This window comes from Mytilus edulis, chromosome 14 (genome assembly GCF_963676685.1).
Source record: "Mytilus edulis chromosome 14, xbMytEdul2.2, whole genome shotgun sequence".
NCBI lineage: Eukaryota > Metazoa > Mollusca > Bivalvia > Mytilida > Mytilidae > Mytilus > Mytilus edulis.
The window spans coordinates 35,755,828-35,827,916 of record NC_092357.1 but is presented as its reverse complement, the minus strand read 5'-3'; the positions used below and the strand labels follow the sequence as shown (position 1 = coordinate 35,827,916).

Here is a 72,089-nt window from a genome sequence, read left to right as displayed (position 1 = left end):
GCAATTATATGCACAACTTTGGTAAACGTATGCCCGTGTTTGCATTAAAAATAGTTTGCAGAAAACATGCTTCACTATTCCTCAAGGAAAACGTGCTGACTCTTTATTTTACAAGAAAATGACATATAAGAAAGAATTGGAAAACCAATTTCAAATAAGAATTTGAATGATATATATCAGCATACTCTTTATTTAAAGGACGTGTTTTAACTTTTTTTTTATCTTAATCATATCATTTCGACGTTGCCAGGCCTTCAAACATAACACAACACAACACACAACAGATGTGTCTGGACGGATAAATGGTGACAAATGGCAGGTAAATAATTAAATTTTTAATACTTTTTTTCCGTGTTGAAATTTGGTTTTGTTGTAGAAACCCTTGCCAAGAGCGTAATATTAGTATAACTTAAAAACTGCATGCAATTGAAAAAAAAATACTGAAAGATATTGAATTCAATATGACACATTTTTGAAATGACGATTTGACGAATCGGTTAACCCAAGTTAAATATGCATTTAGTTTTGTCTTTTTGCTAACATGTGAGAAAGTGTAAGACTAACCCCCTTTTCAGTTTTTTTTCTTTTACACATTTCAAAATAAATACTTGTTTTCGTGAGTAATCTTCCTGTTAATTTATAGATGGTAACAATGCAGACTGACTTATTTAATAAAGACGTGGTCCGTGTTGCATTTTTATGATAGATACTGATAAGTATATATTGAACATACTTTTTAATCAAATACTTTCTGATAATGTAATCAGTTGCCGTCATTTGTCCCCCTTTGTTTAGCCATGGCGTTGTCAGTTTATTTTCGATCCGTCCCTCTTGTATATTTCGTCCCTATTTTGTCGATTATATTCACTTTAATTACCAGTTCTTTGTTTTGTTAAATCAAAACAACTATGCGGAGTTTATTTTTTGTTTGGATCTTATTGTTTAAACAATAGAATTTAATCTTGTCTTATGTGGACATTTGTAGGCCTATTCATCTTTTATAATTAAGTGGTTGTATTATATGGCCTATTCCATCTATGTTTGCTCCTTATAATGTATCCCTCTTCAAACCAAACTTAATTTTAAAATTACAAAATTTACAAACCATCAATAAACTCGCTAAGCAAAAAAGAATTGCAATATTAAACTTTGATATCACCATTGATTTTTCCTTCTAAATTCTTTTACAGCTTTAATGGACTATGAATCTTTATATATTTACCAAGGTATGGATTTTTAATATAAATAAAACTGTGTCTTGTATTCGATTTAAATTCTAATGAATCATCGATACAAAACTATGTTGAATAGAAGTCCGTGGTCACATAACCCTTTTTAAAAAACGAAATAGGTAAAATTAAAAACCAATTGTTTAGATAACAATTGAAGGTCATTCCACAATAAAAGTCATTAACAGCGTCTAATCATAGCTACAGTATGCTGATTTCAAAGTATATGGTTTCTGTACAATATTTTTTAGATAAAGGAGATAATTTAGATAAACACAGGGTAACTTCCGGTTCCCTTTTTAAGGTCATATGGCTTGGATTTTAATGCAAAAAGTCCAATGGCTTCATAATGTATACATATGAGGTAAAAGCAAAGCTCAAAATCTCGAACATCAAATTACCTAGGTAATAAACCAAGGACCTCAAATCAAAAGACCCTTAGGTCTTAATTATATTTGGTAAATGACTCATATCACCATACACGTATTTTTAAATACAAGAGGGGAGAATACTCCCTTTAGCGTTCAACGTACTCTTGCAATCAAAATTTACGTGTAACGTCATATTAATGGCATCAAAAGTTACTCAGCATTATATTTCCAATCACACAAAAGAGGCAGAAGATAGCAAAGAGATAGTAAACTCATAAGTTAAGACACACTGGAGAAATAAAATCAAACAATCAAAAGACTATCAAAAGTATTGAAAAAATACAACATATCAAAACTAAACACTGAGCTACAACAGCCCATAACAAAAGTGAATTCACAAATATGTCATTTTGTGATACATTTTCTCATCGCAACACATCATACATGTTGTTGAATTTAGTTTTTGTTGCTTATTTCACATACGTTTCATTAAGTATTAACTTTGATTACTGACCTAAGAATGCAAAGATTGTGATGACAGCATGCCTTGGGAATCTCAACCACTGCATTGTCTCAAATCTTTACCAGAATTACCAAAATTTTATAGAAAACAATAAACAAAGCAAAACATAGAATTGCAAATATATTAAACTCCAAGGAAATTTCAATACGGAAAGTCCTTTATCAAGAGGCTAAATCAAAAGCTCAAACACACAAAACGAGCATGCATATTCCTGACGTGGTACAAACATGTCCTAATATAGAAATTTGTGGATTAAAACTGGTTTTATAACTAGCTAAATTTGTCACCAATATGACAGTCGCAGAGAACTTCATTGTATTGACAAGAATCTGTAAAAAAGACAAATAGAAATTATAAGTGAAATTGTCAAATATGGGTACAGCTGTCAACATTGTGTTATAGTATTTATCATAATGAAAACGAATAACTATTGCAACAGAGAAAAAAAATGGCATAAAGTTAATCTATAGAAAAAATAAATCAGCAAAAATGAAAAAAAAAAAAGTACAAAAAATTACCACAACACAATAAAACAATGGCCACGTCAATAGTATAGTTATACCAAAAATAGACTTAACAGTAAAAGCAAAACAAATATATAATTTATATACATAAAAACAAACTGAAAGACTAACTCTGTTTCACCAAAAATAATCAACGTAAATACAACGATGTTGTCTTTTCTGTGGTCTGGTTGTTGTCTCTTTGACACATTCCCCATTTCAATTCTCAATTTTATTTTAAATATCGTAAGAAAGGTTAAGACATACATGTTTGCTGGTCCACTTTTGAAAAAGTGATATTTTCGGAATTCTCTGGTTTAATTCATTTGAATGCCTTAACAATTTTTGCCCATTGAGCCCCATTTTTCTTTTTATAAATTTTTGTATAATTATAAGCGATACGTAAAAGTCATATAAAATCTTTATTATTTTTTAAAAGTTTTTGAGAACTTTTGAAACTTGTAAATCATAAGGCTATGAAAAGTCAAGGGAGAAACTTTTCCCGCCAAAATTTAAATGGCTTTTAACTGGAAAACAAGCACATTGACCTATTTATTTGTTTTATCACCTATTAATAAATACTAGTGGTATGAGAATCTTATTATTTTGAAATACAGTAGCGAACTTCCAAAAGACTTGATAACATTAGAAGCGATATGACTAAAGAAATCTAAAGATAATTAAAAACAAATTGTTCAGTGAACATTTGCAGGTCTTTCCACAAGTAAGGATCTATTTTGATACGAAAATATTAAAATTTGGTTTTGAATGTCAACTCCAGCGTCAAAAGACAGTTTTATTCGCTGGTTCAAAAAATATATGGCTTCTATGAAAAAACATAAATAAGGGAGATAATTAGTTACTTCCGGTTTGCAAAATGTCACTTTCGGTATTTTTGATAGTTTACTTGACACCGATTCAACAAAAATATAGGGTTCTATATACTGAAACATAAATTAAAAAAAAATAGCTACTTCTGGCTTAAAAAATGTCACTTCCGGTTGGATTTTCAGGGTCAAATGGCTTGCAACCTACTGTAATACAAAACGTTCCGTGGCTTAATTGTGTATACATATGAGGGAAAAGCAATGGTCAAAATATAGAATGTCGAATCAACCTTTGACCTTGACCAAAATTTCAAGGTCAGAAACAAGGGCCTCAAATCAAGGGACCCTAGGTCTTAATTTTATATGATAAATGAATTAATTCACTTTATGTGTAATTTTAAATATAATCAATAATAGGGGAGAAGACACCCATTAAATGATTCCGTATCCTTTAAACTCAAACGGTTGTCTGAATTAACAATTCTGTAAAAAAATGTCGATATCTTGTAAGATTTCTAAAAACTAGTGATAACAAGCCAAAATCAAAATTTTGAACACGACCTTTGACCTTTGACCTTGACCTCGTTTTCCTTTTTTAAAGATCAAGGACCTCAAATCAAAAGACCCGAGGCCTCTACACATAGGGTTTTCCGGTTTTAAATAAATTTCACTTGTTTCAAATACAAAAGGGGAAATAACTCTCAGATGGAGTCTTCGTCACGCTTCGGTCAAAATAAAACGTAACATTCTGATGATACAACGAACAATTTTAAAAAATAAATTTGTCGCTTTCTTTAACGATTGCGAAGGAAATCTCATAACAAGAAAAAACGTGTTTGAGGAGATAACAAAAAGGTGTTCGGTTTAACAGTGTCAGTTTCAAAACCATATAGACTGCATGATATCATATACAAAAAAATTAAGCGACATCTTTTGAAACAAAAATACAGCCAATAAAAAATAAGCCGGAAGAAAAATAATTATCAGAACAAAATCAATAGGTCTTTCCACGGAGAGATGGAAATAACTTATAATCAGATCAAAAGCAATAGGCCTTTCCACGGAAAGGTGGAAAAACCTAATAATCGATTTCATATTCATCTATGTTACCTCGTGATAATGAATGAAAACCACATTTTTAAATTTTTTACATGCGAAGTATTTTTGTAACTTGCCTTCATCCGAAACGCTCAAAACAAAATTTAAAAATATGCAGCTGACATCCTAAAAATGCTTAATTATTTTAAATATTTGTTATGATAAGATAACGCGTTCTACAATAAACAATCTAAATTCCTATGAAAACAAACTGTGCTCATCTTATATTCGACTTACTCCTTATTCATATGTAACAAACTTTTCAAGAAAAACGAGAGAAAGCTTGCATACTTCCAATCGAACTTAAATTAAAGTATGCTCAAATAATGTCAAGTGTGCCTCTCATAATGAGGATCAGTTTATTTACAGATGGATTGATCATTTCAGCTTTCGAATTGTATAAGTTCCATTTGTATCGATAAACATGTCCGCAGCGCCTGTTGGATATATATACCTCCCATTTCATATGCTTGCATTTCCAGTAATCATATTTTCCATGATAAATTCTGATGAATCCGCTACAGTCACTATAATACAACAATATACTTAACATTTTGGATGCATAATGTCCAGTTTCTAATATTTCATGCATGTTCAGGATGGGAACAAATGAACAACAAATATAATAAGCAGGTCATCTCAGATGAAGGTCAGGGAAATTTGGACTGCAAATGAGGGTATATTGGTTATGGATTTATTTCTTGTATAAGTGTATGGATCACTATGAAATTTTACCAGAAAGTTCCATTCGTCAAAAGATAGGTTTGGATTGTATTAAGGGTTATGGTCAAAACTGTTTAGGAAAGAATGGCAAACAATTCTAGGATTTTCTCTTTTCCGTACAATAACTTCAGTATATATGTCTATGGATCTCTCTGAAATTGTACCACAAGGTTCCATAATAAAAAAGAATGTGTCCCCAGTACACGGATGCCCTATCCGCACTATCATTTTCTATGTTCAGTTGACATCTCTAATTTGGCATTACAATTAAAAAGATATCATAGGGAACATGTTTACTAAGTTTCAAGTTGATTAGACTTCAACTTCATCAAAAACTACCTCGACAAAAAACTTTAACCAAAACTTTAACCTGAAGCGGGACGAATGGATGAACGGACGAACGGACGCACAGACCAGAAAACATAATGCCCATCAATGGAGCATTAAAAGAAGGTTTTGAAGGATTTTGGGTGGTTATGATCCTAAATGTTTAGTAAAAAGGGTCAACAAACAAAACCTTTCAAACACTCTGCATTAATTGCTTATTTCGTTATTTCAAAGTCTACAATTCTTTATTATGTTCAATGTAAAGATGTTTTTGGATGTTTGATTTTGGGCTCATTATTAAATTGGTGCACAATGAGGTATAAAGGATTCCAAATTAAACTGTGTAATGCTCAATCTAACCATATATGTTTGATTTTGGGACTGGTGTTCAATAAGATTCAAAGTGACAAAAATTAAACGTAGTTTGATTGAAAAAAACAACCTGAATTTTTGAAGTTCTTTGATAATCTGAAATTAAACATGTATTTTTTTTGGCCTTGTTTGCTGATAGGCGGGGAGGGGGGGGTCTAAAATTAAACTATGTTTTTTATTTCAACAAAAATTGAGTTCTTGGGGTTGTTTGAAACTCTGAATCTAACCATTTATTTAGTTTAGAATATTAGACCATAAAAATCATATGTCCAATTTCGTATGTTTATGTTCTTAGATAACATTATGTATTAAATGTCACCAGCCTAGAAGTAGTCATATTCAAGTCAGACCCTTATAAACCAGTGGCTCATATTAAAGGAGGTAAATATTTCATTGCAATTTCATGCCACGGACATTATTTAACTGGACTTGGATTGTAAGCATTATTTTCATTTCAATGCCCCCACATCGCATATTACTAAAGCAATTAGCTAAACTGGTTTACAAGTTGATCAATTAGTAGAGGAGAATATATACTGCAATTTGGTAAGACTGTCTATTGGAATAGTTATAGTGCAAAACCTTCAGAATAAGGACAGTTATTCAAGATCAATAGAGCAACTGTCTATCAACTACAGATGCTCTAAACCATATGTGTAAACTCCAATGGTCCGATTATACGGTAGTCAGGGTAAGCAATTATATGATGAAAGTTGAAAACTTGCTTTTACTTTGAATTGCCTACTGTAAGAATGACTCATAAAGCAGTCACGAATTTAAGTTTGTTAAAGCGAAATCTTTCGAAAGACTTTTAGTAATTTTGGTCCTCAATGTTCTTCAACTTCGTACTTATTTTGACCTTTTTAACTTTTTGGATTCGAGCGTCACTGATGAGTCTTTTGTAGACGAAACGCGCGTCTGGTGTATATATACAAAATTTAGTCCTGGTATATCTATGATGAGTTTATTTATCTTTACATATCTAACCATATAGTAAACATGCATGCATAAACTGTCTTTTTGAGGTGAGATGCGTCAATAATATAAAAACTTCTACCTAATTACTAGTATGCAAAACGTATACATACAAAAAATAAAGAATGTTGTATTTTATATTTTGTTTTCAAGACATATCTGAAAGCATCCAGAAACCTTGCTAATACTTTTTTCTTTCCATCAGAATGATTTCCTGTTAACACAGCTATCTTATATTGAACAGTGAACTTTTAAAAGATAAACTTTTTTTCAGGAAATAGAAATATATATCAACAAAGGGCGGATATTAGTGCTCGTAATTTCATCTAACAAAAATTCACATAAACTTACTGCCTTACTGCATATTCGTTACATAGATTTAACTTGGTAAATGATCAGTGGTCAACTAAAAGGGACGGAAAACTCTTACTATGACCGTTGGATTTTAATTAAGGTAAGGACCACAGTGTGGGAACGGAACTGTACGGTTTTCTAATAATTTGGTCATTCGGGAGACTGTCAAGCGGTGCTCCGACATTTGCAAAATAACAAGTTGCTTGATGGAAACTTTGACGAACTCTTAAAATAAATGTTGCTATATAACGTTTCTGCTTCAAGTTTTGGTAGCTAAAACATTCTTTTTGTAAATATGAACCAATAAAATAATAAGAAAGATATATGCATCCAAACGTTTTCCTTAGAATGGTGGAGCTCCGTGTAAAACGATCAAAATTGTCACACAACAGTGATAAAAAATGTCAAATAAACATCGAAAAATCAATGTTTGCTACCTGAATTTTCACATGTACCTTTTTTGATATATAGTCTTATCTGTCTGAAAGTTTCAAAGCCATTGTCCCAGTAGAAATCTAAATATATTCATTTTCTCCATGTCGGATATTTTTATTGACTGTACAATCGCTTGCAAGTTTACTGTAATATCACTCGGAGCCTTCCTGTACAATCGCTTGGAACTTTCCTGTAGAATTGCTTGGCCAAATTTATTAAATGCATTCTATATGCATTGCATTGGTTGTTTCTAGCTGTCCTATTAAATTCATCTATGGTATTTGCAGTGAAAATAAGCATAAAACCGGTCATTTTGACAATTAAGATTCTATCAAGGAACCCTTTTAAGGTGACTATATCAGAGACAAAAACAAAATGTGCACAATAGATATAAAAATGAAGGTGTGGTATGATTGCCAAAGAGACAACTCTCAACAAGAGACCAAAATGACACAGAAATTACCAACTATAGGTCACCGTACGGTCGTCAACAATGAACAAAGCCCATACTGCATAGTTAGCTATAAAATGCCCCAAAATAACAATGTAAAACGAGAAAACTAACGGCTTATTTATGTACAAAAAATGAACGAAAAACAAATATGTAACACATACACACAAAACCACTGGATAAATATACAAAACAAAAAGAAAAGGACAGTACAAAATATGTTAAGAATCTAATCTAAAATAAAACTGAAAATAATCCTGTTACAAAATAAATATTTATATATACCGAAAAGGTGACCAGATTCTCTTGAAGGGTAATTAGCATATTTTGACTTTTACTTAATATATTATTTACCAGCAATTTAAAATAATAATAATAAATACATATTTGAACAATACAACAAAATATTTTTCATCACAGGATCGGGATATTGTAACTTGATATGTACCATAGTTTGTCTGATTTTCCATTAAAAAAGTGTGAGAGTATCGACACATACACCACAGTTCCATATCGACCCCCTGATTGGTTTACCAGAAGATTAAAAAAGGTCATGTGGTGTATTTTAGATACCTAACACATTTAGCCATAAACTACAATGTAACACATTTTCTTTCCTGTGTATCTACACATACCCAACACTTTTTAATTTGGTAACTATAACAAGGAAGTCGAATGTGGAATGGTGGTAGCTAACCACTGATTTAAGAAAAGACACGTATATGTCAATCATAAACATGATATTAAAATAAGAAGATGTGGTATAATTTCAAATGAGATGTCTGTTTATTACAAGCTATAGCTACTGGTAGAAAAAGCTCCAGTAAAATTAAGTTTTATCAAGGATGGGAGAGGACTTGTTATTTGAAAGACAGAGAAAACACAAAATCCTTCAACATGATTATTTTTTTATATCAATGTCACGATTCAGCATCTTTTCAATATTCCCAACTCTAGCATCCGACAAACGAACGAAACAATTGTGTTTTTTTTAGTAAGAACAACATTTCTTCAATACAAAAATAAGGAGATGTGATATGATTGTCAAAGTTCAAAAAATAAATAGATTTAAGCAATTATAGTCGGCTATAAAAGGTGCCGACATGAAAAATAAGAATCAATACCTTTCGATTTTAACTGACGGCCTAATTCATAATAAAACAATTTACGAATAATATATAAGACAGACATGAACCAACGACAACCACTGAACTACGAGCCCTTGACTTGAAACAGGTACATAAAGAATTTGGCAGGGTTAAAAATGTCAGTGTGCGCTCATTTCTCCCAAAAACTAGCACAGCACACTTGAAGACCAAACTATAAAAAATCAGATGATTGATCGGATCATCATACTATTATTGACGATATCAGACCAGGTGCGGATCCCGCCTTTTTGCAAAAGGGGCGTCCAAACCACGGAACACACTGAAACGTCCACAAAATAAAAAAAATAATCGGGAAAAATGGGGTTTCAACCACCAAAACTCCCTCTCCACGCATACCGGATACGTTTATGCAGGCTGCATCCATTCAAATAAAAGATTCAAACATCATTAACACTTTTAAGTGTGTAATTTAGGTTTAAAAAAAATGAAAAAAACAATACCAAATAAGTAACTGTTAAATCGTAACAGAAAAAGGAGGGAAAAATCATGCCAGACATATATTGTAATGGATTGCAGTAGTTTTAATAAATATTTATATGACAAAAGTATCATGGAAAGCATAAACTGATCGTGAATGTGTCAGAAGAGATAGTAGTAAGCATTATCTACTTAAGAGTTATAATTAGTCATATGCCACTAGAAACTATTACAGCAAAATGCAATGAGTGTGTAGGAAAAGTAATACCTTTGACTAGCTTGCTTGCTAGCTGGACCGTGAAGTCATAACAAGGTAAAATAGGTTACCCTCTTTTCGGAGGAGTCTAGTTGGCCAAACGACGAAAAGAAAAGCTCCAAGCGATTGTACAGGAAGGCTCCGAGTGATATTACAGTAAACTTGCAAGCGATTGTACAGTCAATAAAAATATCTGACATGGAGAAAATGAATATATTTAGATTTCTACAAGGACAATGGCTTTGAAACTTTCAGACAGATAAGACTATATATCAAAAAAGGTACATGTGAAAATTCAGGTAGCAAACATTGATTTTTCGATGTTTATTTGACATTTTTTATCACTGTTGTGTGACAATTTTGATCGTTTTACACGGAGCTCCACCATTCTAAGGAAAACGTTTGGATGCATATATCTTTCTTATTATTTTATTGGTTCATATTTACATAAAGAATGTTTTAGCTACCAAAACTTGAAGCAGAAACGTTATATAGCAACATAAGAGTTCGTCAAAGTTTCCATCAAGCAACTTGTTATTTTGCAAATGTCGGAGCACCGCTTGACAGTCTCCCGAATGACCAAATTATTAGAAAACCGTACAGTTCCGTTCCCACACTGTGAGGACATTTCTCCCTGAATTATTACTCACTTGGTCAAAAAATTAGATCACAAAAAGATACGATAAATTTCCTTTAACATAATGTGCGTAGTAATTTAATTCGATCCCCTGGAATTATCTTATCCTTTACCATACTTCAGCCGGGTTTTTCATTAACTAAGTAATAGTAGCAATAGTAGTGAAAGAAATATATGAGCATGCATATCATGCATATGGATAACAATATACAAATAATTTCAAATACTCATATACACACATGTATATACATTTACATCATTAAAATTTGATTAATGACCTTAAACCAGGGGTTCCAGTACAAGTTGTGTTCTTCCACACTGAAATATTTTGAAGAATTCTAGTATTACACAATATAAAATCTATATCAATATGTTCGATTAGAATCAAATATTCAATCGTTTCAGTGATAAAGAGATTCTTGCGCACCTTGAATGCTAAACATGTTGTCATGGTTGTTGCATCAGCCTCTTTTAAAGAACTTGGAATCAAACAATAATCTGGTAATATCAATTTTCACATTTAAATCCTTCAGGAAAGTCATAAATTTGTACTTTCCCAGGTTTAATCCACCATTTTTTACATACGATAATATTGTTCCTTTTAAAATTGTCTGATGATGACTGCTGTACCCATATTTTGACTATTTTATTTATTGTGTCTGATTATTTCACGCATCATTGTAAATATAACGGAATTTGACGAGACGGTCAATAAAGTGAGAGGTTTAGCGCTATAAAACCAGGTTTAATCCACCATTTTTTACATTTGAAAATGCCTGTACCAAGTTAGGAATATGGCAGTTCTTGTCCATTTGTTTTTGATGGGTTTTGTCATTTGATTTTGCCATGTGATTATGGACTTTCCGATTCGATTTTCCTCTAAGTTCAGTATTTTTGTAATTTTACTTTTCCCAAGTCAGGAATATGACAGTTGTTATACATTCGTTTGATGTGTTTGAGCTTTTACGTTTGCCATTTGATTATGGACTTTCCTTTTCGAGTTCAGTCTTTTTGTGATTTTACGTGTTAGGGAGCTACCATTTGATTTTTATGGGGGGGGGGGGGGGGGAGGGCTAGGATGAAAAATGTTGTCCTGCATTTTGTTTTAGCTGTAATCTCTGTCCTGCCTTTTTATTTTTCACTCTAATCGGTCCTGCCTTTATTTAGTTTATCCTGACTTTTTTTTTACCTAAATTGTCGTCCTGACTTTTTTTTTTGCAAGTGTCACATCCTGCCTTTTTTTTTACTCAAAACTCCTGTCCTGCCTATTTTTTTCAAATTTCTCCCCCCCCCCATAAAAATCAAATGGTAGCTCCCTTAGCATGTATAAGACAAAATATGATATCAATCTTTCGTCTTGATATTAATTACAAGCACAAAAATACATTTAATATGAAAACGGCATGTTATTTGGAAAGCAGGACCAACATCTACCTGATAAAAAAAAAAAAAAAAAAAAAACCCACATCAAAGATTGGTTGACTCCGTCCCCTAAAAGAAACCAAAAAATACGTCGGAATAAACTTTTGATCAAGAATGAAATCTTCTGGCTAATCAAATGCAAGACAATGTCATTAAACGTTGTGTACAGGAATTTCCCTCTGGTATCATTCGCTCCTCTCTAACAGGTTTCACTAAGTCTAATCATAAGTGTTTTTTTTAAATCGACAGTATATGTGTATGTCCGTTGATTTTGATAGCAGAACTTTACACATTTGATTGATCATTTGTGTTTAAGAACAGTGCTGGTGTCCTTTCTCGTCATGTGACAAGGTAATTGAAACACTTTAAATTTTTACTTTATATGACTGTGTTGTGGCACCATGTAGGTGACACTTTATTTGTACCCTTGTCGTAAAATAGTTTTAAAAGATCAAAGAAAGGATTTCCATATGATATAAGGTGAGGGGTTGGAAATAAATATTTTCAAGTTTTTGCGCTATTTTCACATTTCTTGATCGGTGTGAGAAATATATTTCTTCTCACTAGTGAACAAATCTGTTCTCGGCAATTGATTGTTCAAAATTTTATTGCTTTCTTCTGAATTTTCCTGTTGTGGCGTTATGAAAAAAAAACTGCCATGCCTAATGACATTACATAAAAAGTAGACAACTTTCTTCAAATCTTTGAAATGGAAGGATAAAAACATTAGAGAAACATATTCCACCACTATAACTTCCCAACAGTTAAATTTCAATGATATAAAAAGGTCAGCAAGGCTCGCGCTTTAGATATTAAAATTTAACTGTGTCCAGTGGAGAAATATCGTAATACACTTGCTGCAGTTGTGGAATCTAAATATCTGGCATGGTTATAACTGAACATAATAGATTTGACCAAGACAGAATGACTGGCTAATTAAATGCTTAACAATGCTAGTAAAAGTTATGTACAGGAATGTAAATATATCTTCGCGTAATAAATTAAACATTATAACAAAAAAATAATGAGAACGATTATTTCACTCGAAAAAAAACCTCTTTGGATCAAATGGTCGTCGATGAACATTTATTATAGTAACCTCTTTCATATAATTTCCTGTGTAATACTTAATATTGACATTGTATTCAAGTATGCTGACAAGTTATATAAATATATATGTAAATATACTTATAATATCTAAAATGCATCAATACAAACAAGAAATAAAAGAAAGTCGTGAACGATATTAAGTGTTTAACAGTTTTATAGTGTATTTCATAACAAATTCTATGAGTACATGCTTTTTTCTCCGAATTTAATTTTTACACAACAAACCTATAATATGAGCAACGTACTTTTAAAAGGAAAATGGTACTTGTGTGCACTGAATGTTAATGTATATATTGATTTTTTGATTAGGAAATAGAAACACATGTACAATTAATTTAAATTTATTAGTAGATTTTATCAATTCTAAAACTGTCTTTTTGTACATTCCTCAGATATTTCAAAATGCTAACAATAATATCCAGAGAGCAGATAGATAGCCCTAATGACGACCATTACCTTTTGAATTGAGCTAGGACTCCCTGAATCTTGTTCTCACTTCGGTAATGTTAAAAAAGACTGTTAAAAAAAACGATGCTGTTTTATTTCATGTTCACAGAATTAAAGGTTTTTCATATTGTTTTCCGTGTACTAGTATTCTTTATAAATATAATTATTTTACAGTTTTCAATATAAATGAAATGGATTAGATAAATAAGATAAGTTAACATGAATACGAAGTGAAAATCAAGAATTAATTCATGTCTTACTTTAATAAGAAAAAGGTAAAAAATGTGTAGCGTAGGGTTTACTACCCCAATAATTAGTTTGGTCTGATCTTATTAATGTGTTTTAGTGCCCAAAGGTATAAACCCTTTGAGTGAATACTTTTGTGTAATTTTAAAATTACAATTACATGAAAATAATAACAGACACGACCAAAATTATTGTACAGTAAACATACCACAACCAGCCCCAATACTCGAAAACTCTGAAAATTGGGAAAGACGTTCAAAATAATTGATACTGACAAAAAATAACGTGGTATTAAAAATAAAGTTACCTTTAGGTTAGGACTTTGCACTTGACTAATAAAAATGAATGTTGGCACCAGTCCTGGGGTAATGCAAATGCATAACATATTTTGCATGTAATGTGTAATACAACAATTTTTGAATTACATGTAATTATAATGTAATGCATTACTTTAGCAAAAAGTTGTGTAATTTCATTCATTACATTGCATTACATGGCATTACTTTTTTTCACATATTGCTATAAATTGACCTAAAACAGAATTTAACTGAGACCATAATCACTTGAATATTGACTTTCTATTTTCTATTATTTTTTCTTCCTTTTCTTAACATATCACACTGTGTATCAGATTGAGTTCTTTGTTTGAAATTGTATTTCATTTCATAAATTTTCCTGCAAAAAGAATGATATTTGATACCCAAAGTCATTACTGTTCTCAAAAGATCAAAGCATACCTAATTTTCTAACATCTAAAAAACATTGACCTTGACCTGTTTCAATTTCTAATTATGAAATTTTTGTATTCAATTCATTACAAGTAAGATATAAAGATGTTTTTTTTTTAGATCTTAACTTAAATAATTTGTCGAAAAAATGTGTTTTTACCTCTTTTGATAGTAAGGTGTCAATTTCTAGGTAAATAACAAATTTCTGTTATTGGGTATATAAATGATTTGTTTCGAAATTTGTGTAACCTTAACGGTCGAACTTGGTTGAATATAAAGCTCTGTGTATAGCTTTGCTTTACAGAAGCAAAAATTACTGCAAACGGACAAAAAGGGGGGTTAAAGTTATTAAAACAAAACGTCTATTAGAAACTGGTAAAACACCACATTTTACATATACAGGTGACTAAATGAGCAACAATTGGCTATAATGTTAAAAGTATTAAAACAATAGAATAAGGGAGAAGTTTATGTACTGCACCGATGAATTTTACAAACAATTGCAAACAAAAAAAAAGCGTGAGAAACCAAAGGAACATACAAAATTTATAAAATGAAGACAAGCTGACAACAGCATTCAAAAACACGAAAAAAAATAACAAATGCAAATAGAAAATAATGATCGAAGCTAGTATTACCTACTACGTTCTATGGTCTCCTGTAGTTTAAGCCCACCAACCACGTCAAGGTCAGAGACCATATGGCAGGTTGGTTTTTTTTTACATATCTTTCCCCACTAGATAGATTATTACTATATTTCCCATGATTTCAACATTGAGTAGATGTTTTAGGTATTATTGTTTAGAAAATATTACGGACTGCTTAATTTTTATTCGATAGCTAACAATGATTCATAAGGTAAAACAGAAAAATGAGATCTTCGTCGTCATCAATGTTTCTAACTGCAACCAGGCGAGTATTTACATTTTGACATATGTCATTTGCCTGACATGGGCATACATCTGTACATGATAGATTTTGTTCGAAGCAAATGCAACCCTTTGAAAACACAGATTTCCCCTTACAAGTACAAACTAAATTTTGCAGCAATTCATATGACATCTGACCTGCGAGATAGACAGAAACAAGTCATTTTTCATTTCCCATCCGAACTAAAGAGGTGAATATTAGGGTAGTTTTGCTATATGGGAAGACATCAAATGTATGTCTGGAGAGGAGATCTTATAACATATTGTTTAAAAGTAGGTTCGAATTCACAAGGAGGAAGTTTGACAAGAGAGAAATTTTAGATTGTAGCCAATTTTACGCCGAATTTGTTTTTAGGTTACAATGATCTATTTTAAGTTTTGACTTGAGATCATTCAACCTTACAACAAGATCTCGAGCTGCATCTATAGATTAATCGATGTCACATATGGAAATGTTTGACAAATCGATGAAATCATCTCGGTTGTCCTTCAAGAACAAAAACAGTGCGCTTACCGATCCTAAACAGGGATGACGTTGTATCGCATCATGTTACAGCATATGCGGCTGGTAGAATGTTATATACATGGCAAACCCGGGACTTTTACACATTTCGTGGACAGGTATATAGCGGCGCAAATCTTGTGTGCAAGTTATAGTGCCTGCTTGAAACCATAGCTCATGCGTATGCTGTATGGAGGGGAAGTAATGAACGCATAAGATCAGAACATCTGTATCTTGTGACTTTATTATTATCCTAGTACCCTTGATTCCTTTCACACCGAACTCTTTGTCTACATGAATAGAAAGTAAAGTCATGCGAGTATCTACTTCATTAGGCGTACAAAATATTTCTTAAAACCTGATTACTCCTTCTGAGCAGATTTAGGGACCTTGGAAATGCTAGCTAGATAAATGACTTCTTCCTCATGTATCATAGTAACTGTTCATCTACCATGCTGAACAATCGATTCGCAAAGAAATCTGCTTAAGGCCTGCTGTTTTTTACTGACTCAAAGATTTTTTTCTAGTCACGAATTTGACGACCTTCTATATATGACCTGAAACACTTTTTCAGACGAACAAGAACTTGATTCAGCTTTCAAATAACTGCAGTTGTGTTTGCTAGTGTTAGATTTATAGCAAGAATGGTGGTATACTATTTTGTAATCATCAGTACGAAGGTGATATAGGTCTGAAGCTTCATACAATTTACTAAAATATACATGATCTTTCTGTGCTCCCATTGTCTTGATAAAGCGTTTGTTTGTGCTAATTCCTCGAATATTAATAAGCAATTCAGTAGAAGAACCCTAACAAATAACACACTAATCCCATTGTATTTCATACCTACTTCGTTTAGGGCTTAATGGGCATAGTTTAACAGGACTGTGAATGTGTGTCATATTCCGGGTCTGAAACGTGACCGCAGGATTTGATTTGTATATTACCAGTATAACAAAACTATCAATTCAAAAAACAATTAACGTTATAAAAACCAACAACAAAAATATTTCCTAAAACAAAACAACGATCTTCAAACTAACTGGACTCTTCAAAACATACAAATCGACAATACAACAAGCCAAATAGAGAAATGAAGTTAGTGACAATTGTCATAGTTATTTGTGATAATGTAAACTACAAAACGATTAACGGCACGAGAAAAGGTGTGTTTGAATCAAATCAGAATTATACCTAATTTTGTGATTTAAATTGCTATTTTCTTCGCACCGATTAATATTACACGAAATATATTTGACACACATATGAACCATGTATAATTGAATAAGATGTAATCAGAGTGAAAATCCCGTGACAGTAACACGCAATAAGTTTTATTTCGTTCAAAATGTGGTAAATTTTAGTTAAAAAAATAGTCTTACTAAAATCATGAAATACTTATACTTAAACTATTAAATCTTTTCAGCTTTCTTATAATAGGAACATTAAACGAGGTAAGTTATGATTATTACTATACACGTATTTATACCTTACTTTATTAAAATATGATGGAGACTAGAAGAGAAGGGAGATGTTAGTACTCAACTACGATTCTAATCCACACACACGCCAGTAATTTGGATCAGTGTCCTTAGTTATAATTCTTGGCAGTAAGTGGCTTATGTTATATCTTAATAATACACGAAACTCATAGCAGGAACGGACGTTCACACAAAAACGGACAAAAAACAACAATCAGCACATGGGCAATATGCGGTTGGATTAAATCAAATTTACATGCGAAAAAAACCCGTACACGTTTCCTTTTTGAACCATTTTTGTTTAACTAAAGCACGCAATAAAAATACTGCACAGTGCAGATTTCAAATGGGTTACCACGATCACTTAAAAAAAGGCGCATAATTTAAAAAAACCTATTCAATGCAATTTTCTTCTAAGATTTTCTGCTGATTTCAAAAATATAACTCAGATAACAAACCATTAAATTCAACGATTCACCATTTTTTTCAAAATTTAAAGTGGCAAGACGGAAAAGGTCCCTAATCACATGGCAAACTCAAATGACAAACACATCAAACGAATAAACAACTGTCATATTCCTGACTTGGTACAGACATTTCCAAATGTAGAAAATGGTGGAATGAACCTGGTTTTATAGCGCTAAACCTCTCACTTTTACAACAGTCTCATCAAATTCCGTTATATTTACAACGATGTGTGAACAAAACAGACAAAATAAAAAATAGTTATCAAAGGTACCAGGATTATCATCTATTACGCCAGACGCGCGTTTCGTCTACATAAGACTCATCAGTGACGCTCAAATTATTTATAAAGCCAAATTAGTCAAAATATAGATACAGCAGTCATCACTATGTTACAATCTTAAAACAAACGATTTTACAAAAAAGCACACAAGCATCTATCAAATTAAAAACACATTCATTGCTTCGCGTGTATCACGTCAGAAAATTTATACGTCACATAGGAATACATTTTGTCGTTCAATGTTTACACAAAACAATTTTATAATTTCACATGGGAAATGTTGGCAAACAGGAGAACTGAGTAATGCCAAGTTGTATCTGAAAAATGTCAGGATGTCACTTAGAAATATCAAGGTGTAGCTGAGAATTACCAGGTTGTCACTGAAACATTTCAGGTTGTATCTGAGAAATGTCAACTTAGAAGTAATAGATGCGAAATGTCATCTTAGAAATTTTAAGTCAACTCGATATGAGAAAGTCAACTTGAAAATGAGAGATTCAGCTTGAAACTGAGAAATCCGCTGCGTTGGATAAAAATCGACCTTATTCAAATGAATATTAATACATACGTTAACCTATTTTGGGTTGAAAAAATCTTTAAGTTAAGTCTGTTTAAAAATTGAGTTTTTGTAAGGAACCTAAAAAAAACCTTTTATTCCAAAATTTAACTGTTCAAAAAATAAATCAAAATCTTATACATTGACAACGTTAACGTGCACTTGCATAAGGTCGATTTCTATCCGACACGTCTTAAATGTTTACTTTAAAAGAAAAAAATTTTAAGTTTTGAACGAGAAATTTTAACAACGGAATTGTTCTTCCGGTATTTCATGCTTTTCTCCTTATTCCAAGTAAAATTAACACTTAATTAGTTGTAAGCGTCTAAGACGCTTTCCTTGGTAACATTTGCCTTCAATAGGAACGCTCATGCTGAAAAGTTGAACAAGCATAAAAGAAATACGATCTATGACACAATATAAATATCATATTAATAAAACGGAAAGATGTAAAACAATATCAGATAGATAACTATAACCTTGGAAAAAATTACGTTAAATTGAATAACGAACACAGGTACATATAATAATTTTGTTGTAAGGAATACTAAGAGTAAGGAAATATTATAACAAATATGATAAATATAAAACAATATAATCGTACAGCATGAATTTATTTCTTAAGAATCGAAACAAAACAATTTATGATTATGTATCACATCTCTCATGAAGAAGTATTAACAAATCCCGGATTTCAGTTCTTCTAAATTTGTTAATTATCTTTGTGTTCATCGAACTGTTTTATGTTTGAAATATTTTATGGATAACAACTGTCATATTCCTGACTTGGATCAGACATTTTCTTAAGTAGAAAATTGTGGATGAAAGCTGGTTTTATAAAGCTAGCTCAATTGTATAACAGTCGCATAAAATTCCATTATATTGACAACGATGTGTAAACAAAACAAACACATTCTAGGTAATTAATACCTTGTACGCCTTTACGATTTTTATTATTTCCGTCATTTATAATTAAATGTTAATATTTTACAGCCTAGGATATAGTCGAAATGGGAACATTAAACGAGGTAAGTTTAGATGATTACTATACACGTATTCATACCTTACTTTATTAAAATATGATGGAGACTATAAGATCAAGATCAACATTAAGTTATCAATTTAATGTTTTAATGATAGAGGTTTTTGAAAGTACTCAAATAGCTATTCTAATCCACCGCACAGGCCAGTAATTTGAATGTTCGGCTCTCCATAGACACCATGTTCGAGTATGGTCTTGAGGAAACGATGATAGTCCGTCGGAAGGAGAGATAAATGACTGACAAGTGTTAAGACAGATCCAGATCTCTTGCACGTTAAAGACACCCTTGTAGATTTCAAAAAAGAGCTGGCTAATGCCGCTACAAGGCAGCACTCGCACCCGCAAAGTGGACAGGGATTTATATAAGTTGCAAAACTTGTTTCCCAATCCACTATAAATAAATATGTTTGTAAGTAATTTGGATGAGTGTCCTAAGTTATAAACTTTTGCAGTGAGTGGCGTTTTATTTTTATATCTTTCTAATACACGAAAACTCATAACAGGACCGGACGTTCACACAAACAACAGAAAAACAACAACAACAAACAGCACATGGTAAAAATTACCTATATCGATGTAGGCACAGTATGCGTTGGGGTTAAATTTATTTTACGTGCGCATAAATCTCCCCGTTTTCTGTATAGACCATAATGTAACGGTACCCAAATTGCACCGAGTACCCAAATTGCACCTATTAAGCCAAAATAGTAAAAATAATCTTTCAAGATTTCCTAGAGACCGTAAACAATTTGTATTTTTATGATTTGATACTATGCACATCTTTCAACATAGGTAAAACTATTTAGATATGCACAAAACGTTCACAGTATTTATCAACAGGTGAAGTGTTTACTGAAAAAGAAAAATGTACTGAAACGTCGCCATGCTACGTCATCAAAACGTCATCTTTTTAAAATGATCAAATACAATATGTTACAAGTATCCATTTAAAAAAAATTAAGAGTAAGCATGGACTATTATCCAATTGTTCAAAATATTTGAAGAAATTAAACAAAAGCTTTGTTATTAGAATTTTGACAGTGCGAATTTAAGCATGGATGCAATTTGGGTACTCCTCATTTCAGAATCATTGATGGTTTGGAGGTCAGTTTAGATCAATTTTTCTATGATTCCATATGGATTAACAATTAAATTGGTGTACCTATATAATAAAGAAGGATACGGCTACAAAATAAACACAGAATGGAAATTTTTGTCTTTATCATAAAAAAACGTAGGTGAAAAAACTGTCAAAATAGTTGATGTTAAATTTACTTCATTGAACTTACCCAACATAATTTATATTCCTATCTAAGTAAGAAAAAAGAGAATTACTTAATGTTTTAATTACATCTTATATAACAATACCGGATTTTGATTGGTTGGTAGTCAGTGTATTTTTCACATATTGTAACCTTTTTTTCTCTTTTCAAACAAATTTGCCTGTTTTACTGAACACCTCTGCCGGTGATTATACCTCAATTTCCTCTATATGCCGTGGTATTGACCATTTTAGATATTATTTTATAACCCTCGCGAGCCTCTTCTCGAACAAATTATTCGGGTATGACTTTACATAGAGACAGTGCGCATATGTGTACATGTACAATTCCCGCGGTTCTATGAAAGTATGCATGAACATGATTATAAATTGTACCTTACTAGTAAAAATAGAAAGATTTCCCTTCACCTGTACAGAGAGTTTCAATCCAAATCTATTAGGTGTTATTAAACAGACACATCCTGTTATGGAGGGGTATTTATGGAAAATACCAGTCTTGGGAACAAATTTCCTTCGCCTTACGGCTCAGAAAATTTCACAGTCCCTTGACATAACATGATATATCTATTCATAATTCCCAGAAATGATTAAAGATTCATATCGAATTCAGAAATCAATAGACGCCCCCTTCCTTGAACAAATTGAAAGATAAATAGGACAAAACATTTTAAATACAAAATGTATTATGTTGAAATCAAATACAGAGAAATATTTTACTATTAATCTTTCTACTTCCAAGTACTTTTTTTTTTTTTTTTTTTTTTTTTTTTTTTTTTTTTTTTTTTTTTTTTTAATGTTAAAATATTTTATTTGAATTTTACATTTGTTAGAGATACATGAAGTACCGGTACCTTATCCCGGCCTCGTTAACGTTAGTATATAGCATTTTATTGATAAGTTAGTACTTGTTAGTGCACAATATGTATATATAGTAATAATGACATGTATGTAACTGAATAGAAATATGATAACAAGATGTATAATAAATTCTAATTTATGAAATTAATTTAATTTTTTCTGCAACCAGATTATGGAATTTTTCATATTTGCCTTCTTTATTTATCAATATTTCGTGATATTGAAGAAATTCTTTTTTGAAAATTTCAAACATGTTAATTTGTTTTGTTTTTTGTTCGGATGTATAGTATCCTTTGTATACAGTAAAAATAATAATTGTAATTAAATCATTTATACTGTAGTAACTTGTATCGTTTATTTTGTATCCGTACAAAAGTGATTTAATTGATATGATGTGATGTCCTATTTTAAGTTTATCAAGTAAAAGTTTTATTTTATCCCAAAATGATTTCAGAAATTTGCATGTTAAAAAGTAGTGCTCATAATCTTCGATGACATCACAAATATTACATAGCGGAGTTTTAGTTATTTTCCAAGAGAAAAGTAATTGTTTGGTTGGTAAAATGTAGTGCAGAAATTTCCATCTTAACATTTTGAATTTATTATCTTGTATATAATAAAAGATATAATTTAGCATTTGTTGTCTTTTGTTTGTGTTGTTTTCCAAGATAAATATGTTGTCCCATTTTTGAAATCCTATTGGTTTTTCATAATATCTATTTAAGAGGGAGATGTAAATGTCTTTGGAGGAAATGTTTTTAAATGATACCATTTTTCCTTTTTTATCTTTAAATTTATATTCGGAGTCAGTGGCAACTTTTGTTTTTAATGATTCTTCTTTAGTTAGCTCTTGTAACCACTGTTTTGGTATTGCTTTCATTAATTTAGAATATTCTGAAAACCAGTTAGCATGACAGGAAAGTTTATCTAAGATCATGTTTTGATTAAATTTTCCTTTATTATCAATAATGTCATTTAAAAAAAGAATTTTGCTGTTTATCCAGTTTTTGAAGATGAGACATTTACCGTTTAATTTGATATTTTTATTGCCCCATATAAGCTGCTGTCTTATTTGTTTATATGATAGATGATCTAATTCCTTTTCAGATTTTGTATTTATCCATGATTTGATTATTCTTAAGTAAAATTGTGGAATTAGTTCTTTCAGTTTATAGACCAAATTAATATTGTTGAAATTCATTTTAAATATAAGGAATTCTTGTCCAAATTTATCAAAATAAAATCTTGGTAATACTTTCCAATTGGGTGATAGATCTTCGTTTTCGATGAGTTTTTTTACCCAACTAATATTTATCGCTTCTAGATATTTATCTATGTTTATCATTTTAAGCCCGCCAGCATGGTAATTTTTACTTATTATATCCCTTTTAACCTTTTCAGATTTATTATTCCATATAAAACTGTATATTATTTTTTTAAATTTTGCTAGGTATTCGTTATCAATTTCGGTTACAGATGCAACATAAGTAATATTCGGTAAGATTAATGATTTAACAAGAGTTATCTTACCTAACATAGTTAAATTTCTTTTATTCCAATCTTTAATTATTTTTTCAGATTTTTCGTATTGTCGTTGCAAGTTTAATTTTTTACACTCATTTTTATTAAGTCCAAAGTATATTCCTAAAACTTTTATAGGTTTTTGTGTAAAATTAATGTTTTCAACTTTATCTTTGCAGGCTTTTAAATTGCCGAGCCATATTCCTTCTGTTTTATTTCGGTTAAGCTTTAGGCCTGAAAGTGATCCAAAAATTTCTATAATATTCAGAGTTAATGACACTTCTTGTTTTGAATTTAAAAATAAAGTGGTGTCGTCTGCAAGCTGGCTTAATTTTAATGTATGGGTTTTATTATCTAGTTTAATTTGAAAGCCTTTAAAATTTTTATTTTGTCTTAATCTACTAGCTAAAATTTCAACAGCAATTACGAAAATTATAGAACTCGCGGGACACCCTTGACGGATACCGCGCTCAATGTTGAAGGGTCTTGAAATCCAGCCATTATTTAATATGCAACCCTTTATATCTGTGTATAAAGTATTTATCCACCTCAAAAGAGATTCCTGGAAGCCAAATTTCTTTAAAGAACAATACATAAATTCCCATTCTAGCGAGTCAAATGCCTTTGTGAAGTCTAAAAATAAGATAGCTCCATCTACATTGAATTTTTCCGAATAATCTATAATATCCTGGATTTGTCTTATATTAAATCCTATATATCTGTTTTTTACATAACCGTTTTGATCACTATGAATGATTTTATGCAATATTGGTTTCAGTCTTTGTGCAAGAGAGTATGCTATAATTTTGGTATCTACATTTAGTAAGGTAATTGGTCTATAATTATCTAAATTTAATGGGTCATTTTTCTTGTATATAAGGGTAATCAATCCAAGTTTCTGAGAATTTGTTAATTCTTTTTTTTCATAGCAATTATTAAAAACATCTACAGCAAAGGTTTGTAAATTTGACCAGAAAGCTCTATAAAATTCAATTGAGAGACCATCGATACCTGGTGTTTTATTAAGTTTCATTTTAAAAACAGATTGTGTACATTCCTCTATTGTCAGGTTGCCGTCAATTTCATTACCTTCTTTTGTACTTAATTTGTAATTTATTTTAGTTTTTTCAATATAATTTTCAATTTCTGTTAGATCAGGATTAGTTGACTTATATAAATTGACATAATAATTTCTCCCCGTTTCTAATATTTTGCCTTGATCTTCTGTTAATTCTCCTTTACTGTCTCTTATAGCAGTAATGTTTTTCCTTGTTTGTCTTGATTTTTCTAATCCCAAAAAATATTTTGTATTTTTTTCGCCCTCTTCTATCCATTTAACTCGTGATCTTATTTGTGCCCCTTTTATTTTATCTGAATATAAAGTTTGTAGTGTTTCTTCTGTTTTATTTATTGAATCTATTATATTTGGCAAATTATTATTTTTTTCATCTATGTAGTTATCGTGAATTTCATTCAAAAGTTTAAGTTCTTGTTCTAGTTTTGTAATTTCATCTCTTTTATGTTTAGCTTTTATTTTACAATGTTCTATAGTTTTCTCTCTAACTTCTATTTTAAAAAGATCCCACACGATTGCTAGACTTTTTTTATTTCTTAATTTTTCATATTTATCTATCAAAGTATTTATTTTTAGTTTGTATGATTCGTCGTTAAGGATATTATTGTTTAATTTGAAGTATCCCTTTCCTTTGTTCCCTTGACAATGATTAATTTTAAGTGAAATCGCTAAGTGATCTGTATATTGAATTGTTGCAGGTCGTATATCAGTGCTGAGTACTCTTGGTCTCACATCTTCACTTACTAGAAAATAATCAATTCTACTAGCTACTTCATTATTTTTTCTTTTCCAGGTATATTGCGTTTTATTTGGATTTATAGCTCTCCATATATCTATAACTTTTAGTTTTTTTATCAGAGTTTTTAGCCCATTTGTCTTATTTTTTATTTTTTGTTGATCTTTTCTATTACTTTTTCTATCTTTTATATTAAGCGTTTCATTCATATCACCGCCTATGATAATTATACCAAGACTATATTTTTCAATGACACTTAAAGCTTTTTTAAAGAATATATTTCTATCTTTACTTGTGTTTGGGGCATAAAGGTTTACAAAAGTAAATATATTTTTGTCGATTTCTATGTTGATTAAAACAATTCTTCCGTGTTGATCTACATATTTATCTATGATTTCATACTTAATTTTTTGGTTGATATAAATCGAAACACCTCTTGATTGTGTGCTTCCAAAACTATGATATAAATTGCCCGTAAATTCTTTATCTATTAAATTGTTCGAAAAATGTGTTTCTTGTAAAAATATTATGTTGCATTTTTGTTGTTTTATCCATTCTTTTAGTCTAATTCTTTTTTCATATTTTCCTAACCCCTGACAATTTAAAGAACATATATGCAATGGGTTAAGTGACATCTTGATATTGTTTTTAAAAAAGTATTTGATACATGTATTTCAAATATAAAAAGCATAATATACATACAAATATATACAGAATTTAGAGATAAAAATACAATCATATGTGCATCTCTAGTGACAGTTTTAGCTTTGACTGTACATGTGTGAGTTGCTAGACGAAATATAATTACATGTACACACATACATTTAATTTCATATTGACCGACTTTAATAGGTTTCCACCTATTTCTATATTTAGAATTGTTAGCTGGTAAAATATATTGACCTTCACATGTAGAACGATTAATTCGCACGAGGATTAACTTTAATAGACTAATATACCTTACATAGAAATATATAAATGTGATGGATGTAATATATATCTTTCTGAATTGGTGAGTATTGAATTTATTTTTCGTTAATTGTATATTTTTAAAACACTTTTTAGAAATAAAGACATTAATAACCAAGTAGCAAAAATAACGGGAGAATATTATCAAATACTTTCGTATGCTTGTGATAACAATACAGATAATATTACAACTATTTTGTTTAAGGGGCTTGACTTTACTTCCAAGTACTTCGTTAACTAACGGCTATTATTTTATCTCTTAGATGCTTCTTTATGCGGCAAAAGACGGGAGATTGAATGACGTCTTTCTGTGTTTGAACTGCAAAGCTGATATAAACTGTCAAGATAAGGTAATTCTGTTTTAGTGTGGTCAAAATTACGGTATTTGAAATTTCCTAAACGTTTTTATGATTTTGAAAGGCTGATTATCAGTTACTTGTTAGTTTCTCATAACAATAACAATCTACAAATTGATATTTGCAGACAAAACAATTATTCAACACATCATTATATGAAAATAACTTAATCTCTATATGATCCATATTCATAAAATAAACGTTAGGCTGTGTGTTGTGCATGTAGTTTTTAATTAGCGCTTCGGTGAACATAAAAAAACTTTTTTAATAAAATATAACAGAACCTCAACCTTTAAACCACCAAATGATTTTACGTGCATATATTATTCATGTATCTAAATAAATATTACTATTTCGTGATATTTAACGGAGGAAAATTCATATAGAGTCAAACGAAAAGAAATATATAGAGTTGACATTGGACCGAATAAATGTAGGTCGTTGCAGAGAGTTTTACTGTCATACAGATCCTTTAAATTAAACAGAATAAACTTTTAAGTCTATAAAAATCTACTAAAATTGAGAATGGAAATGGGGAATGTGTCAAAGAGACAACAACCCGACCATAGAACAGAAAACAGCAGAAGGTCACCGATAGGTCTTCAATACAGCGATAAACTACCCCACCCGGAGGCGTCCTTCAGCTGGCCCCTAAACAAATATATATACTAGTTTAGTGATAATGGACGTCATACTTAATTCCAAATTATACACAAGAAACTAAAATTAAAAATCATACAAGACTAACAAAGGCCAGAGGCTCCTGACTTTGGACAGGCGCAAAAATACTATTCCATGTTTTCTCTCTCATTTACCTTAACATTGTATTACAGAATGGTCTAACTCCATTGCATTATGCTGTTAAAGAAAGACACAAGCACACAATATCGTTTTTATTGGAACAAGGCAGTGATCAAACTCGAAAAGACGAGGTATGCTCTTGAACACTAAAATGTGTGTTTCTAAAATAAATAAACTTTATGGGATATGCTAGATTAATGTACAACACTGACAGATAAACCAACAAGTGAAAATAAGGATTAAGATCAAAATCTGTCATGCTATGAATTATCTTACTTGTGAACTGAAAAAATTGTCACAACTGCTTTCAGTAGAATAACATATATATTCACTGATTACCTTCCATAAATCTACTGTAAAATACAAAGTTTGAAATGTAGGCATTGTCCAGTTAACGCTCATTTACATGCGTTTTGTATATTCTGTTTATAAATCTCTATAAATACGGTAACTGTAGATAACATTTTAAATAAAGTAGAAAAAGGAAAAGTTTATGAGAAGTTACAATCTCTTTGCTTAATGTTACTAATTCCAACAGTCCGTGTTGAGATAACACGAGACCGAACTTATTTAACCGACGTCGTATGATATGTTTTCAAGGTTCTATGTATACTTTTTTAATGGTCAATATGTACGTAAATCACTTCTAACATAAAAAAAAGTTGATCTAAGTCGACATATAGATGTTTTATCGATGGATGTCAATTAATTATGCTGACGTATGTTCATATACAAAAAACCTATATGGTATGAATGCTAATCAGATAACTGTCGTGTTGATCTTTAGAAAAAAAGAATCAAACTCATCTGTATGATATATTGTCTCATTTACATTAAATTTGTATTACAGTTTGGTAGAACTCCATTGCATTATGCCGTTAAAAATGGACATTTGAACACAGTCTCAATGTTATTGAGTTATGGCAGTGATCTAAATATGAAGAACAAAGTATCCTCTTTCATAATAGATTTTGTGTTCTATAACACATAAGATATGTAGGGTAATCGAGGGAAGGGCCCCAAAACACACATCGAAGCTCTGTGAAGAGATTTGACAAAAGGCATACGTTGTGTTGTGTATTTTTTAAATGAAACATGTTCGCAGATAACTGTCACATGAAATATCGAAATAGCTTATACTATAAAAGTGGCATTGTCATTTTTTCAAATAGTTAAATCATTTCTGACATACATATGTTTAATCATATTGGAAAACAAAAGTTTTCACTGAACAAATATTATGAAAAGATTGATTGATTATTTTGTTTGTGTCCAATACCCGTTATAGGAAGAGGATCAAAACGATACTAGAGGGACATTGAAACTCATTGATCGAAAATAAATGGACAACGCAATGGCTAAAAAAGAAAAAGACAAACAGACAAATAATATACACAACACAACAAAGAAAATGAAAGTCTAAGCAACACGAAATCCATAAAAAATGGGGTTTTCTCAGGTACCCTTTTGCACTCTTTGATAGTTCATGGCGGCTATTTTGTATTGGAATCGGAAGCTCGAGTTAGCAAGGGCACCGACCTTCCCTCGGCAGCACAACTGATAATCAATGTCATATCATAATTTATATCACTTGAAATTTATTTTACATTTACATTCAATTTACACAAATGTTATATTTCAGTATGGTAGAACCTCGTTGCATTATGCCGTTAAAGGTGGACATCAGAATATAGTTTCATTATTAATTAAGCGAGACCAAGATAAAAATCTGCAGGACAAGGTATGCTATTTTGAATCAATTTTTTCTAAATCAATAAATAATTGGGAGAAAGGAGCCCATAGTTCTTTACAGTTCACCGGGGCCTCAATGGCGGCCCCATGTTAGCTTATGCTACCACTTGGCGTCCGTCGTCGTTCGTTGTCTTTCGTCGTCTGTTGTCGTAAACTATTTCAAAAATCCTCTCCTCTTAAACTGCTGACCCAAATACCTTCAAACTTTAACTAAATGTCCGTTAGGGTATCTAGTTTATAAACTGTATCAAAAGTTTCGATCAATCGACAAACACGGCCGCCATGGCTAAAAATAGAACATAGGGGTCAAATGCATGTTTTGACTTATATCTCCAAAAAATAATGTCTTTAGAGCAAATCTGACATGGGGGTAATATTGTTCGCTTGGTCAAGATCTATCAGCCCTGAAATTTCAGACTTATCGAATTACTCATTGTTGAGCTGCTGCATTTAAATGACATTTTAAGACACTGGTCAATATACATTGAAAAGCAAAAATAATCATTGACGAAAGATTTTAGCAAACAAATAGCAAGTGAGCGATTCATGTTCTTAAGAGCCTCTTGTTTATTTAAAATAAACAAAACTTAATTCTTTTTTACAGTTTGGCGGAACAGCATTACATTGGGCTGCGGAATTTCGCCAACCGGAGATATTCAAACTATTGTTGCAGTCAGGCAGTAATCCAACAATCATAAATATATCGGTAGGCACTATGTAGATACTATGTAATATCATTTATGACATAATAGTAATGAAAAGGGATACTAGTACTAGGTATATTTGTTTGATTATATGCATAATGCGTAAAAATATATGTACGTTGTAAGTAAAATTAGTTACTTATTCATTTACATAATCTTAGCAAAGAATGTGGTCATACAAAATCACAAGATATCTAGTATATGTGTATTCCTCATTGCATTTAAAGCCAATGACTTTTGGAAATTGAAGCAAGTATGCATGAATTAAATTGTAAAGAAGAGTAGAATACCAATCAACTGGATATATACCCACCGACATTAATTAATACATACATACATACATACATACATACATACATACATACATACAGTGTAGGATGAATGTCCACGACGTCTTAGAAACACATGACGTTTATTTTGCGAGGCTATCTATAACAAACTATTGCTGCTGTGCAAACCAAATCATTTAGGAAAAAGATGAGTCGAGATTTCGTATGTGAAGAAATGTGAAAGGATATATACGAAATAATGATTATTCTCAAAAAATGTTTTACTGATAACATTTTTTTCTAAATTTGAAAAATAAATTAGCTCGCATAAAAAAGCCAGAGGATCACAAAATATATAAAAGGAAATTTGAAGACATGACGATAGAAAAGAGTAGAATCAAAAAAATACTGAATTCCGAGGAAAATAAAAAAAAACCCGGGAAAACCCCTAATCAAATGGCAAAATCAAAAGCGCAAGCACGTCAAACAAATGTATAACAACAGTCATATTCCTGACTTGGTACAGGCATTTTATGTTAAAAATGGTGGACTAAACCTGGTCTAACAGCTTGCTTGACCTCTCACTTGTATGACAGTCACATACAATTCCAATGTATCGACAACGATGTGTCAACAAAACAAACAGACATAATATTTAAAAATGTCAAACATGAATTAAATAATCTTAATCCCTATTAACATAGGCATAGCACATTGTGCTTTATTTTTTTACGTCATCATCATTTGGTCTCTGGTCGATATGCAATGATACATCATCTCCGTATTTTAATATTCTGGTAAATCTAGGCAATTTGTACTCAATAAGGGTTATCAATAATTAGACTCATTATATTTAACAATCCGGTAACAGGTTGATTACGGCGGTTGAAAGATGCAATCTATTTGGTATGTTACAGGATAAAACACCGTATGATAGATTAAAAGAAGTTTTTGGTGGTTCAGTTGACTCTAAAGAACTAGGTTTAACAGTGCTAGAGGACGTGGAACTAATTATAAAGGTACATAAGTTAATGCTTTTTTATTCAATTAAATTAAAAAAATAAGGACTTGCAGCAGAGAAGTGCTCCTTAAACAAAATTGCTCCAATAGAGAAGCGAGGAAAAAGATAGCGTGGATTCGCGTGATGGTTTATGCTTATTACTTAATAAAGGAATCCTGTTATTCCGTTGGAACTTTATACCACTCTGTAAGTGTTGTTTGTTGACTTGATGTGTCTCCTTTATTTATTTCAGGGATCGGATAAAACACGGTTGCCTAGATTATCTATAATATACTAATTAGTTATCAAAAGTACCAGGATTATAATTTAGTACGCCAGACGCGCGTTTCGTCTACATAAGACTCATCAGTGACGCTCAAATCGAAATATTGAAAAAGCCAAACATGTACAAAGTTGAAGAGCATTGAGGATCCAAAATTCCCAAAAGTTGTGCCAAATACGGCTAAGGTAATCTATGCCTGGAATAAGAAAATCCTTAGTTTTTCGAAAAATTCAAAATTTTGTAAACAGGAAATTTATAAAAATGACCACATTATTGATATTCATGTCAACACCGAAATGTTGACTACTGGGTTGGTGATACCCTCGGGGACGAAACGTCCACCAGCAGTGGCATCGACCCAGTGATTTAAATAGTTATCAAAAGTACTAGGATTATAATTTAGTACGCCAGACGCGCGTTTCGTCTACATAAGACTTATCAGTGACGCTCAAATCGAAATATTGATAAAGCCAAACATGTACAAAGTTGAAGAGCATTGAGGATCCAAAATTCCCAAAAGTTGTGCCAAATACGGCTAAGGTAATCTATGCCTGGAATAAGAAAATCCTTAGTTTTTCGAAAAATTCAAAATTTTGTAAACAGGAAATTTATAAAAATGACCACATTATTGATATTCATGTCAACACCGAAATGTTGACTTCTGGGTTGGTGATACCCTCGGGGACGAAACTTCCACCAGCAGTGGCTTCGACCCAGTGGTTTAAATAGTTATCAAAAGTACCAGGATTATAATTTAGTACGCCAGACGCGCGTTTCGTCTACATAAGACTCACCAGTGACGCTCAAATCGAAATATTGATAAAGCCAAACATGTACAAAGTTGAAGAGCATTGAGGATCCAAAATTCCCAAAAGTTGTGCCAAATACGGCTAAGGTAATCTATGCCTGAAATAAGAATATCCTTAGTTTTTCGTTGAAACATTCAAAATTTTGTAAACAGGAAATTTATAAAAATGACCACATTATTGATATTCATGTCAACACCGAAATGTTGACTACTGGGTTGGTGATACCCTCGGGGACGAAACGTCCACCAGCAGTGGCATCGACCCAGTGGTTTAAATAGTTATCAAAAGTACCAGGATTATAATTTAGTACGCCAGACGCGCGTTTCGTCTACATAAGACTCATCAGTGACGCTCAAATCGAAATATTGATAAAGCCAAACATGTACAAAGTTGAAGAGTATTGAGGATCCAAAATTCCCAAAAGTTGTGCCAAATACGGCTAAGGTAATCTATGCCTGGAATAAGAATATCCTTAGTTTTTCGTCGAAAAATTCAAAATTTTGGAAACAGGAAATTTATAAAAATGACCACATTATTGATATTCATGTCAACACCGAAATGTTGACTACTGGGTTGGTGATACCCTCGGGGACGAAACGTCCATCAGCAGTGGCATCGACCCAGTGGTTTAAATAGTTATCAAAAGTACCAGGATTATAATTTAGTACGCCAGACGCGCGTTTCGTCTACATAAGACTCATCAGTGACGCTCAAATCGAAATATTGATAAAGCCAAACATATACAAAGTTGAAGAGCATTGAGGATCCAAAATTCCCAAAAGTTGTGCCAAATACGGCTAAGGTAATCTATGCCTGGAATAAGAAAATCTTTAGTTTTTTGAAAAATTCAAAATTTTGTAAACAGGAAATTTATAAAAATGACCACATTATTGATATTCATGTCAACACCGAAATGTTGACTACTGGGTTGGTGATACCCTCGGGGACGAAACGTCCACCAGCAGTGGCATCGACCCAGTGGTTTAAATAGTTATCAAAAGTACCAGGATTATAATTTAGTACGCCAGACGCGCGTTTCGTCTACATAAGACTCATCAGTGACGCTCAAATCGAAATATTGATAAAGCCAAACATGTACAAAGTTGAAGAGTATCGAGGATCCAAAATTCCCAAAAGTTGTGCCAAATACGGCTAAGGTAATCAATGCCTGGAATAAGAATATCCTTTGTTTTTCGTCGAAAAATTCTAAATTTTGGAAACAGGAAATTTATAAAAATGACCACATTATTGATATTCATGTCAACACCGAAATGTTGACTACTGGGTTGGTGATACCCTCGGGGACGAAACGTCCATCAGCAGTGGCATCGACCCAGTGGTTTAAATAGTTATCAAAAGTACCAGGATTATAATTTAGTACGCCAGACGCGCGTTTCGTCTACATAAGACTCATCAGTGACGCTCAAATCGAAATATTGATAAAGCCAAACATGTACAAAGTTGAAGAGCATTGAGGATCCAAAATTCCCAAAAGTTGTGCCAAATACGGCTAAGGTAATCTATGCCTGGAATAAGAAAATCCTTAGTTTTTCGAAAAATTCAAAATTTTGTAAACAGGAAATTTATAAAAATGACCACATTATTGATATTCATGTCAACACCGAAATGTTGACTACTGGGTTGGTGATACCCTCGGGGACGAAACGTCCACCAGCAGTGGCATCGACCCAGTGGTTTAAATAGTTATCAAAAGTACCAGGATTATAATTTAGTACGCCAGACGCGCGTTTCGTCTAGATAAGACTCATCAGTGACGCTCAAATCGAAATATTGATAAAGCCAAACATGTACAAAGTTGAAGAGCATTGAGGATCCAAAATTCCCAAAAGTTGTGCCAAATACGGCTAAGGTAATCTATGCCTGGAATAAGAATATCCTTAGTTTTTCGTCGAAAAATTCAAAATTTTGTAAACAGGAAATTTATAAAAATGACCACATTATTGATATTCATGTCAACACCGAAATGTTGACTACTGGGTTGGTGATACCCTCGGGGACGAAACGTCCACCAGCAGTGGCATCGACCCAGTGGTTTAAATAGTTATCAAAAGTACCAGGATTATAATTTAGTACGCCAGACGCGCGTTTCGTCTACATAAGACTCATCAGTGACGCTCAAATCGAAATATTGATAAAGCCAAACATGTACAAAGTACATACACCATGAGTACAAACAATTGTGCAATGTCAATGTTTCAAGTAGGCAAACACTGGTTAGCAAACCTTTCATTGAGAGTAATAAGGAGACGCTTTTGATCTTTTCCTTTTTCATACTTTTGTCAAAAAGAAAGCATGTTATACCGGCTGAAATCATACGCAGAGAAGAGCTGCTTTAATTTACCTCATCAATAACTGTTCTACACTAAGGCGGCTTTGGAAATTCCAACCCCAAAACACAGTTCTTATCTGCCGGAAAAAATATAGAAATTTCTACAATGAATGAGTTCTTAACTGATCCATTCTTAATAGTTTTTGAACAGTTTTACCATAGTACTAATTTCGAACACGTCAGAACAATTGTATGAATTTGTGTTTTAAGATTTTAAGATATGTTTGTAGTATTCAGTGACAGGAGTGTTATCAATAACTCTTATGAGCTTTTTGTTCTCAGTAATTTTCAGATGTGTTTGTTCATAATATATTTGCTACGTTTTCTTAAATAAGACACAGTTATCTTCTGTTGACTTCAGAAACGACAGAATTTATCGTAATCATAGCTACTTTAACGTACATCATTCAGGAACTATTTTACAATACAACTGCTATTTCTGTCCTACAACATATCCTGACATATCTACCCTACAACATATCCTGACATTTCTACCGTACAACATATCCTGACATTTCTACCCTACAACATATCCTGACATTTCTATTCTACAACATGTCCTGCCATTTCTACCGTACAACATATCCTAACATTTCTACCGTACAACATATCCTGACATTTCTACCCTACAATATCTCCTGACATATCTACAGTACAACATATCGTGACATTTCTACCGTACAACATATCCTGACATTTCTACCCTACAACATATCCTGACATTTCAACCCGACAACATATCCTAACATTTCTACCGTACAGCATATCCTGACATTTCTACCGTACAACATCTCCTGACATTTCTACCTTACAAAAGAGGGACGAAAGATACCAAAAGGGACAGTCAAAATCATAAATCTATAAAAAGCTGACAACGCCATGACTAAAAACGAAAAAGACAAACAGACAAACAATAGTATACAGCATATACTTTCAGTTCTATATTACAACAATTTAAGACATTAAAATAGTTTGTGACAGACCTACATTAAAACGGTTTTTGTACAATAGATTTTCTAAGGTTTACCACAGAACTATTTATCCCATTCACTTATATAATTTAGATCCGTGCCAATATTTTTATTTAATTGTAAAAACGTATTAACCTTTTTTTCTAGGTAAAAGGAAGCGAAAAACAAGAAACAGGTAATATTTATATTATTTATGGATTGCCAACCCCAAATTCATATAACCATCGCGCATTACATTTTGTAACGTTACTAATTGTATTTTACGTTGATTGACTATCATGAATTATCAAAAATGAATGTAAATGAGATTGAAATGCTATTGTTTATATCTGTTACGCCATGTTATTTTATGTTTTTGCTTCTGTGTACAATGTATCATCTCGTTTTTGTCCTTTCTTTCTTTTCTGGTACACTTGCTTCCAAACTCCCATGGAGTTCCAGCTCCGATACGCTTACGGGTCCGCATACTACTAATTACAGAAGCCGGTGGTAGTGATTTATGGAGTAAGGAAAAATGAAACGAAACGTAACGGAAACGATCACTGAACGAAGTTTGACCTGCTTCGTTAAGTTCCTGCGACTTTTATGCCTCTGTGCACAACGAACTCGTCACCTTGCTGTCGTTTATGCTTGCTTCTGTGTACATTTGAATCTTCACGATCTTTATTTGTTCTTGCTTTTTATGTGATAGGTGTCATCTCGTTTGTGTCTTAATAGTATCATGCGCTTTTGTAAATGATAGTCGTGTCTTCATGGTCTTTTCATGCATCTAGGTACGGTAAGATATTTCGTTCGTGTCCTCTCTCGCTTTTCTGATCGTATGAATCGTTACCATTTGCGTCTGTATAGATATGGATCTGTTTTTATATTTACTTAATCTTTTCGTGCAAGCGTATCTTGCTTCTCTTTACAACTTATTGTTTTGGGGTACTTTGTATTTATGAGTCGTCTTAGTCGTGCCCTTTCTAAGTCAGGAGCGTGTTGTTCAGTGATTGGCATTTGTTGGTGTTGAATTGTTTTACACTTATCATTTTGGGGCTCCTTATAGCTTGATGTTTGGTGTGAGCCACGGCTCCGTGTTGAATGCCGTACTTTGACATATAATTGTTAATTGTTTACACATTGTGACTGGGAGGAATAGTTGTCTCATTGGCACTCATACCACATCTTCCTATATCTATATTTTTAGTTATTCACAAACTTGCAATATGAGTATTTAGAACATTTGGGTATTTCATCGAATATGCATGAGAAATGTTTAAAAATCATCTATGAATATGTGTCCTACTGATATAAATTATTGTATTCTGGTATCACCTAAGTTGAACAAAGGTATACAGAAAAGCATATTAATTTACATTACATTGCATTGTACTACTGAAGTACTATTTGTTCCGTCAGGATGAAACAAGTGTATTAACGAAACAAATCACAAAAACATAATTTAAAGAAATGAACGATGCGACGGGAGAAAGTACGAAACAAAACAAATACGTATAAACTAAAACAATAAGCAAAGAGAAACTTTGCTAGAATTTTAAGTACATTCGCAGGAAAACACTAGTCGTTCTCATTCATTCACCAGGGCACGTATGACCATGTATAAATATGTTAACTATAATTCGTACTAGTCTTGTAATTTAACTTTAAAGAGTTGTTAATTCTCGCTTTTTAAAATTAATTACGTAACAATTATTCTGATTTTTTTCATATTAAACCTAAAATGTATGATTTAAAGGCATATTGTGCATTTAAACTTATTTTATTAAATAAATCACGAGCACTTGATAGTATTACTGAACCATTTCATATTGTGTAAACATGAACACTCAGAACTTAGCCTAGTCTATACATTCATGGACGAAGACAACTAACGTTGCATGGACTAACTTTACATAGACATTTGAATTTAATTTATTTTACAAACAGACTTATTCTATGATGAAACTTGGACAGAAGCTAATCGTTAAGACCATGATATAGAATTTAAATAAAAAGTCTAAATTCTTTTTTAAATTATGCATGTAACTGATTAATGAACTCGCTTTGCTAGTCAATATTACACTTGAACACTGTCAGCAGTAATCGCAGGCGAGACACAGTGTTCCGCGTAACCTTTAACGATTTTTTTTGTGAACAACTTAATATATTGAGGCGAAGTTTGGTATATAGGTCTACTAAGTTACAGATCGAGTGTACGTCTTATGATTTCTTTGGCGAAAAATCAGGCTTTGGACTTTAAAAAGTTCATTTCCTATAAATTGGTTCAAGCTTTTTTTTTTTTTTATAGATATTGACAAATTGTGTCGATCCGACACATCTGTTTTTGATTACAACTGAAAACTTTAGAATTTTTGAAATACTAAGGCTTTTGTTCCTCAGGAATACATTACCGTAGATATTTGGCAAACCATTTAGGAATTTTGGTCCTCAATGCTCTTCAACTTCGTACTTTATTTGGCCTTTTTAACTTTTTGGATTCGAGCGTTATTGAGGTGTCTTTTGTAGACGAAATGCGCCTCTGGCGTATACAAAAAACTAGTCCTGGTATCCATATGCATATAATGAGTCTATATACCTATATGGTCATGACAAGCTGATTTTCTCGCTGTGTTGGAGAACCCCTGGTGGCCTTCAACCATTATAGCTCTTTAGTCTCCCTTGACATATTCCCCATTTTCATTCTCAATTTTATCATATGTCCCGAAACGTACAAAAATTTAAGTTATAGGAAAATAATCATATTCTTTACACTGTTTTCAATAGCAAGAGTATTAGAGGAATTAAGAGGACTTGGCTTGGAAACAATTTCAGATCTGCTGGAAGTGCTCAAACTTGGTCAATACAACTGCTACTGGAACATAATATATATTGTTGGGCCTTATAACTCCGGTAAGAGCTGTCTTGCAAAAATTCTAGTCGGCGAACCAATTCCAAAAGAACGTGAATCAACTGACGGAATATGGATATACATTGGCAGGGCTGGCATGGACTTAGAGAAAATAAAATGGATATGTTTTCCAAAAGGTAAAACTGCAGAATTTATAAGAAACAAATAGTATTCTTTCTCTATTCAAAAAGGGGGTAAGAAATAAGAAAGTCTTCATGGTCGCACAATGTAAAACTGAGTAAGTTTTGATCCGAGCGTCACTAATGAGTCTTTTGTAGAAGTAACGCGCGTCTGGCGCAAATATAAAAATCGAATCCCGGTTTCTATGATTAGTATATTGCCATCTAAAACAGTTCCTATTCCAATGATGGCACATGTCGTATTGTTTATGTCAAGTAAAACGATTTGAGACCACTGACATATGATCTTGAAATTGAGGTCAGGACGTTGAGGTGGAACGACATTCAATTGTTTTCCGAACAATCAGTTTTAATTGGATCTTTCCATTTTTCCGTGGAAAGACCTAGTGATTTAATTGAATAACATCTACATTTTGTTTAGCAGGGCAATTACCATTAAAATTTTAGATGATATATATATATACATTTGTATATAAAAATATGCAATTGAAGTGAAATATGATATGATTAAATCAATACTAGTAGTTATATAATACTTGTAAATAAATATGGATTATGCCTTGTTAAATGAGAAGGTTGACCTGAAGATTTTGATTGATTTGTTTCAAATCTTTGTTTCAGGTTGTGCTATGCAGGAGGTACTTATGAGTATGCTTATGACAATTTCTAAATCTGAAAGTATATCTGAAGAATATATAAAAATGATCCCTACAACAAAAGTTACTATACAACCTGTTATAGAAGATACAAGTAGTGCACACCCAGAATTGGCATCTATCGAAGAAACCATTTCAAAAAGCGCTGTGATAAATATTACCGAAAGGGATAGCAGTATCTCTAACTTGCAGTGTGACACAAGGAATTGTTCGGCTAGTAAAAGTCTTAACTCTACTGATTCAAATGTCAGTATTAATTACATAGAAGCCAGTGGGTCTGAACAAGAAACCACAAATGAATATAGTATTCCTTCTGATTTAGAAACTAGTACTGCTCAAGATAAAGAAATTGAAGAAGTTTCTGTTGCTCCTACACATTCATCCACACGAATCTCTGTTTTAAAAGGTAAACTACCCCTTATTCATGCTGCGAAGAAGGAAACAAATAAATCAAGAATATTACCAGAGGACCACAATGTGCCAAGTGTTTCGTATGAAGAACAGTTAAAGAAAAAGATATCAAGTGAATTGTCTCACAAAAAAATCCACCAACAAGTTGTCGAAGCTATTACGGATGGAAAGTATAAGCAAACTGTAATTCCTATAGATATCTGGGATTTTGGTGGACAGAAAGATTATCATATGACCCATCAGCTCTTTATAACAAGCAGAGGGATTTTTGTATTGATGTTCAACGGAAGCAATGACTTAAAAAAGGCAAGACGAGATTTAGCATTTCTGTCAGGACATTCCGCTAAACATTCGTCAGTGGCAGGTGAGATGAATGATGCGATTTATAAGTTCGTTATTCATTAAATTAAACACTATATCACCTGTTGTATAAATTTAAAAAAGAAAAAAAACATTATCTAGAATTTTCAATAAGAATTTAACCAAGTTTTTTTTATAATTACGCCTAACGTAGATTATCATTGTTCTGATGTCTGATACTCTTAGACACAGACACATTTTATCATATGACACTGAATGCAAATGACTATGACAGTAAAGCATGAAAAACGTATCAAGTATTAATGTCAGCCTACCAGAATGAAGGAGTTTTTACATAATGAGGACACTTATGTATCAACAGAACAACGCTGTAGACGAAACGCGCGTCTGGCGTAAATATAAAATTTCAATCCTGGTATTTATGATGAGTTTATTTTTCTCTAATTTTTGCGTTATTTTCACATTTCCTGACCGGTGTGAGAAAAATATTTCTCCTCACTAGTGAAAAATCTGTTCTCGGCAAATGATTAGTCGAAATTTGATTATGACGTCAAAATGTTTTGTTTTCTTCTCAATTTTCCTATTGTGACGTCATGAAAAAAGGCGACCTTGCCTGATGACGTCGCATATAAAGAGCACAATTTTCTGAAAATCTTTGAAAAAGAACGATAAAAAGCATTAGAGAAACAGATTCCGACACTATAACTCGTGTATTACGATATTTCTCCACTCTCGACAGTTAAATTTTATTATTTAAAGGGCTCGGCAAGCCTCGCGCTTTAAATAATAAAATTTAACTGTCTCGAGTGGAGAAATATCGTAATACACTTGTTGCAGTGTAAGAATCTATATATGTATCAATAGCATGAGGCTATTTGTGCTCATGTTATTATTCCTGACTTTGTTTCCCCAGGATAGTGCGGAAAAGCGCTTCGAGGGCTAGATTTTATTATTTTTATTTAAATATACTGGATTGTTAGTATTGCTAATGAACCCCAAAGAATATCATCAGCTGTGAAGTTCATGCTTCGATCTTGACATAAATTTCACGTAATATTGTTAAATTTCCTGCTTACAAACTAAGAAAAACTTTAAAGAAACTAAGATTTTTACCCATTTGTCAATGATGGCCACGTCCACTTGTATTTGTTTCCTTCTGATGAGTTAAGCATATTTCAACTGATTTTTATAGTTCGTTCTTATACCACTGTCCCAAGTTAGGGGAGGGTTGGGATCCCGCTAACATGTTAACCCCGCCACATTATTTATGTATGTGCCTGTCCCAAGTCAGGAGCCTGTAATTCAGTGGTTGTCGTTTGTTTATGTGTTACATATTTGTTTTTCGTTCATTTTTTTGTACATAAATAAGGCCGTTAGTTTTCTCGTTTGAATTGTTTTGCATTGTCTTATCGGGGCCTTTTATAGCTGACTATGCGGTATGGGCTTTGCTCATTGTTGAAGGCCGTACGGTGACCTATAGTTGTTAATTTCTGTGTCATTTTGGTCTTTTGTGGATAGTTGTGTCATTGGCAATCATACCACATCTTCTTTTTTTTTATATTGAGTGTATTTTTCATTTACATCATGTTATTATGATGAATGGATATTTGTTTATCATGCATTAATACATTGTATCTTTCTGTTATTTTCAGTATATCTGATTCACTGGGTGAATTCCATTTTAACATACTCCAAACGCTTAGATAAAGGATTTCCAAGAATCGTTTTTGTAGCTACGCATAAGGATAAGATTTCAAAGGTATTTTGCATCGTAAATATAAAAATATTTATTCAATATTTGTTTAACAGCCTAAAACGTTGACTAAAAGTATTCTATAATATGTTGCCACTTGATAAATGAGGCTGTACTATGACATGCAGCTTCGTTCATGTTCATGTGGGCCTTTTCTGTCTGTTGTGTTGGTAAACCAAGTTTCAGACGAAATAAACGTAATTTAAATAGTATTCATGTCAGGATTCGATACAAAGGCACTGATGATTTTTTGCTAGAGTATTTCCATGTAATCTAGCCCCATTTCAATAGAAAATCTTATGCATTTCTCCATTCTGTCACTTTAAAAAAAGGAGACATCGAAGCCCCGTACCATGTGTAAGGTCAAAGTATTTAACGCACACTATATTATGTTGTGCGCACAATATATTTAATTGTGCGCACAATATGTTTAAGTTGTGCGCACAACATATTTAAGTTGTGCGCACAATATATTTTAATTGTGCGCACAATATATTATTTTGTGCGCACAATTTATTTATATTGTGCACACAATATATTTTTTTTTCTTTGCATGTCCCTAGCGGGGCTCCGTAGGTTTCAATGTTGTTTGTTTTGTAAAATCTTTCCTTGTCTTAGTATGTTTGGACTTGCTCGTCACTCATGCTGTATATTCAGGTTTGATCATTTAATAAGATTGAAAATGGAAATTGGGAATGTATCAAGAAAAAACAACCCGACAAATGAGCAAAACACAAACCAAGGTCATCAATGTGCCTTCAACGCAGCGAATGCGGGCTGCAGCTGGCCCCTGAACAAAAATGTGTACTAGTTAAGTGAAAATTGCCGTCTCCCTAAACTCAGAAACATATAAATGAACGTAAATGACTTGAGGAAAAAAAAATAGGATCATATAGTTAAGGAATTAAAAGGAAATGGTAGTGGAAATAAAAAAAAATTAGTCGAATTATATATAAATATATAACAAACAAGGCGAAGAAAAGAAATGAAGAACATGTATAGAAATGCTATACAGTGATAATCTTCTCTAATTTGTTGACGTTTCTATCAATGACAACCTGAAATATAATGTGTAACTTAATCCTTTCAGAAAAACCAGGAATCACACAGAAACAAGCTTATGAATCAAATTGGGGATTTATTTAAATCACATGCATGTCTCAAACATCTTGACTTCAGGCCACTCATTTTTATCAACGCTATAGATATAAACGATCCAGAGATTGAATATCTCCGAATGACTCTCATGAACAAAGCTATGGAGAATCCACGCTGGGGAGAACTTATGCCAACAGTATGGGTTCCATTGGAATTGCAGCTATTAATGGAAGCAGAAAAAGGCACAAATGTTATGTCAAAAGCACAGCTGGCAATGCTTAATTTACAAAACGAATCAATGGTACTCACAGATCAGCAGCTGGAAACTTTTCTTTTGGTTCAACATTCTCTTGGAAAAGTTATTTACTTCAATACAAATACCCTTCGTAACTTTGTCATCATTAGACCAGCCTTCCTTGTAGATGTTCTTCGATCAATAGTAACAGAAAAGCAGTTTTGGATCAAAGAGAAGCAGTTTGTTCGTATTTTGAAATCATTGATAGATACGGGCTTTATTGAACGTGAGGATATTTATCTAATATGGAATCAAGACACTTTTAACCAAATTCTTCCTTATAAAGAATTTATGATTGAAGTTTTAGTTCATCTTGACATCTTAGTTGCTCCACAAACTCACGATGAAAATTTGAATTGCAACATTCAAGACATTTCAAGGTTTCTTGTTCCATGTTTGATAACAAGGCCTAATAAAACCAAGTACATGAAAAAATTTTGCACGTCAAAAACATCTATAATAATGTCATATACATTCATTGAAGAAGTCATTCCTCCAGCGCTTACATATAGATTCCTTGGATCATTCGTCACCATATGGGGTGTAAAAAACTACAAAGGAAAAAAGAGAATGTTGTTCAGCGACCTTGCCGTTGTAGAAGTGGATAAGAGTCACGATGTTGCAGTTCAGGTAGTAAAAAATAGAGTTGTGGTATATCTAATCCATTCAGAGAGGAAGGAAGATATTGTACCAACACTTGCATCTTCCGTGCAAGAATGTTTGACTGCAGCAGTTTACAGAATTTCTGAATTTTATTCAACGCTTTCGGAGGAGAGCAAAACAGTGCAACAGAAGTCTCATATGGTCATGCCATTTAATATCGAGTTTGGTGTTCATTGCCAAAAAACTTTATGCTTCTTCCAACCTAAAGATATGCCAGTATCCGGTCAAGATCAAGGATTGCGGTGCATTTGCCACAAGCAGAGTCATGATGTCAATTGTCTTAGATTGTGGTTTTCTGAAAAAGTACGTATTTTTTACTTAAGCTCTGATAGAGTGGATAAAGGTATACTGTTTTACGTCCGTCAACGTTTAATTCCTCTTTGTGGTCGAGTCTGATAAAATATTGACATTGCATTTTTTTCTCAGGAACTTCACAGAAGATCTCCCTTCAATTAAATAACACGCTTTATATGAGCTAAAGTTTGTGTGATTCCTTTACGGATTCATCGCGGATCTATTTCCTGTTTACCGAATACATGCACTTATTTATTCTCCTTATGCAACAGGTTGTCATCGTAAATACTCTGAACCCAAACGACAGAATTTCATGAAATGCTGTAGATAATTAGAACATACTAGTCCTAGGTTGTTTATGTGTTACATATTTGTTTTTCGTTCATTTTTTTGTACATAAATAAGGCCGTTAGTTTTCTCGTTTGAATTGTTTTGCATTGTCTTATTGGGGTCTTTTATAGCTGACTATGTGGTATTGGCTTTGCTCATTGCTCAAGGCCGTATGGTGACCTATAGTTGTTAATGTCTGTGTCATTTTGGTCTTTTGTGGATAGTTGTCTCATTGGCAATCATACCACCTCTTCTTTTTTATATTTTCTGCAGGGTTTGTTACTCGTGCTGTGTGGATTCAGTAGAATGTGTCCCCGTGCCTGTAGTGTATGCCCTTATATTTTTACAGTGTGAGAGAGCTGTCTACTTATTCTATTATCATGATTAATGATCTATTTCTTATACTGTATTTTTTTTATCCTGCCCCCTTCTATGGCTTTACTGAGAGTTCTTATATTTTCTTGTATTAGCCTTTTAATAGATCCAAGACACAGTTATCGTCCTTCTTTCGGATATAGTCCCTAATTCGGACAGTGTTTTACATTTGATTCATACACCCTTCAATTTTATTTCCTGATATTTTATGAATAATATAGTCATAGGAAATTACATGTCTAAACAGTTTATAGTAATTTAATGTTAAGATAAATTAGTGATCTGGTCCACTTTGAAAAGGTCATAAATTGGGATGTGTCCCAAAATGAATACACTACACTTTAAAAAAAATAATTTTTTGAATCGAGCACGTGCTAATTTTTTTAAAGATTTTTGTTGTTTTCTGTTATAGATAAATTCACTACATCATAACTGTTTTCTCGGACCTATATTTGTTTCATGTCTGTCTGGATATATCACGTCATTGTTTGTCAGGCTGTTCAATATAGTTTTTATAAGAATTCTTCGACTGTTTTATAAATTGTTTATATATTCCGTTACTGTAACTCTTAATTCAATGTTATGACTTTCGGCCTTATTTCATCTTCTCATAACCCTTTAAATAATCATGATTTACGTAATGGTAAGAAAACACTAAACTCCAATCCCTCAAGGATATTCACTTGCTATAAAAACCTTATTCCAAATATAAATTCTACCGTCAATCGAAATTCCCCATCTAAATGTAGCAGTTTTTTTTATAATTGTGTTAAAGGTGGCAATGCTGCTGCCAGATTATTCAATAAAAATGCACAAATATTTCCGTGCAATGCCAGAAAATGACAAATCTGTTCTAGATTATCTTCTGATAATACTATAAGGTCAACATTGAACGAGAGAGCTTTTTCGCTTTCCTTTTCCTGTGACATAACATGAAAAACCCAAAGCCTCATTTATTTGGCTACATGAACTAAGCCCAAGTGTGGTATACAATATGTAGGACAAACAGGACGGGAGTTTTTTTTAAACGAACACAGGAACATCTATACCGCTTCCGAAAACCTAAGAAATTCAAAAGCATAATTTATCAACATTGAGGTAAACACAACCACAATATTAAATTTATTAGATTTCAACCGCCCGAAACGGTCCAGAAACAACAACTTGAACAAGGGCAGTCGCACAATTTGAAGATTCCCGTAAAATTATCGAACTGTCTTGGATTAAACGACTTCAAACAGCTTATCCCCTGGGTCTAAATGACAATATACTTGGACAAGGGAACATATCTACTACTTCCTCTATTGATATCATGAATATTATTGATAAAAAACAACGAAATAATAGGTCTCATGGGAAACGTATCAATCGAAATCCACGAGTTAAACATCGTATAAATTATACACTTGATAATCTCCTATCTATATTTAAAAATAATGCTAGGCATCAATTATTATGTAAACTGGGTCAAATACCCATTAGAAAATTACACGATATTTTCAAAGAGTGTGACACCATCTCATTCTTCCGCCTACTGTATGAATATTCTCGTGTAATTACAGCTTTTTGCCACCATAGGCTGTTCCCGCGTATCGACAAACCTTAAGATCATAAACGTCATTTTTTGAAAATTAAATATATTAGCAAAGGTATTGATTTTATCAACTTATCTAGTATATTTAATGACTCTACCGTTCAAAACTTTATACCTCCCTATTTTGATAATATAGAACCACCTATAAATTCATACATATACAAAAAACCCAGCAGAAGTTTAATTTTTATTTATACGTCGGTTACATCAGACGTGAATATAGATAGTAATACTCCCTTAACTTGAAACTGTGAATCGTCGAAGTTTAGATATATTCCCTATGGCCATGTTATTACAGGGGACCTCAATATCGTCCAGGACAGAGAGGTTAAAAACTTTTTGAAAAAAGGACCAACATATCGTCCTTCATCTAAAATAGATTGAAAATAGTGTCGTAAAGTCACCAAAGATGCTCTTTCCTCGTTTTGTAAAAAATGGTGTAAACGGGAAAAATCTGATAAAAAATCTCTTGATTCTTATTTAAATAAATGTATGAATGTGGTAGATAAGAGAATATCACATTTTGAAAATAATTTAAAAGTAAATAATAGAGTATATAATACACCCATTTCGAGAATAAGAAATAAACTTCAAATACTTTCAAAGCGGTTTGTGTTTGTACCGGCCGACAAAGCAGCCAACAATGTGGTGGTGGTATGCCGTAAATACTACACGGACGTTCTTAAGAATGAAATTTTAAATTCATCTACAAGTCCATCCGATCCACAGAGAGTCATATAGTAAACAAGCATATCACAACCACATCAAAGCTTAAGGCTTCTTCTAAACATTTGAAGGTCCCTACTATGTATTGGCTACCTAAACTACACAAAAAACCATTTAAATATCGTTTTATCTCGTCCCAGGTTTGGGGAGGGTTGGGATCCCGCTAACATGTTTAACCCCGCCACATTATTTATGTATGTGCCTGTCCCAAGTCAGGAGCCTGTAATTCAGTGGTTGTCGTTTGTTTATGTGTTACATATTTGTTTTTCGTTCATTTTTTTGTACATAAATAAGGCCGTTAGTTTTCTCGTTTGAATTGTTTTGCATTGTCTTATCGGGGCCTTTTAAAGCTGACTATGCGGTATGGGCTTTGCTCATTGTTGAAGGCCGTACGGTGACATATAGTTGTTAATGTCTGTGTCAGGTCTTTTGTGGATAGTTGTCTCATTGGCAATAATACCATATCTTCTTTTGTTTTATAGGTAGCTGGTTAATCGCTATTTTACGAAACTTTCCTCTGATCTTATTGACCCATTATTTCCTTTTTCAGCACAGTACAGTGATGTATAAATTTATCGCTAGCCTAGAAACTAAGGATCGCACGTGCCGTTGTCTAGTTGTTAATGTAAAGATCAACGTCATCATTGGCTAATTAGTGATAAACCGATCACCGTTGGCCATTTTAACTCAATTGCTTTTCTCACTTTCGCCGTTTCGGCTCAAGCGAAAAATCCATCCCGTTGTGATAACCAACAATTATCGACAGGACATAATGATTATTTTTTTCCTATGAGTTATGCTCCTAAGAAGTTTTTCCTAAATTTGCAACTGCAACATTGATGCTCTGAAACCACATAATTAAATGTCATTAAACTCTGTAGATACTAAGGACATAGTATGTAGATGTGCACATCCACCATTTATTTTATTAGCTGACCTTTATAGCAGTCTTTATAATTAGGAAACATGTTAGATTTTGTTTGCCGATTGATAATGTAGGGATGTGTGGTCTGTGAGCGTGCTCAAAAAGGATCTTTGGTGTATTTGACTACCAAGCTATTTTGATATAAGCATAACTGCTGAACTTTGTGTAAAGGAAATGCACGTCTTGTATTTAAAACATAAGTCTAGTACCTATGATGAGTTATTATTTCTAACCTTCTCTTTTCAATATTTTACAGATTTATTGTGAGAGATGTAACCAGTCTTGCAATGGTAGGTTTGAAACCTTTAACCCGTTTATCCATATGAAAATAAAAAGTTTACCAAACAAATCGATCAGATAAAATAGGTGGAAGATACCGAAGTGAAAACCAATGTATATGTCGAAAAGAAACCCGCAAAGCATTACAAATGTCCCCCCGTAAACGATTAAAAGTCGAGAAAAAATCCGAAACAATTTGCAATGAATACTTGAGACTAACCAAAAAAATCCCATCAAACAAAACTGGGAGTGATTACAGGTTCTTCGTTTAAAGTTGATAAAGAAATGACAATCAATGCATATGACAATTAACAGTTATCTCTAAGTGTAAGAACAATGTGTGAATGCATTCTATGTACATATATTTAAGCAATGTTTTTTGATTCATCAGAACGACTATTTATTATACCTTTATTTGAAAGATAAAAAGAAATCTAACACAAAACATCAATGATTATAAATGTCATGTACTCAATAAAGGCAACAGTAGTATACCGCTGTTCAAAACTCCATAAATCCATGGACAAAAAACAAAATCAAACCACGTTCAAATCAAATAATGTTTGAAATAAGATTTTGTTTTTATGAAAACCGTATCTTTTTAAGACATATTGTAACACATTCTGAAATGTTACACTTATTTCGCAAAACAAAAGAAACATTAGCTCACAATTCATTATACCACAACAGGTCTTGGTGAAATAGAAATAGAGCAATGTCCCGAAGAAAAACACTTACGCAGATTGGTGGCAAGACTTACGCATGATTGTTGTCGTAAGCTCTTCATTGAACTTAATATGGAAACCAGTATTTGGGAAGATATCAGTCAACAGTTCCAACATCTTCATCCTGACGATTTAAAATTCACTTCTTTAATAAGATGGAAAGAAGGAAGGGAAAATCCTACATTTCAAGATATTATTGATGCCTTAGGAAAATGCAACCTGGATACACATCTACTTTGCCAGGTATGGAAAATAGCAGATTAAATTGAAGAGAAGTACAAGTATAAGTAAAGATATTCAATTAGATTGTGCATTATTCGTTACATTCAGGTGATTATCTCCTTAGTGGGTAAAACAAAATACTTTTCCATGAATATTTGTTACGTTTTTTCGACAGGAAAGGATTGAATTTTAATTATAGATTAAGAAAAATTCTTGCAAATTAGAATAATTATATTCATTCTAATATCTCTTCTTTTTAACTATTGATCTCTGATTTCAGGTTTTTAGAGATGTAGTTCCGGTTACATCAGGTAAGTTTTTAATACCACTAATCAAAATAAGATATAATTAAGATGCAACGTCAGCAAAATTACTATATCTTCATTGTCTAGTTGTTTTTTTGTTTTTTATCTATCTCTCTCTCTCAAGAACGCTATACGCTCACGAGAGACTTACATTGTAAGGCCATTATCACAAATTTACACATTAAAAAAGAAACCCTGCAAATTAAAAAGATTATGTCTGTAGCATAATTGCCTAGCAGTAATTTTTTTTACAGTTAAAGCTGTTGGTAATACTGACAACGTGAAGTTAACGTTGACTCAACATGAAGTGAGAGTTTCGTATACGATTGGTCATGGCCGTATGGTTTTTTTTCAATCTTTTAAGCTTATTTTCATCGACAATTCTTGTTCAATACTGAATCAACATTTATTTTGACCTCGGGCGTCACTGACATGACATTTATTGTCGAAAATCTATCATGTTGCAGTAAATTTGTTGTCGTAATTGTTCTTTAGGAGGAACAGGGACTAAAGGTGACTGGTTTTTTCTCCAGGGGTACGACTTGTCCCCAAAATATTTTCAGGGGACCAGTTGAAATTTGTATACTAATGAAATAAAGCTAAATGTTCTAACCTTGTTAGGTAATCCTATAAAAATTATGTAGTTTTCGATTCCGGTGAATATTTATCAGAAGAACTTTATACTATTTGGATTACAGAAATATATCTCAGATTTAACAATACTGATTTGAGTACATTTGATTTTTCCACTAATACTGTCTCCCTTCAATTTGAACATCTATAATACTAAAATTACGAGGTCCAATTTGTCAGCCGTCATCGGGTAAAAACGACAAATCAAAGAATTCAACTCTATTATAACTAATATAGGACAATGGTGTAGATTAAAAATTACACCACTCCAGACCCTTTTGTTTTCAGCATAATTAATATTGCCAATAATTAACAAGTTCCGGGTCGAATCCGATACCGATACAAATAGTATATTCAGCTATTACCTTATCTGTACGTTCCGCATTTGACAGGCGCACCACCAAACGGTGTATTTATGATTTTGCTATATACACGAGTCATAATCAAAGGACTGACACTAATAAATTCAATCATTGTCAAATTGTTCCCTATTGTAGTTTTATTCAGCAATCAGCAAGACTTTCTAAGATAACTAATATAGGACAATGATGTTGATTAAAAAATACTCCATTCCTGGATAGCCAGGACCTTTTGTTTTCCAAATAATTAATATTTCCAATAACTGATAAGTTCCAGGTCGACGGGTTTAAACAGAAAGATTTGAAAGCAGAGAAAACTGTGTATCTTATTATCGACATGACTTATCAGATGACAATACCAATTACTAAAATAAGGTTTAGACATAGTTATATACTTTAATTCAGTCACGGACCCGCGATATCACGGGTGTGTACTTGTCCTATTTATATTATATGGCTATTTCTATGAATTACTTGATGCTATTTCAAATCCAATCCATCATCTGATAGAGTTGATTTAATATATTATTCAATTACTTTTCGTTAAAGATTGGATAGAAAATAGATATTTTTATATGTAATTCAAGATTTATAGTTGTTTTTTATTGAGGATTTTGTAAATATTGAAGCGTGGACAAGTTATCGTAAAATACGGACATTTAATGACTCCATGGACAACTAGAATGCATCTCTGAAGAAATGCAGATTCGACATTTTGGACGAAAACACTAAACAATAATAAAATAATCATAGAAGATTTAAAAGAGAGATAAAAACACGTACGTGTTTAGAGAAGGAGTATATGTCAAATCGTGACTTTGCATCGGTTATTGAAATGAACTTACTGGTTTCCGGAAATTCTCTACTTAGTTTTCCCACTTTGATTGACAATCAGGTTTCCGTTTGGGAATTGTTTTTTGTTTATATAGCAGGAGAAAAAGTAGAATGGGATACATTAAAAATATTTTACAGTCACCAGCTGGGTGATCAGGATCATAAAGTAAAATACTATATTCGCCCAAAGAGAAAATCGTGTCGCATTGGGCGACTAGGCGACCTCAAGTTTAGTCCCTACGGAATGATAAAAACGACTTAGTGTCTAGGATTAAAATCGCTACCTAGCTGTCATCTATGTGTTATTTTGTATCAGTAATGATAAATGTGTAATCATACTATAATAGTAAAAATAATGTCATTCAACTCAACTGTATAAGAGAAAACTACCCTCATTTAATAAACGTTGGTTTTTTTTAACAAAAAAATGTGGGTCATGGCAATGTACGAGCCCAAAATGGAGAGATATTTTTTAAATATATCTTTATACTGTCCTTTAATAAGGCAACATGCAGTTAAAACCATTAGTTTTAAACGTGGATTCTAAACAATTCCGATGATTCAAATTTGAGTCAAAAATTATAAAAAAATGGTTTATGTAACAAGCAATATTTGATGAATAAAATTGTTATGTAGTTAAAAAAAAATAATTATAAAAAAATAAGAGAGACCCTTTAAAGTACTACTACTTATTTCCCCTTCCCCCAATGATAAGCACCAATGTGCGCATCAATTTTTGAATTTTTAGTATATGGCTTAACAGCTAGATTAAGGGTTATTTAAGTAAAATGAGACGTGGAAAGAATCGTCTATAATAAGGGGTTTTGTCAGACTTTTGATTTTGTTTGTGAGGGACCAATTGATAGAAATAACATTTACTGATAGTTCCCTTATAATCTGTTTATAAATGTTCATATAATCTACATGGGCATATACCTCCTTTTTAGGAATTCCAGATGATATCCTGATTCAAGTACCACCCTCTACTACATTGCAGTGTATATCAAACCATATCGGAAACAGCAGTATGCAGTTAGGTGTAGAACTTGGGCTGACCATGTCTGAGATACAGAACATACAGTACGAACACAAGGATAAGCTGTTGAATCAGACGAAGGAAATTTTACGGATCTGGCAGCAGAAGAAAGTCCCAAGATCAACAAATTTGTCACTGATCAAAGCCTTGCATAGGATTGGAAAAATCAACTGCATAAGCATGATAAGATGAATAACATTCTGAAACAGGCATACTGATGCAGATATGTGTACCATGTCATTTTACCTTGGGCTTTTTATGCCCCACCTACGATAGTAGAGGCACATTATGTTTTCTGGTCTGTGGCTCCGTTCGTTCGTTTGTTCGACTGTCCGTTCGTCTGTGCGTCCGCTCAGGTTAAAGTTTTTGGTCAAGGTAGTTTTTGATGAAGCTGAAGTCTAATCAACTTGAAACTTAGTACACTTATTGCTTATGATATGATCTTTCTAATTTTAAAGCCAAATTAGACTTTTGACCCAATTTTCACGGTCCACTAAACATAGAAAATGAAAGTGGGAGTTTCAGGTTAAAGTTTATGGTCAAGGTAGTTTTTGATGAAATTGAAGTCCAATCAACTTGAAACTTCGTACATATGTTCCCTATAGTATAATCTTTCTAATTTTAATGCCAAATTAGATTATTACCCAATTTCACGGTCCATGGAACATGGAAAATGATAGTGCGAGTGGGGCATCTGTGTACTTTGGACACATTCTTGTTTTGAATTGTAATTATTGTACATTTGTACATAACAAAATGTTGATAAATTTTCATTGAATAATTGTTTTTTTTTACTTAATAAAAGCATACAGCAAGCAATTTGTATTTTAGTGAGAAAAAAAAAACCGATAATAAATCTGTTGATAACCTGAATGATCATGTTGTTAATTTGAAATAAGACAAATGCAGGTTTTGTAAAATATATAATTTACTAAATTTATTTAAACAAAGAGTTCCAAATGGTGAAGTTGAAATCATCCCTTCGTAAATTTTACGAACGCCATCACGAGTTGGTTGACCGTTATGGAAAAACCGTTTCACAAATGATATCGGATATGTTCCTTACGTCGTAACTACAATCCCCTTTCCTTTCATGGATGTAACCTACCAAATTGACTATTTACCGGATTTGTTATTAAATAAGCAACACGACGGGTGCCACATGTGGAGCAGGATATGCTTACTCTTCCGGGGCACCTGAGATCACCCCTAGTTTTTGGTGTGGTTCGTGTTGTTTTATTCTTTAGTTTTCTATGTTGTGTCATGTGTACTATTCTTTGTCTGTTTGTCTTTTTCATTTTTTGCCATGGCGTTGTCAGTTTATTTTAGAGTTATGAGTTTGACTGTCCCTTTGGTATATTTCGTCCCTCTTTCACTACCAATGGCATCAGTGTTTACAACATGTTAAGAGACAAAAATTGCAAGAGCGTCAATTCAATTAGAAAAAACCACCATTGATTACCAATGATGCTGTATTTTCAATCGGAATTTCTCTACACAGGGAATATTTTTCCTTGGTACCTTATTATGCGACAAATGCAAAACCAGAACACTCAACTCAAATCATTGTTTTGTAAAACAAAAATGACATGACAAAACGCATAGCTGTGTTATAGATCCGTAAGAATGTTTACTTAAAATAATCCAATCATACTCTTCACGGACGCCATCACTGGGTGGCTGAACGTTATGGAATATCTTTTTCAAAGATGACAACGGAAACGTTTTAATAATCGTAACTGTAATTCAGTCTCCTTTTCCCCGAATTTGACCTACCGAGTTAGATTTGTCACCGGGTTTATACTTTTACTACCATGAGTAACACGACAGGTCCCACATGTGGTTGAGGATTTGTCAACCCTTCCAAAGCACCTGTAATTACCATTAGATTGTGTTGGGGTTCGTGTTACTCAGGTTTTTTTCAATGTTGTGTCTTGTGTACTGTTGTTTGTCTGTTGGTCTTTTGCATTTTAGTCCATTGTATTGTCAGTTTATTTTCGACTTATGATTATAAAAAAAAATGTCGTATGATTGCCAATGAAACAGTTCTCCACAAAAGAGTTTGAATGACCCTTCGGTATCTTTTGCATCTTTTTATCCACGTGCTACATGCTGGGTGCCATAAGTGGATTAGGGTATGCTAACTTTTCTACATCACTTGAGATCACTCAAGGTATAAGCGGAGTAATGCTCAATTTTAAGTTTTCTATGAAGTGATTTTGGACTTGGTTACCTTTTTGTCATCTTTCGTTTGGAGCAATGTCAGGTTCTCATCGACTTAAATTTTTTTTAATGTCTCCTTTAAATATCCCGCCAATTTGTTAGACCCCAAGCACAAAAATGTAAACAATATATTCAGGTCAATGTACGGTCTTCAAAGATACCAAAGGGACTTTTAAACTGAAAAGTAAAAAAAAAGCGACAACTCTATGGCATAAAAAAAGACAGAAGGAAACAAATAGTTGTTTAGATATTTTAATTGGGTACCAACTCAAATTGAATTGTATCGAAAGAAAAAAAAAAGAAGAAAACATGCTTAAAATATCCTTTCTCCCAATGTGCAGATGTATGTACTAAGACGTGTTATGTGCATCTTGTTTTTAAAATTTTTCTCATGCTTGTAGCACATATATTACGCTAATTAGATAAAGGCAGATGTGGTGTGAGTGCCAATGAGACAACTCTCCATCCAAATAACAATTTAAAAAAGTAAACCATTATAGGTTAAAGTACGGCCTTCAACACGGAGCCTTAGCTCACACCGAACAACAAGCTATAAAGGGCCCCAAAATTACTAGTATAAAACCATTCAAACGGGAAGCCTTGCACACATTTTTTGGAGTTATTAAAATTCTTCTTAAAAGAACTGAATATTTAGAAATTGAATTGTGCAAACATGTGGATATTGTTTTCTTAAAGCCGCTTTCCATCGGTCTTTCTGGCATATTTGTGAAATATTCAATTATACTTATTACATGTACCTGCAAATTTACCTACATCTGGACAAATACCAGCTTCAAAAAGTGCAACCGTTCATATCCATGGTTCAATATAGACTGAGGAAGGGAAGAAGCGGCTTAAAAACATTTTAAAAGATGTTTATGGATATCTAATTAGTTTAAACATATTTATTTATAGTGGATTGGGAAACAAGTTTTGCAACTTATATTAATCCCTTTCCACTTTGCGGGTGCGAGTGCTGCCTTGTATATCTAATGTTTTAAAATTTAAATCTAATATGAATTGAGGAATAGTATCTTTAATTGTATAATTCATATGACACAATCAGACAACTATCACTTGAAACCAGGAATACAAAACGTCTCATTCTGTAATAAAAAATAATTCTGACAGAGAAAACCTTGCTTTGTGTGTAATGCTGGATGGATTTTTTTCTCTGAGTTTCAACGGTATTTCGAACATTTGTCGAATTCTAAATGTAATTAAAATAATACTACATGTATAAAATAAATAAAAAACAATAAATATCATTCAACTCGTTGCACTTGGCAATAAATATTCAGCAACTGGCATAAGTAGTCGGCAACAGGCATTGCGTATTCTGTTTTTCATATAAGTCCCATGAAATTACCGTCTATTCCAGAAAGGGATAGACATCTTCCTTTTCTTGACTTTCCAACTGTAAATACAAAAAAAAATAACATATATTGGACGGAAGATTAATTGATTTATTGTTATTCAACGTCAAAGTTAGAAGTATTGGCTTCTATGTGGTAGTAAGTTTTTATTGATGTGGTCAACCGCAGTGACGTAGAGACCCAACCATCCCCGGCGGGAAAACTGACATTCATAGTCTATTCAAATAGAGTCTAACGCATCTGTCACGTTCAGGGTTAATAAACTCACATGTTCAGTGGTTAATGGCTTATGGAACAGTGAACGAACAACTAAGACTCCTCGGTTACCTATACCCGACATAATTTGGATGATTCATGCAAAAGTGTATTTATATGTTTTCTTTTCTTTATTGAGCAACAACATATATTTTTTGATGATATAGCATAATTATGTTTCACGTTCTTCGATTGGTCGATAATGAGAACAAATTTCATTATTGAAATCAATTTAGACTCATCAGTGACAATCAGTTCAAAATAGAAAGAAAGCCAAACAGCTATAAAGGTGAACTGCCTTGAAGACCCAAAATTCCGAAAAAATGTGCTAAATACGGATAAGGTAATCTTAATGCCAGGGATAAGAAACAATTCAGGTGGTTAAAGTAGAGATTTGGTTCTAATATGAATTCACAAAATGTTTCAAGTTAAGGGGGAACAGTATACCTAGAGGAGTAAACTCTTTAAAAAATTAGCTGATCGTTTTAATTACACACTATTAGAAAAGAGAAACCAGGCTACTAGCTCAATGATTAAACGGAGTGTTTTGAAAAAAACTGTTATGTATCTATTGAAATTATTCCTTTGAATTGTGTGGTTCAATTTTAATGAATTTCATATTGTTGTCAACAGCTGCATGAAATCACATATTTTGTCAAAATTTCATGTAAATTAAGTTAGTCAAATTTATTTTAGCTAAAGAGTTGGGGTACCCGTTTTAATGATAATCATACTCACACGTCAAGGGTATTCCGAAAGTAACCGTTTTCCTCCTACTTTTTAAAACAGTTTCATTTGGAAATGAGTTGTTTCTCTCTGACACTCCAGTTTTTATTGAATTATATTGCTGAATATAGTTCAGATCTTCTTCCTCTTCGTTTTTATTGGGTAACAGTAACAGTGCATCGTTACTTCCGCAGAGACTCGTTGCCGGCATCAATGATTCACTTCTCAGCCTCGTTCTCTGTATTCCAAGGTATGCATTCTCCTCTACAGTGTCTTCTCGTAGTAGTTCCGAAGTTGAACGCCATGTACTTTCTATGAAAAAAAGCCAATTCGTTATATGAAGTATTTTGATTGCATAAGATTTAACTAAAACTAAAAACCAATAAAATTTGAAGGATGTTTTATTAAAGTGCTCAACTTTTGCTTAATTTTCGTATTTCCTGTGATAACATTAACGGTACCACATTCACTATACCAGATGCGCATTTCCAAAATGCAAGTACAAAGCCGGCTGATAAGCTCTGCCAACTGTAGGTTACTGTACAGAGGCTTTTAATATTTTCTGGTCTTTTTAATAATCATGTAGTAAAAAATGAAATTTATTCATAGTTGTTTTGTTGTTATAAATCTTGGCTATCCAGAAATGTCTCAATCTAGCTATGTTTAACATTTATATATAAAGAAATAATAGTAACAAATATGGGTGTTTTCAAATAGGTCTCAATAATTATTCGACAGATGGTCGCATACTTACTGACTGGAAAGCCGAGTCGACCATGAACCGGTGTGTCTCGTCGAGGTTTTTTAATCGCAGAATCAAAGTCCTCCTCGTCGTTCCGTAAGTTAAAATAGGCTTCTCTGAACGAGTTGTTGATTGTGCATGTTGATGGCGTTTTCTTTCTGTGGACAATTATACTTGTTTTACGGGTATTTGGTGCTTTTACAGTAAATGCATTCTTCACAGAAGCTGAAAATATAAAGGGCTACAGTGTAGTGTACTTCTATTGAGACACATAATATAAAGGGCTACAGTGTAGTGTACTTCTATTGAGACACATAATATAAAGGGCTACAGTGTAGTGTACTTCTATTGAGACACATAATATAAAGGGCTACAGTGTAGTGTACTTCTATTGAGACACATAATATAAAGGGCTACAGTGTAGTGTACTTCTATTGAGACACATAATATCGAAATTATTGAAAAGTCTACCAGCTCAAAATATTAATATGTTAAGGGGTCTACATTTCAGTATTACAGCTTCAGACATTCTAGATTTAGACGGAAAAAAATCATTACTAACATGTAGTTTCATTCCTTTACTGTTTATATTATGCATAACATACAAAGAAATAGAATTGGAAAGTGTACGCACAAAATTTGCAAGCTACAACGAAAATCTTAGGACGATAACTGTGTCCTCGTACCAACTGCAGGATTAGCCTTCTGTAAAATACACACATATAATTATATATAATTAAATAATTTATATACTAGTAAGATAAAATTATACCAAGTGAAATTCTTTGACTGCTTGTCTCTGGACAGCTGTCATATCCAGCATCAACATTCGACTGTTTAATGAGAGATTCTAAAAATAGAAAAGGACAATTCACAGATCATGAAATGTTTTATCAAAATATGAAAACATGAGTCAGAAGGACGTCTTTAACCAACAACAAAATTTTATTGACTTTCAGATACAAGCATATTCATTTAATTGAACAGTGTTCCACGATGCATAACAAAAATAAAATTAAAGTAATACAATATCTTTCGCCAAATATATATTTTCCGTTAAAGAACTACCAGTCCACCAGAAGTGGTATTAAACCGGTATTGTTATATGTTAAAGAGTTAAATCATGTCAATATAGTTCACATGCAATCATTATTAAACCAAAACATGCAACTGATTTTTTTTTCATATAAATGTCAAAATCTCACTTTTTTCTGTTTTACTTTTTTGTCTTTCCTCCTTTTCTTCCGTTTTCTAAAAACAATAAAATTACAACCAATGAATGAATGAATAAATAGTTTACGTATTATAGAAGCAAGCAGTCATTATGATCAACCAGGAAACACGAAATTCGAATATCTGATCATGATAATAGCATACTTTTACTGTGCGTATTGTTGTGCGTTTGTTTTTCTACATTGGTTAGAGGTATAGGGGGAGGGTTGAGATCTCAAAAAACATGTTTAAACCCGCCGCAATTTTGCGCCTGTCCAAAGTCAGGAGCCTCTTGTCTTTGTTAGTCTGGTATGATTTTAATTTTAGTTTCTTGTGTATAATTCGGAGTTTAGTATGACGTCCATTATCACTGAACTAGCATGCATATTTGTTTAGGGGACAGCTGAAGGACGCCCCCGGGTGCGGGAGTTGCTCGCTAGATTGAAGACCCATTGGTGGCCTTCGGCTGTTGTCTTCTCTATGGTCGGGTTGTTGTCGCTTTGACACATTCCTCCTTACCATTCTCAATTTTGTTTTCCATTCCGATAAAGCTATACTATCAGATTTATACCGAAAACTGGTACTCTCTTCAATACGCCTGGTTATCTTCGAGAGTGTGTTTAGACATACTATATCCCCACTTCTTACATTAGTTATGACAGCGTTTTTAAAAAAAATCCATGTGACATTTCCATTAACTTATATATACCGACATGCAATGTCAGAAAACTACTCTATACTCGCCACGTGTGAATATTTCAAACCCGTATTGAGAATGAAGTCAGCAATTAATGTTTTTTTTAAATAATTTGTGCTTGCATGGTCTCAGACATTACGTAACAACTTGTGCGTCCTCTCTACTAATTTATACACAAATTGTGAAATCTTTACTCGACAATCATCGGCTAATTCCGGTACCATTCTTAAAATTCCGAATTGTGCCGATTGGGGTTGATTTGCACGTCTTGAATGGCTAAATATGGACCTATCTATGTCAATCTCGGCAAAGCTGTTGTTGGATTGCTGTCTCTTTATCGTTTACCGAAAAATTTCCTTTTTGTTTTAAAATATTTTGATAAATCGCTTGTCATACAATTGAAGGAGGTAGACCTAAGGTAAGGGGAATAACTCGTACACATAAATAAATTACATAAGTACCTGTATATATTTACGTAGTTCATATTCGTCATCTTCAGATATAATGGAATCATTGTCGATAGAGGCGCTAATCTCGAACTTTGAAAATAATTAGAAAAAAAAGGTAATGTGTTATGACTGTGCATACTATTGGATATTGTTAGTGATTATACGCTATTATGTGGTATCTAAAATGTCATTTACAGTTAGCAAAGATGTCAATCAATTTTAAAGTATTGATAAGCTAGCAAACCAAACTTAATTAAATGTACGTTTAACATTTAGCTTTATGGACAATTATTTTCCTTTGCTTAACCTGTCTAACTGTGATTTAATTCAGTAACAATTTCCGTTGAAAAAAGTTATTTATCAAATACCTAAATTGTATCACAGTGTGGCTGTCTCATTGCTGTATATAAATTTAACTTCAAACGTCAAATATATAGACAGGACGCTTTACATCATTTCTGATTGGATAAAACAATATAGGTGATATTTTCAAAACCAGTTTACAAGCGTTTTGATTTGTCGCAGTGACACGTGAAACAATTGAATTTTTTGACGAATGATGGAATGTTTCTTTTTTTTTACTTTTGTGTCTCATGAATTTGTCCACTATTCGATCTGATAAGGATTTTCTACCTAATAAATAGATTTGGCAATTTAGTAATTACCATTGTGGTATTTGGAAAAATCTTTTGGATTTTTTGGTTCTCGATGCTCTTTAACTTCGTCCTTTATTTAAATATAATCTTTTTTTTTATCGAACGTCACTTACAAGTCTTATGTAATCTGGTTTATAAAATTATAAACCTTGTATCTTTAATGAGTTTTTGTTTAAATCTAAAATGACAATTGTTTTAAACCAGATACTAGGGAAAGAATTGAGATATTTACCTCATTTTTGTCTACTGTGCCTGTTAATGTCACATTTGCTAATAATGGGCTGTCTTCTTCAAGAATGCCATATATAGTTGTTACCCCTGTTTGTAATATTGGTGGCAGGCTTCTCGGTACTACAAGTATTGAACAATGATTGTTTTTTTTTCAAATGACGTCTAGTCTGCTTGAGGAAATTATATATGTTATAAATATATAAAATTATATCTGAATAAATAAAGCCGTTTCCTTTATAGGTGTAATACCACCATTGATTTCCCCCTATTAGTTATTGTCAAATTTGCACTTTTCAAAAAAATGTGCAGAATTTATCTTTGTTTCAAATAAAGAAATACTTGGCATGAGTAAAGTTTTATCATGTCCTGTACTATAGAAAACAATTCACATAAAATTTCATTGCATATAAGAAAATAACCATGACTGGAAGTTAACCAATCAATTTTCTCCCCTTAGTTAACATGTGTACAAGATTAAGTAACCATGAAACTTCAAGTTTACCAAATCTTCTAAAAGAAACCCCAAATAAAAAAATAAAAAAAATAATGGTGCTTTGAAATACCCAAGACAAATGTTTATGAAACAGAAATGTTTTACTGCAATAAAATATAGGATTAATTACCTACAAAACTGTCAAATTCAAGGGAACATTTTTTTTTACCTATTTTCATAATACAAGTTTACAGAGAAACAACAATTAATAGCCGTATCGAAAAAGACATTATTTTTTTTTCAATTATAATTCTCTGACATGAAGATATGAACATGAGGCATGATTGCCAATGAGATAACAATCCACCAAAGTTCAAATAAAGTGGACACACGGAATTATAGGCAACCGAACAGCCTTCGTCAATGAGTAAAATCAATACTGTATAGTCGGCTATACACAGACACAGACATGAGAAATACAAAATAATCGTTTAAAGAACGTACAGCCTAATTTATAACAAAAAAAAATAACACAAAAAACAAATATGACGGACATGTACCAATTAGAACCACTGTTTGAACTACAGGCTCCTGACTTGGTTATTGATTGGTATGCATGTCAGTTATTTTAATCAGATCTTCTTCAAAATCGCATAGAACATACATAAAATATTTGCCATTGGTCATTAAGCAACCATAAATCAATAAAACATCATTATATCAACAGAGTTATGAACATTATTTCCTGCTATTTTTTCGTATGTATGCAAAATGTATTCATACGTATGTGTGTGTGCGTGTGTGCATCCATCATAATTCAAACTTTCATCATTTTTTTTCAATAAATTAACCTTCACTTTTTCATTCATGGTGTTTCAGTAGATCCAAGGAATGAACGTTTGACCTTCAAGTGTTAATTTCTCATTCCATTTATAAGTTTATATACATTCGATGGAAGAAAATAGGAAAGTTATAAAAGAAAAGTCAATATCGAATCTTAACTTTAGAGAGATGTTCTATTTAATTAACAACTATCCTTCTTTATATAAAATATATGATCGTTGAATTATCAGATTTTTGAACTTTGTGAAAAGCCCTGTGAGAGTAATGTAAAGAGTAATGTAACACAAATGTCGAACTCAATGAAAATTCAAAACATAAACATTCCTTTAGCCCAAGCACATCAAACGAATGGAAAACAATTGTAATATTCCTATCTTGATACTATACATTCGTCTCAACTCTGCCGATTCCGTACCCTCATCTGAGAGTAGCGGATTCTACCGAGGATTGCCGAATGGATACTATACAGTAAATCCAAAATCTTTCAAAACAAAATTAAACATTTACACCAACGCATTAACCTCTTGGCGTAGACTGCCACGTTTAATGCATAACTATGTTTTCCGACAAATTCATATATCAGTAGATTAACTTGAGACTTGAGAAGAGAGTTAAGGCATTGATAATAATAAGAAGAAAAAAACACATTCCAAACGTTGACAGCTTTCACATTTTATGATTTCTATCCCATGAATTATAATATTATTAATTACTAGTACCTCAGCTGTATTTGCCAAACATGCCAAAGCCTTTTGGGATTTTGGAATTTTGGATGCGTAATATTAGCCAAAGCCTTTTGGAATTTTGGAATTTTGGATGCGTAATATTATAGCAGTACATGTACATGTATAACGAACATAATGAGACGTCATGACGTAGATTATAAAAGGAGTAGGTCCGGTAAGGGCCGATTTTGGCCTCAAATTTCAGGTCCATCTGACAAAACATTTCGGGCACATTTTAAACCCTTAAGTGTCTATTTCAGTTGATTCAATAAGCTTATGTGAATGATTTTAACTGATTTACTCATTAAAAACACTCCGATTCAAGCTTAAATACGAAAAATCTATCAAATATATATATGCCAAAAAATGTCACTTTTCACATGGTTTTTGTCATACGTGAAAGTAGCCGCATCCGTGTTCCTCCTCGACGTTTATATATGCTATTTATTATCATCAAACAACTTACATTTCAATATTAAGAATGAACACAAATGCGGCCACTTTCATTTAAGACGGAAACCGTCTAAAATTTTACTAAATTGCTAAAATTGTGACAATTTCAGTAATATAGCAAGAATTTATGATGCTAGTACCCAATATATGTGCATTGTATTGTCAAAAACAGCACATATTTATGTAGCAGAAGCATTCTCCTTTTAAATAAATAACTGAAAGTTTACATTTTAACAATTTTGTGAAAGTGCTATATTTTCGGGCCGAAAAGAGGTCTTACTGGACCTACTCCTTTGTAGGTCGCTATACGACCTTCATCAATGATTAAAACCATTAAAAAAATCCATGATAAAACGGAGAAAGGTGAGAGCGTACATTGTTGACGAACACCCCCGCTCTCGCTTTAAATCCGTCACAGCGTATCAACTACTATAGTACCTTGTTTTTGGATGCGCAGCTCTCCCCAATCCACAGATGGATCTTTAAGAACACCATGACTCTTTTTAATTGGTGAGATTTTACCATACGACGAGCTCGAGTTCTTTGTTACATCAATATTAATTTTCAAAATAGCTATGGGATTCGTTATGAAATCGCCATCGTCCGAGTTATAAATAGATCCCCTTAGTTGTATGTTGTACTTCCGCCTTTTTAAACTCAGTTTTTTGGTAATTGTGTGGATGTCAAACCAGGTACTCTGAAATGAAATGGAATTTGGTTAATTTTGAAATAAAAAAAGTTTCATACATAAATAGATTATTGGACGTGGATGTATGTCATTTACAAAACCAGCTAAAACAAAAATAATCATAGAAAGCCATTCTGTGTAATATATATTTTTGGCTCATTTTTCCCTTTTCTTAATTGTTTTGGTAATTATTCTGTATGGCCCATCTAGATACTCAGATAAAGAGTAGATATTTACCAGAAGACTCCTTCCTGTGCATGCAGTCTTTATGGTGGGGTTCATTGGGGTCTATGTGTGACGCGGGATGGGCCGATTTTTTAAAGCGTGACACGTGAAAGTCGAATAATTAAACGTGAAAACGGGAAACGAAGTCCGGCGGGACACGGGAAATCACATGCGCTATTATGGCACCGAAATGCGGGATTCACACTAAACAATAAGAGGGATCCGAGATCTGATCCCCACTCCCCGAATGAGACCCACTTTATGGAACCAGCACATTTGACAATAAGGCCTGTTTTTTAATATTAGTACGAAAACTAGTGACTGGTGTAAAGCAACCTTAAACATGTGTAAGCTTAAATCTTAAACATGTTAAAAGGGGAAAAAAATACCAAACGAAACAGTTGAAGAAAAATAACATTTAAGCTATAAACCACTTTGAAAATATCTAAAACATTTGTTCCCGGTTGAAATGGTCTTTAACCATTTAACCGCATGCCAGGTTATGACCGACTTGTTAAATAACTGTTAACCATAAAAAGGTTTAAAACCAGCTTAATGGTTCAGAATAAAAAAAAAAGACCTTCATAATTGTATTATTTGTGAGTGGATTCCACTTCGCATTTTGAATGCATTTACTACCAGACAACTGACAGAAAAGACACACAGAAGAGAGGCAAAAATACCAAAGAGACATTCACACTCATAAGGATGGAACGCCATGACTGTCTTCTAATGTGGATTGTTCAATGTGTTTGGTGCTTTGTGCATTATGTTCAATAGTATTCATATTATGTTCAGTAGTTTTTTTTCATATTATGTTCAAAACTACTGAACATAATGTCAAAGCTACTGAGTATAATATCATGAAAACTACTGAACATAATATAAATACTACTTATGTAAAAAGCACTGAACATATTAAACATCAGAAGACAGTCATGGCGTTCCATACATAAGTCTAAAATAAAATGACAACGCCACATGTGATCAACAGACACACACAAACAATACACAAAACAAAACACCGACAACTGAGACTGAGCAACACGATCCCAACCCAAAAGTGGGAGTGGTCTCAGGTGCTGTAAAAGGGTACGCAGAGTATTACAAGTATGATACCTGTCATGTTTCTCATGTTAGTAAAAACCCGGTAATAATAAGTAGGTCAAAATCGGGGATTGTGGGACAGGGTTGTAGTTTATAAACCGACTCGTGATGGCTCTTGTAAAACAAAGGAAAGGATGACGTCAACTTCACGTAACTTGAAAGTCTTGGTTTAAAAGCTTTCTTGTCAGTAGCACGTTTATCAAGAAAACCATGATAGGAAATAAAAGAACTGGAATATTGTATCAATTGGGAGATATATACTCCATATGCAGGCGCTGCTGTTCGGAGAAAACACAATCTTTTTAATGAAGAGTAATCCGTCTACTTTGTCCAGCTACGTAGTCAGCTGTTGACATATGATTGATTATCATTGATATAGTCATGCTTCTGAATTATCTGTTTACAAAATATATGTAATACAATTAAGTATTTTGTACTCCAGGAATTAATTTATCTTTAGTTATCTGTATTTGAAATTATGGGTCCTGAATGTTAAATACTTCTTACTTTGTTCGTCCTTATAGTTTTTTTTATTCGAGCGTTGTTCGTGAGTCTTTTGTTGACGAAACGCTCGTTTGGCGTACACAATTTTAATCCTGGTACATGGTGTCTATGAGAAATTTATTCATTGAAACATCATTGACCATTATTTTATATGAATAAGAAGTGTTTAATGTGATCATAATGTTTTGGAAAATGTGTAGTCAAAACAAAAATGCATAAATAAATTTCATAAATGAATAAATTTATAGATTATTACTCACAATCCTGTTTTCTGCAGTAGAATTTTTCAATGAGGAAATAGGAGGACTGGTTGCCTGTTGTACATCATTACCTTGAGAAACAGAAAGAGATATTGACTGATTAACATAGCTACAATTTGATTTTTATTAGGGGACACTAGGTTGATTTTTTTCTTTTAAATTAGTTGTTATATCTGTTCTGCCTTTTTATTTTCACTCCATTCAGTCCTGCCTTTTGTTTTATTAGATATCCTGACTTTGCACATAAATTGTACTCCTGTCTTTTTTTCTCAAAACTCCTGTGCTGCTTATTTTTCTTCAAATGTCATCCGAGACACACACCCTTCCAATAAGAATTAAATGACATCTCCCTAAGATATTTGTCACCACAATTTCCGACAACAACATTAAACAATAATAACAACAACGAGGCTCTTGACATTGGAAAACAGAAATCTCACTCAGAAATAATAAGTGACGTTAAGTTTCTTCTTGAAACCATTCGTTACACGGTACTTATTAACACACACATGCTACATTTTTTATTATTCACAAACCAAATTGAATATGAGCTGAAAGTCGATGAATGGTGAAAACTTCTTATTTATATACTCTGTATAATACTATGGGAGTGCCTTTTTATAACCGATAAACTTTGAAGGAAAATTAATAGTCATGGAAAGTGTAAATGGTAAAAAATATTTTCTTTTGTAAATGAGTGGCACTGTGGGAAAAATTGCAGCCGAATATCATATTTTTGTAAAGAAAAATAAGAAGAATTTTTCAGTAATATTAGAACAATTGTTTTTCCTTTTTAATGCTAGGATATATTTAACAATAACTTTCAATGTTTTCGATGACACTTTAAGCCATAATTACATATAATTTACTTAATACGTGTATGCGATATATTTTAGGTAGAATAGCGATATGTTTTTATTATGAAAAACTTATTAATGGATTTTTTTTCCATATGAAAATATTGCAAGATGCATGTCATACAAATAAGAAACATATACACGACATGTTAGATGGAAAAGCAAATAATGAAAACTAAGTAAACACAGCCATTTCTAACATGTCTTGGTGTAAAATTAGGACACTATCCTACAGAGTCCAAAATGACACGAACTTAAGCAGTTATAGGTCAATGATGTCCCGTTTTTATAAGAATTCAACAGGTACAGCCACATTTCAAATCCAAATCTTTCTATTAATGAAAGAACTACCAGAATTACTATGAAAGAGTTTTAATTCCCCCAATTGTTGAAGAAACAAACAAACATTTCTTATGTAGAGTAGCGATATTTTCTAATATGAAATTGTAAATATGTGGACGCTTCATGATAAAAAAATGTATTCAGCAACGACTCTTTACGAACCACCGTCAGTACTAGAATTTACATGCAGTATTTTGATAAAAATAGAGATGTGAGGTAACTACTTTTCTTTTATTATTGAACGATGGCATTTAAAAATAAATTTGATAGTTCATTTCGTATGAATTAATTATGATATTAATTATCTAGTAGTTATTATTACCTAAATTCAGCCATCTGTACATAATTAAATGTTTCCTTATGTTTTTTAAGGTGTATATAGTTGTTAAAATTATACCCTATGGGTAGTGCTCCACCATTAATGGAGGCATATATATACAAGAAACTGAACAGAACTGATAGTTGTTTACAGTTTTCACCTTCATTCCTTCAAGTGGATAATTTTTTTTTCTGAAAACACTCTTTATTCATAGTCATAGACACTTTCACAAAATTTTATATGATTTAAATTCAACTCACCGACAGAACTGCTGCAAGAACTGCCCATCTTCAAATAACATCTTTTTCAGTTACAGGTTTGATAACTTTACTTAATATGTTGCCATGGAAACGTTTAATTAACACTTGCTTTCAAACAAAAAGGTCACTTGACAATACCATCCATATTACGGAATAAAAATACATATTGTGTTAAATGCAATATGTATTGTGCGGCATTCAACTAGCAAAAATCGTCAGAAACATCTTCGTATACGTAGAAAACATGTTTTTTTTTAAAATTAAGATTTATAAAATTAGATTACGTATACCCTTTGGTCTTCTTATAAAAGACAGTTAATGTGTTTCTTCAAATTTCAACCTGTTTAATGTTAACAATATTTTATTATAACTAAACAATATATATTCACATTGTGGCAAATAGCAGCCAGACACAAGTATCGTGTTAATATTTACTTAGGGAGCAACCATTAAAAGTTTAAAGGGAGAGGGAGGTTACGGTTTTTTGTTCGAATCTCATTTTTTTGGGGTGTTTTTCGATGCTATCAATCTTTTTTTTTTAAATTTAAACAACAAATTGTGGGGGAAATCTGGATTCAGAATATATGTTTTGGCCTTTTAATCAAATTGAATTGGAATCAGAATATTTGTTTAGGAAAAAACAAAAACCCCGTCTATTTAAGTTCATTAACAAGCCAAAGTAAGTCATGACAGCAAAGCAAATAAAGAGGAAAAATACAAATAATCAAGTCGAAAAGGGATTGCAAAAAAACCATCTAGAAGTCCTTTATTTCCCTATTTCTTTTTAATCATTTCTCATCTTATATTTCAGCATACTATTTTCACTATCCCTTTTTTGCTTCTAAAAAGAAGTAAAAAAAATACTGGTGATCGAAATCAAAGGCGGATTTTAGCAGACCACCCCCCTTTTTTGTGTGTAGAAAAATGGTTTATTATTTTGGGAATCACTTAAGCATGACTGTAGCGGGTCCAATCTTAGGCAGTCAGCAGCCCTCTTTATGATTTTTTTTGGATTCTCCACTGAAAGTATTGTTTAATCATCAGGACTGATCTAAATGTACGTGAATATTGCTGGTGAATCGATATGCATAACTAATAAAAGATAACCAATTTAGGTGTCAAATACTATATCAGAATAAGCAGAATTGGTATGATAGCCAATATGAAATTGACGTGCATGTACAACATGAAAGAAAAATTAACTCCAGGTCTCTGTACGACCTTCGACAAGGAGCAAAAGGTAAACTGTGTAGTCGGACAGGACTGGATGCGAAACAGTGCAAACGAGAGAACCAACAGACTGATGTATCATTATAGTTTTCCAACCTCTCGCTCAACATTGGAACGGAAGTGACGACGCCCCTAAACGCACGAATGACGTTCACTAAAACCAAAGGTTTTGACGGAAATGCATCGAACTTGAAAGTTGTCTATTGGCTTTATTGTGGCGTTCAGTGTTATTTATATTAGCCGAGGAAGGCAGAATGCACGGAGAGAACCACTAACACCCGCTTGGTTAGTACCTATATCCGCTGTACGATGATACACGGTGTAACACCTTCAGCGGGAAAACTATCAATCCTTGTCAAATTGGATTGGAGTCGAACGTAACTGCTACGTGTTGAATTCAAATTCACAACCGAAATGAGAATTTTTCCCCAAAAATCATTTTTTTTGGTACTCTTGAAAAATTTCAACATTTTGGTTCTCTTGTTGCATTCCTATGTTAGAAAAATAATATATTAAAACTTGTTTGTGAATCATAGCTGTTACAGAAAAAAAGTAAAATCGCAAAAATACTGCACTACGTGAAAAGTCCCTAATCAAATGGCAAAATCAAAAGCTGAAACACGTCAAACGAAAGGATAACAACTGTCATATTCCTTTGAACTAGCTTTTAGTACCTGTGTACTCTCTGATAGTTCTTTTTATTGTGCTGTGAATCCTTTTGATGAGCTAACCGTTCTCTTCAACTGATTTCAATAGTTTGCTCTTATTTTGTCGTGTTACATATTTGTTCAAGCTTAGGTGGAGTTCGTCGTCAGCAAAACTGTTTAACACCACCATATTCTGTGTATACTGGTCTCTAAATCAGGATCCTGTAAAAAATAAAATAACAAAAATAACGAACTGCAAGGGAAACTCAAAACGAAATGTCCTTTAAAAAATGGAAAAATCGAAAGCTAAAACAAATCTATGGAATAGACATCATTTATCATATTCCTGACTTTGTGCAGGCATTTCCTATTGGAGCAAAACAACAAGACATATTAGGTAAAAACGTCAAAAAACGAGGATACAGAAGTCAACATTGTAATATAAACGTAATCACTAATTAACAAATAACTGTTTCAACAAGGAAACACAAAATTGGCCTATAGACAAACTACATAAGCAAAAATGAAAGACAATTATTCAAAATTGACCGTAGCACAATAACCCAATAGCGGGATGTATAAGTACCGAGCCACTTCATTTGTATATAATCAAAAATGGACTAAACAGTAAAGGTTAAAATATACAAGGAAAAATCAAGGACACCTCAACACGAATTAAGATGACAAACAAGGTCAGTACGTATAATCTATACTTCAAGACCATCATGTATTATTTGTGAATTTAATACGGAATATTTATCAGCAAGGTCTTGGTATCTTCCAATGAACACTTTTAGACATTCTTCTACACAACCTTTGCCCATTTGCCTTCTGCTCAGACACAAGTGACGTTTACAAAGTCTGAGTAGCAGCTGCAAGCTCTTGAATACCGAATGAGTTGGGAAGTGTATATCACATATACAGATGAGTTGTTTCTAAGGTAGCCCACTGGAGGTAAACCAATAATTCAAAAAATAAAATCGTCTCGCTTGTCATCGATTCTGGTATTCAGATCGCTTATAACCAGTTCAAGGTATAAGTCTGAAAATGAGGCGGAGGAACCAATCTGCTTTATCATCCTCTCAGCTATGTGTTATTTAATTTACTATTATACTGAAAGTCCTATCGTTATTGTCTTTTACAGATTATTTTTTTCAAAAGTATTTTTAATTACATATAACAACGTTACGGGTATTAGAAAAAAAATATGGCAAGATGTTATTTTCTTTCATTTTCAGGACAGTCAAATAATAAAATCTGAGTCAGAACGTAGCACTTAAGCATTTTTTTTTAATTACTTGATGTAAATTCAATTCATTGTCCTTTAAATAATCGATTTTGGGTTGGTCTAGACTAGAGGGTGACATTAAAAAAAATTGTCACCCGCTCAGCCATGTGATAGAGTAAATTAACACCCTCGTTTAATCCAATCAAAATATGGCATTTTAACGTGAAGTATAATAAAAAAAAAATGTAATATGGTATCATGCAGTGGCGGATTCAGAGGGGGCGTAGAGGGCGTAAAATGATTAATCAGACTAGACTTCGTGAACTTTGCCATTTCCCGTGTATTTAATTTTGATACTACAATTATTTACTTATAAAGATATTTTTCGCTGGTATTTACTGATTGTCAAAGTCATGTGATTTGCTATGGTGGCCTGAGTTGACCAGTGGGTTGAAAAACGTCACTCCAGTTTGAAATTCAAATTAAAGTAACAGATTGCTCAAGCTGAGGATGTCAAAAAGACGTCATGACAATCATGAAACCTTCAAAGCGACACAGGATTGAGCAAGAACGTATTGACTTCTATTTCACTATTCCACCAAACAGAAAGTAATAGTAAATACTCTATAGACTATTACACTCTCATGAAAAAAATGTTCCACAATATTATTTACCTACGAAAACATGTTTAACCCAAAATGCCCCAGCCTATTTTATAAATAATAAAGTTGAATAATGATCCCCAGTCAGTATAATCTCTAGAAAGATTTCAAGTCTCAGATACGAACCCTTTGATTTGAGGCAATCTGAGACATTTGAGAGAAAAAAAAAAGTTTGACTCTGATTCTTGCCTTAAACAAATATTCGGGCCGTATATGGATTGAAAACAATAGTCTTGTCCACTTATTTGCTATTATAAACGA

At 32.6% G+C, this 72,089-nt stretch overlaps 2 protein-coding genes across 2 annotated transcripts; one reads left to right on the top strand and one right to left on the bottom strand.

Moving 5' to 3' along the window:
- Positions 1–19,824: 19,824 nt before the first annotated feature.
- LOC139502439 (uncharacterized) lies at positions 19,825–53,297 on the top strand. The gene is made up of 16 exons (XM_071291915.1): positions 19,825–19,864; positions 26,583–26,669; positions 27,509–27,607; positions 28,327–28,425; positions 29,119–29,217; positions 29,833–29,934; positions 31,119–31,220; positions 35,762–35,789; positions 38,381–38,641; positions 39,266–40,075; positions 41,685–41,791; positions 42,876–44,144; positions 48,342–48,375; positions 49,055–49,332; positions 49,592–49,622; positions 52,390–53,297. Exons 1-16 carry the CDS (start codon positions 19,847–19,849, stop codon positions 52,668–52,670), a joined length of 3,705 nt encoding a protein of 1,234 aa, XP_071148016.1. The 5' UTR covers positions 19,825–19,846; the 3' UTR covers positions 52,671–53,297.
- Positions 53,298–56,017: 2,720 nt separating this feature from the next.
- LOC139502934 (uncharacterized) lies at positions 56,018–68,278 on the bottom strand. Its single transcript, XM_071292606.1, has 10 exons — positions 68,062–68,278; positions 66,284–66,354; positions 63,938–64,196; positions 61,047–61,165; positions 60,171–60,248; positions 59,006–59,051; positions 58,573–58,650; positions 57,813–58,025; positions 57,071–57,370; positions 56,018–56,118 (listed from the first exon to the last, which is right to left on the bottom strand). The coding sequence occupies exons 1-10, from the start codon at positions 68,087–68,089 to the stop codon at positions 56,048–56,050; spliced, it is 1,263 nt and encodes a 420-aa protein (XP_071148707.1). The 5' UTR covers positions 68,090–68,278; the 3' UTR covers positions 56,018–56,047.
- Between the last annotated feature and the right edge of the window lie 3,811 nt (positions 68,279–72,089).

Coding starts and splice junctions, on each gene's coding strand:
- LOC139502439 (XM_071291915.1), top strand. Junction 44,145..48,341: donor GATTGTGGTTTTCTGAAAAA/GTACGTATTTTT, acceptor AATATTTTACAG/ATTTATTGTGAGAGATGTAA. Junction 49,333..49,591: donor ATACACATCTACTTTGCCAG/GTATGGAAAATA, acceptor CTCTGATTTCAG/GTTTTTAGAGATGTAGTTCC.
- LOC139502934 (XM_071292606.1), bottom strand. CDS start 68,089: ATGGGCAGTTCTTGCAGCAGTTCTGTCG. Junction 58,651..59,005: donor AAAAAGTAAAACAGAAAAAA/GTGAGATTTTGA, acceptor TTCTATTTTTAG/AATCTCTCATTAAACAGTCG. Junction 56,119..57,070: donor TTTCGGAATACCCTTGACGT/GTGAGTATGATT, acceptor TTGTATTTACAG/TTGGAAAGTCAAGAAAAGGA.